The sequence below is a fragment of the Equus przewalskii genome, chromosome 23 (assembly GCF_037783145.1).
Source record: "Equus przewalskii isolate Varuska chromosome 23, EquPr2, whole genome shotgun sequence".
Classification (NCBI taxonomy): Eukaryota; Metazoa; Chordata; class Mammalia; order Perissodactyla; family Equidae; genus Equus; species Equus przewalskii.
Genome location: NC_091853.1, coordinates 23,108,753 through 23,180,841, shown reverse-complemented (window position 1 = coordinate 23,180,841; position 72,089 = coordinate 23,108,753). Strand labels below are relative to the sequence as shown.

Below are 72,089 nucleotides of genomic sequence, written 5' to 3'. Positions count from 1 at the left end.
TAATAAAGCATTTAGATCTAACTACAAGGTTTCAGGAAACACTGGGGACATTAAAAGACACTGTGCAGAGGCAGACATATCTTGAATGTGGGAATCTCTTCAGGACAAATGACCAGTTTTTTCACCAAATCAATGACATGAAAAAGTGAACGGATAATGATGAATACAGATCATAATACATTTGGCCAAACCCATAGAATGTACAACACCACGAGTGAACCCTAATGTCAACTATGAACTTTGGGTGATTACGACCTTTCAATGTAGTGTCATTGATTGTAACAAATATACTAACTACTCTGGTGGAAGATGTTGATAATGGGGGAGGCTGTGCATGCAGGAGGGTATATGGGAAATCTCTGTACCTTCCTCTTAATTTTGTTATGAACCTAAAACTTCTCTAAAAAAAAATGAGTCTTTAAAAAAGACTCCCAAAAAGACTTCAAAAGTTCAAAAACAAAACAAACACACAAACAAAAAAACCTAGCGATCTATGCTGTGATGTAAATAAACCTAAAATGCAGAAGCCAAGAATATGACCAATAAAATATTGTTTCCTTACTATTCATAAAAAAATTAAAATGGTGAGAGGAGAACTGTTAGAGATAGAAGAAATCAAGAAACGTACCCACCAACTTGTTTAGATCCCAATTCAAATAAACATGAAAATACAGCTGTAAACAATCAAGGAAAATTTAACCTGAGCTGGGTATTAGGTGATATTGAGAAATTTTTGCTTATTTTTTCAGTGCAATTATTATATATTATGTTTTTTGAAAAAGTCTTATCAGTTAGAAGTAAATATTGAAGTACTTACAGGTGAATGAAATAATATATCTGTGAGTTGCTTTAAAATACTCAAGCAAAAAGAAAGAAATATATAATATACCTGGTCCATTCCCCCAAATAAATGTTATGCCCCACAATAAATTCCATGTGAATTACATATATGTATGTATGTGTGAATATATGTACATGTGTATTAAAATAAAATATGATAGGGGCTGACCTCGTGGCCCAGTGGTTAAGTTCACGCACTCCGCTTCGGCAGCCCAGAGTTTCGCTGGTTCGGATCCTGGACGCAGACATGGCACCACTCATCAAGCCATGCTGAGGCGGCGTCCCACATGCCACAACTAGAAGAACCCACAACTAAAAATATACGACTATGTACCGGGGGGCTTTGGGGAGAAAAAGGAAAAATAAAATCTTTAAAAAATAAATAAATAAAAATTTTTTAAAAAGAAAATAAAATATGACAAAAATGTTTATTTCTATGGGCTTTGAAATGTCTACTGAAACCTGATTCAAAAAGAAAAACTATAAAGAGAAAATTTAATTTGTCTACATCAAAAATATCAATGTTTTGTGTTGTATATAAAAAGATATAAACAAAGTTAAAATGTAAGCAACAGCTTAGGAGAAACAATATCAAGAATATACTTTAAAAACTCTAAAAAATTAGTATAAAAGAGATAACCAGCCCAAATGAGAAAGATATGGAAAGAATTTGAATAAGAAATTCACTGAAGAGGAAATATTAGTGGCCAATAAAGGCATGAGAAGATACCCTGCTTTACTGGTATTCAGATACACACAAACTAAGACAAAATTGAAGTATCGCAAACTTTTGACAAAAATCGTAGATTAACAATGTGAAAAGTTTTCAAGCATTCTCATGCACTATTGGTGGAAATTTAAATTGGCACTTTGAAGGGCAATTTGGCAGTATCTGTTAAATTTAAATTGCACACACCCCATGACACTTCTTAAAATCAACCTCCTAAAAAGGCAGACCCACAAGCACAAGGAAATGCAGTAAAAGATAGTCACTGCAGCAGTCTCCAAGAATGAAGAACTGGACCACCCTAAATCTCCATCAGCAGGAGCCTGACCAAATAAACTGATCACGAGGGAACACCAAGCGTCAGTTACAAATGCGAAGGCAGAGCACAACGAGCTACGTGCCATTGAGTTAAAAAGCAAGTTGCAAATGATTCAGTTGGGAAACACACTCCACAAAAAATAATCCTGCACAAATTAATATAGATATTAACTATATATATTAATAGTATATAGATATGTATACATGTATATGTGTATGGCTTGAAAACCAATATTAATATAATATCCTTATTAATTTATTACCTATATATGTATATATACACATAGGTATTAATACATATGTATGTATATATATATATACACGCATATATATGTACACATAGGAAAAGGTCTTGAATGATGCACACCAAATTGAGGATCATAGGGGGATGATGATCAAAGGAAAAAAATTTGATCATAACAACAGGAAAAGAAAAGCTTTGATAAAATCAAAATCCATCATTTTTTTAAAACTCTTAGAAAACAGAGGAAAATGTCTTTGAGCCTTGTCAGCATTATTTTGTTTACTAGGAGAATGCATCATGGTGTAAATTGTGTAATCAAACACGAGTTCATTTTTAAAACCCCAGAGCCGCGTAGATTGTTTGGGCCACACGATCTGGAGGTGCTTTGGGACAGAGAGGAAGACAGCAGGACCGCAGATTCCTCCAATTGCTTGTGACAGCACGAAGTCATTGCCCCAGGTGGGTTTTCCCCAAGAAAAGTGCAGCCCCAGGCCAATGACCATCCCTCCACGCCCTACAAACCCCCTATCTACGGGGAAAGTAAAAACTCTAGAGAAAAGCCTGTGAATCTATGACTCCATGGATATCCACAGAAGTATTTGATAGAAAGTAAATGATTCTGCAAACACAAAAGTACGCATGTCAAAATACGAAAAATCTGGATTAAAAAACCAAAGCATTAGGAGACAGTCAATCTGTGTTCTTAAAACATGCACAATGTAGATTCTCTCGAAATAGGGATCCCTTTGCCACATTCAGAACAGATTTCCATTTACCCGAGTCCATCTGTAAATGACAAGTCTAAAGAATGGGGCAAAGAGAATACTGCATTCTAAGCTCAAATGGGAAAGACACCCAACCCCTTCTGTATAAGGTAACAGCAGGTAATCAGAAGTTGACTGAATTTAGCTAGCTTATCTGATATGGCTCCACGCCCACCCCTGTCTAGTTCTTCCAGTGCAGGTCTATATGGAGATCACGCCGCCCATTTTCAGTTGCAATTCTGGCTCTGCAGGGACCACAGTTTTATCAATATTTGGATAAGGATTAGGAACTGGACAGAGTAGTGTGGCTGCTGTTCTGCTAGCATGGGAGTACTCAAGAGGGTAAAAATAATCGTAGTGACCATTTATGGAGCTTCTACTGAGTGCCAGCACTGTGCAAGGCACGCTCCCTACATCACCCTGCTTGAACTCAGTCTCCTAGCGTCCTCATTTCGCAGGTCAATAACTTGCTCAAGATTACATAACTCGTAAATGCCAGCGCAAGCACTTAAATCAATTCTCTGATTCCAAAGTCTGCGTTCTTGCTGGCTGCATTCAGCAGGCTCTCTTCTGTCCAGGGAGGCTGGAAGATCCCTACTTCTGTGAGTAAAGCATTTGCTCCAAGCTCCAGGAGTCCAGACAGCGAGACAACATCAAGGTCAGGCTCAGAGAAATGGCCCCTGCCTTCACTCTGCAGAGGATCCGAGGACATGGCAGGTCTTGGGGCTGGAGCTGGTCATCCACTGGGTTGACTTTCAAGCACAGAACTCCGCTGAGTCACCAAGGCAGTCACCGCTATTACACAATAAATCAGAATGCCACTAAGCCAGCCCCGCTACTCAGGAGTGCATCAACCCCACAGTTTTGTGACCTAATCGAGGGCTGGTAGCTGAGTCAAGGGGAGTCCAAATGTTAGAAAAACGTCCTTTGGGGAAGAAAGCTGATTCTCAGCCTGATTGATAAAGAAATTGTTTCCAGGGACACAGAGCTTCCCCCAATGGCATCTACTTCTGCCCTCCAAGATTTGCCCAGCTCCCACATCAAGGCCCCTGCCCTGCTGTTCCCTCTGCCTGGAAGGCTCTTCCCCCGAAACCTGAAGAAAGAGGGGCTTGCTTCCCCATCTGCTCTGGCTCTCTATTCGAATATCTCTTTTTCATTTATTCAGGCTTTCCTGGCCTTCATATCTCAAATGACAACCCTCCCCTCTGACGGACGCACAAACACAGCCACACTCACTTAGCCCTCTTCCCTGCTTTACTTTTTTCTCCCTGGCATTTACCACTACCCAATCTAATATGCATGTTACTTCTTTATCTTTTCATTTCTCTATTAGAATGTCAGCCTCACAGGGCAGATTTCTGTGTCTGTGCTCACTGCTGTCTCCTTCACCTAGAATGGTGCCTGCTGCATAACAGGCACTCGACAAATAGTTGCTGAATGAATAAATACATCTGTGCATCAGAGGACAAGAGGAAAATCCAGGAGAACCCCCACCAGGTTTCAGTGTGGCATGAAGGGGAAAATCAAGAGATTTGGGGTCCTCAATTTGAATCTAGGCCTAGCCTAGAGGAATACGTCATCTAGTTTAATAATTGATCTAGATGAATACTTAATCTCACTAAGCTTCATTTTGTGGTTGGTCAAGGCAGAATATTTGCCTCCTGGGATTGTAGTGAGGACCAATAGTAATTTACTGAGCATTTGTTTAATCATAGGCCCCATGCCAGAGACTGTACACGCATTGTTCCTTTAATCCTCACAACCACCTCATGAAGCATGCACTACTATTCTCCCCAAAGAGACCAAAGTGATGTTCTAAAGACGGAAACGGACAGGTCACAGGACTCCAACCCTCCTCTGCCTGTCTGCATACCCCATGCCCTAACACCACCAGATGTCGAGTGGGATCATGTGCATAAAATGCTGGGCCCTGATGGAGAAAAGGTGCCCACAGTGTCCTTTACCTCCCCTCCCACCCAAGCCCTCAGCAGAGTTGCTCCCGACCAATCACTGAGGCTCTGCTCTGCTCTTGCCCTAAAAAAGAGCAGAGACAGCCAAGAACCCAAGGGACAACTCCACTTCCACCCTTCCCAGCCCTGGACACGCCACAGCCTTTCCCATTGAGGTAGAATCTCGTCACCCCACTCCCACCCCCACAAGGCTCTTGTTTGGCACCAGGCCCTGGTACTTTGTCACTCTCCCAAAGAGTAAGTGATTTATAAAGAGACCATATTTTTACTTTAGATCAATATATAATTAAAATTGTTCTATAAGCTCCTTTTAAATGAGATCTCACATTTTGACGTTTTGCTGTTTAACAAGCAGCATAAGTTGTTCAATGGACTGACTTATTTGAGCAAGAAAAAATATTTGTGGATACATATATGTATATATACTCATATGTAGTTTTAAAATATAAGTCGATATATCACCATGTGTTCCAGCATCAAAAATAGACAAAAAGTGCTTTCAAGACCTAATTGAAACACTTAACAAAATTAGCTGTTTTTTTTTAAGGACACACAAAATGCTAGTGTTTTGCTTTAAATGATGAGGTAAGAGGGAAGGTTTTAGGTTGCTCTTTGCAAGCCCTTCACAAATCCCACCCCTTGATGTCTAATAAACGAAAAACCACATGTGATGGAATCAGCACCATCTTTTCTCTTTTGTGCATTAGAGTTTTGAGGAGTGCAGACATTTTAATGTCCTATAAAATAATAGTTATCAAGTGAATGCAACACAGCAATCCAGGGAAGAAGATATTGAAACAAACCTGCAGAATCATTATTTTTTTGTTGCTCATTAACTTATATTTCAAAAAAGTGTTCCTTATGTAACTTGTCTCTAAGTTGTAATTAAGAGAGGGAAAACGCAATTTAAAACTCCGAGACAGCCAAAGCCCCCACAGCAGCCGGTGGTGTTCAGTACAGGTGCCTGAACTGCTAACTCAGGAGTTTGCGCACCAGACCTTCCCTGCATGCTCACTGCCTGCACACTCGGGGGTTCTCAAAGAGTTCAATTAAAAAAAAAGTAGGAGAAAATTGTCTTATCCATTGATGAAAAGGAAGAAGAAGAAGAAGAAGAAGAAAGAAAGGAAATAAGGAAGGAAGGGAGGGTGGAAGGAAGGGAAAGAAAGGAGGAGAGAGAGAAAGAAAGGAAGGAAGGAAGGAAGGATGGAAGGAAGGAAAGAAAGAGAAAGAAAGGAAGGAAGGAAGGAAGAAAGGAAGGAAGGAAGGAAGGAAGGAAGGAAGGAAGGAAGGAAGGAAGGAAGGAAGGAAAGAAGGAAGGAAGGAAAGGAAGGAGGAGGTGGCAAAAAAGAAGAAGAATGGAAGCGGATATCATTGCCTCCTTTGGATCTGCCTCCCTGAAATCTCAGGTGGCAGGGCTGGATCTGCCAGGTCAGTGCAGTGGAAAGTCATGTCTGGGACTCTTTCCACTGTGGCATACCACTGCCCCTTCAAAGGACTTCTCACAAAATCCCCCATCTCAGCTAGAAAGGTCTCAGAGATATTGGGTCCAGGCTCTGCCCTTAGCAGAAATCACCACCAGGCTCCCCAGCAACAAGCAGACAGACAGCATGCATCCAAGCACTGTTGTCAATGGAAACACCTCACACGTCTTCCCTCCACAGCCGACACAAATTGTTGGAATTGTCTTCTGGTTTTGAGCCTTAACGATTTCTCCTCCTCCCCCAAACCCTTTCCTATGGAGGTATAAGTCAAAGAACAGATCAGTAGGTAAACAGACTCAAGATACTCCTGTGTCCCAGCAGGTAGTGTTTTCTTATGGAAGTTACCTGAAGAAAAAAAATGTCCAATGATTTTGAAAAAGAGAGAAAAAAGTCGTACCACTGAAGAGAACGGTATAAACCCAAGAGTCAAGAATGGGATTAATCAAGGTCTTAAGGGTCACTATTGGGTTTAGGAAGAGAGAGAGAAAGAAAAAAGAGAAAGAAAGGAGGAGAAAAGAGAAAGAAGGAAAGAAGGGGGAAAGTAAGAAATAGGAAGGGGAGAAAATAACTGGCTTTTATTTACTGAGCACTTAAGGAGCAGGCACTGTTCAAAGTGCTTTACTTATACTGATTTATTTAATCATCACAACAACTCTAGAAGAGAAATATTATTATTACCCTCATTTTTCAGATGAGGAGACTAAGGCGGAAAGTTGAGGTGCCTTATCCAATGACACACAGTCAGTGAGTCTGAGACTGAAGCCTGGCAGTCTGACTCCAGAGCTCACCACTTTGCACCCTGCTGATCTCGAAGAGCTCCCACAGAACAGAGACAGTGCTCAATACTCTGCGGAGCTGACGTCATAGTAAGAGCACAGTTAAGTTCTGCTTAGACAGAACTGGGTTCAGTCCTGGTTCCCCCACCTACTAGATTTATGGAAGTCACCCAATTTTCTGACCTTCAGTCTCCTCATCTCTAAATTGGACATCATAGCATTTAGCTCACAGAGCGACTGTAAGGATTAGATGGGCTGAGACCTTTAGCACCGTGCCAGAACACAGAATGAGGCAGATCAGTTTTAGTTTTCGTCTGATGTAATCCTCACAAGGACCTTATAAAGGATGCGTTATCTCCATCTCACAGATCTGAAGACTGAGACTGCAAGAGTTATCCAACCTGCCAAAGTCATATGCCTAATATGGGATGGGCGTGAGGAAGAACAGGATAGAGAGAAAAGGGAGAGGAGGAAAGAGAAAAGGAGGAGGAGTAGGCTCTAAGTGGGACAAAAGGAGAAGAAAGTGGAGCCCGCTGTGGTGAATGCCACTTGACAGTTACCTCACGTGGCCTCAGAGGTTTTCAAGATGACATCTCTAGTCCACGCAAGGTTGATTCACTCACCATCGCTCTCCTTTCGTTCAGCTTAGGTCTCACCGTAACACAGGAGGAAGTCTGGACTCCCACCAAATTCCCTTCAGGAATTATTTATCCTTTAAGCTTGATATCTCAACATAAAAACTCAGATCACACGTACAAAGAAAATCCCTCATTGTATTTCATGTATTCAACCTTAGCTCTCCTTCCTACCGTAAAATCACAGATCAATGTTGCATTAACTTACTCATCCAACGTAAATTATTGCATCAGCATGAAACGAAAGAGCATACCACCGCTTATAGTGTCTAGCCCTTTTCTGATAAAATTTTATTTACAAGTTAGTCTGTCATTTAACTTCAATGAGAGCAAAGGCTTTGTAATAATAAATATACAAATTTAGTGTATAAATTCTATTTATGCACTTATATATGTATATATATATTAGTTTTTTATCTGTGCTGTAACAAATTACCACAAACTTAGTGGCTCAATACAAGACTAATGTATTACTTTACAGTTCTAGAGGTCATAAGTTCAAAATGGGTCTTAGAAAATGAATACAGGTGTTAGCAGAGCTGTGTTTCCTCTGAAGGCTCTAGGGGAGAGCCCATTTCTTTGCCTTTTCCAGCTACTAGAGGCCACCTGCATTCCTTGGCTAGTGGCCTCTTTCTCCACCCTCAAAGTCAGCAGGGTGCCTTCAAATCTCTTTCTCTAACCACAACCATACTTCTGTCATGCACATCTCTTGTCATTACATCTTCTCTTTGACTCTGACCTCCTGCCTCCTCCGATAAGGACTCATAATTATATTGGGTCCATCGAGATTATCCAACATAATTCCCCCATCTCCAGGTCCTTAACTTAATTATACTTACAAAATTACTTTATCATGTAACATATTCAGAGGTTCTGAGGATTAGGACATGAACATCTTTAGAACGTCATTATTCTACCAAAATATGCTACCTAATTGTTTTCAGCTCATTCACCTTTAAAAATGTGTAGAAAATCAAGATACAATAGCTTTACCAATAGGTACTAGCTTATTACCATGACCTTCCAGAGGAATCTAAAACTTGATATAAGATCCAGGGCACGTATCATTGAAAGTCACTCTTGTTCCAAGCTATAAAAAGTCCTGAAAAATTTTGTCCTTGACATTTTCACCATTAGAAAGAAAAATTAGGGTAAATCCTCCTAAATTTCTATTTGAATATTCAAATTTGTATTTTAATAAAAGACACTGATTTGAACCCTTTTTATATTGCCAGAAACCCATTTTTACTTTATACTTCAAAAGAGATAACCAAAGGTTTCCATGACAATTTGGCAGCATCTACACTGCTTTCTTAAGCAGAACAATCTTCTTAACATATCAGAGGAGTTCTTGTCTACCAGGTCCTAACAATGTTTATAAGCCTCAGAAATCAAAACTTCCGATTTTCTATTTGACTATGTAGGCTTGGAAGCATGGTTCCTGGACTTGAGGATTAGACTGAGGTTCAAACAAAATACAAAGGACTTGTGTTACCAGTCTGGGGAAAAGGTGGAGACTGGCTGTGGCATTAGGATCACATGGGAGAGACCGGAGGAGTACCCACTGGGTTAGGCTTTTACGGTTTCCTATAGGGCCATACTGCTTTCCTAGGGGACATTTGAAACACTTGGGGTGAATTGATGACAGGCAGGAGAGCAGAGTGGCTACAGGCATTTGTATGGAAGGAGGCCAGGGTTGCTAAACTCAATGCATGGGACGCTTCTGTACTAAGATAAACTGTCTCACCCAAATGCTAACGGCACCCCTATTGAGAAACACATGGTTCTCTCCCATTCACATTTACTCCAATCACCTCTGCTCCTCGTTTCCCCAAAGGCCTACTGTTTTCAGCCTAAAACAATATTTAAGCCACAGTTTTTGTGCTCTGGTAGAAGCTGTTAATATCTCAAACAATACCATACGGTGGTTAAGGTGAAAAACACTACTAGTTTGTAAAGATTGGCACTTGTCTGCAAGGCTGGATTAAAACTAAGAGGCCCTAAATTCTAAAAAGAGATTGTTATTCTTCTCCCCCATGTAATTCAAAATAAAAACGACAGTAAACTGTAACGTAAGAAAGTTAAACTTAGGTAAGAAAGTTCTGATTTTTTATCTGGTGAATACTCTGATGTTTTTCATCAATATCAAATGCTTTAAATTTTGTTTTCTTCATTTCTTTTGCCTATTTATCACTGCTCATTGGATGAAAATTAAAAAGAACTCTTCATTTTGAATTTACTTATGAAGTAGGTTGTTGAAGGTTTGAAGATGAGAAAGCAAGCTGCTTGCTGCGTCCTGCATCTCTTGCTGAACTCCAGCTCTGGCTCCATCACTTGCTAGCTGGATGACTTTGCAGGAGGTGCTTAACATCTGTTTATCTGTAAAATGGGAAGAATGGAACATACTTAATGGTTTGTAAGGATTAAATGAAAAGCTACGTGCCTGGTATGTAATAAGTGCTCAGTATATTTTAGCTATTAATAGAACTGTTACTGCATCTCCTTCCACTCCCGCCATTCCTCAATATTCAAACATCTTTGAACGCTAGTCCTTGTGCTAGATCCTGAGGAGATATAGATGAGAGCCTTGACCTCACAGAGTTTATAATCTAAAAGGGAAACAGGTTTGTAAATAAGCAAATGCAACAAAGTGTCATAAGTTACTTGATTTAAAAGAAAGAAGGCTATATAGGCTATAGTTGGGGTGGGGGAGGCGTGCAAAAATGATGGTTAATTATGAAGGCTCAGACATGTCTATGAAATTTCATTAAAAACAATGTTGTGGCTGATTTTATTTTCATCTAATTGAAAGCAATAGCTCTCATCCAGATCTGCAATGCATAGTACATGAAATTGTTTTAGGGAATATTGGCAAATACTTCTTGAAAGACCATATTGCCTGAGAATTCTTTGAACCCTTAAGAGTAAGACACATCTAGATAAGAAAAAAGTTGGCCAACAGCAATTCTAAGATACCGATTGTATCTATGCATTCTGATTTCTGAAATGCTACAGTATGAAAAAAGAATGTATGTGGAATCAATTGCAATGTGGTATACATAGACGTGGGCATGTGTATTTTGGGAACTAGTTCAGGCTCTTAGCATTGAAAATTAGTAAAGTGATTCATCTTCCTGTCTCACTTTGTCTACCGCCCCCCGCCCACCCCCCCACCCCCCCCCCCCACCGACCGGTTCCAAATCTATCCTGGACACTAACCTTTACCGCTTTCTCAATTATGCACTTAAAACTTGTTGACGGCTTCCTCCATTCCTATAAAACCAAATTCAAAGCAGTTGACAAAGCACTTTAACCTTCCCTTTTACAATCTCCTACCTCCCCACTCTCAAGCCTCTATACTATTCCATGCCCCCTTGCCTCTCAACCCCTACCATTCCTTTTAACCAACATGAATCCTTTCCAAAGATTTTTATTCCTTCTTTGGAATATCTACTGTACTTACCAATTCCAGTAGTTATTTACTACCATTTATTGTCAATTGATATTTCCACTATCTCCCAGCCAGAAGTACAAGTTCTTCAAAGAAAATCTTTATATGAGAGACTACATTATGATAGTCCTGAATTCATACAATCTAACTAATGTACTCTTGGGTTAATACTTCCAGATGATTATATAATTGTAAAATATTTAATAATCGTTGTTACTAACTATGCTTACAAATAAAACATAGCAAGTACCAAAAGAAGGTTAACCTATAAACACATAATTTATAAGCTTAATGCTTCTAACAAAAAAATTTCACAGCCATTGAGTAGTTCATGTTAGTGAGCCTTTGCAGTGTCGCCCTTTCAATTTCTATTGCAATTTTTGCACACATTGTTTCCTTCCACATCACTGTCCTGTAACCTGCTCACTCTGCATGCTGGCAACACTTATGTTAAGCTGCAATCTCCCTTTTAATACTTGAGGCCCAACTCTCTTCTACACAACCCAGCCTAGCATAGGAGGGGAGGCCATATGCACAAAACAATGAAGTAGATATTAAAATTAGTTTATTTTTCTACTTACTTTTAACAAATGAGAAGAAACACAGTAGTCTGTCTCATAAAGAACATTTATAATACATAACAATCCATAAAGCCTCATGGTGAGGTAGGAACAGCTTTGGAAAACAACGCACAGTCATAAAACATACAAAAAGTTAGGTAAAATGCTGCAGCACTAAAGACATTTTATCTGCATCTGCATTTAATGAGATGATAATTGCATTTTACTGTGCCACATCTGACCCAAAGGACAAGCTATGGCAGACACAAAACAACACAACATGGAAGTTTCATACAGAATCACAGAATACACTGGTACACTTCATTGTGCTGTTTCAAGGCAGAACCATAACATGGCAATTTGTGTCTTTTTATATACAACCACATATTAATTGTATGTTACATTCCCTTCAGCATCTTCTTGCCAAAGACACTGGACCATAAAATTTTTGGTTTAAAAGTTTAAACTGAACGACATACAAAAGGCTCTTGTGCCAGTGAAAATGACTGCTAAACATTCCAGAGTTAGTAAAACAAAATAGCATTGCCACATGGTATCGGTAGAGCTACATCAAAATAGTGCTATTACAATTCCCATTTCAGATGGTCAAACACTGTATTTGACAAGTTTCAATTTAAAAAACAGCAAACAAAAAAAACCCTCCACCTTCCCAAGTTTTAACACTGTTTAATGACTTAACTGAAGCTCTATTAAAATAAATATTTTTATATTGTAGAATTACTCTCCATTTATTTGTGTACATGTGAACATCTTAAGACAGCAGGTAAATGACATTTATATCATTCAAATGGTATCTGCTTACAAACAGTAAAAATCTTCAACTCAATACCAGTCAGCCTACTAAACACTTCACATCAGGTTCCATAGGCCTTTTCCCTCAAAACAAAAAATTAACTGAGGATGTCAACAAGATAGAAAGGTGTTAACATAGTCTTCTACCTATTGTGTTTTTCCAAGGTGCTCTTGGTGGAAATTTTTCCTATTCAAATTCCATACCTTAGTTATTCAAACGTATCGTTTTCTAAAATGTTAAAATACATACGGTAAAATTTTTGCGAATTTTTTTTTAGGTTCTAGTCCATACTTTTACAATGCAGATGCCCTTCAAAAAAATTAATTAGACAATCATATAAGCTAAAAGGTGACAATGGAGAATTAAATCTCTCTCATCACTAAGGCTGCATTTGGCTGGGGGAAATTTCTGGGTTGGTTTTAATTCAGGCACATGCAGCACCTCCTTCTCACTAAACTGAGACAACAGACAAGTTTCTAAACACATATTCTAAATACACTGATCTTGCTCAAATATAAAAGAGCCAGCAGGAGAGATGCACCTCCTAAAACTGATGCAGTGTTATAAAACAGCGTATTTAAATATTGGGTTTAAGTCTCCTAATAACTCAGGGTATTTCCCTCATTTTCTTTCAGGAAGGAATAAGCTACTTTGGAAAAGACACTTAAATCCCACAATATTTAAATATAAAAGCATTTTTAAAAAAGATAATGCTAATATAGCTAAAAATGGGTTAGAAAGTGCATTGTAAAGAAATAAATAATTCTCTGCTAAAACTCAAAAGGTGAGTCAGTGCCCACTGATTTTGCTATTATGACAAAGTCCTTTGAAAAAAGAGAATCCTATGGTACCACTGTTACATATAAGCTACTTAAAAATTACGAAAAGTGAAATAACTGAAATCTAAAGACTGCTACCTTCAAAGTACGTTTGAAAAAAAAAAATAGCCCTTGTCCCATGCTCATACACCATTTAGAAAAATCCTCATTCAGTGGACGTCTTACATGTTATACAACCTCTAAGAAATAGACCCAATAGAGGGTTTATAAAGAAAACCCCACTGAACGTAATATTTTACCAGTTATGCTATGATGTCATTACTGAAATGTTTCTATAACAAACTGTTTTAAGATCTTAATGTCTCATAGTTTAAAGTGTTAAGTCAGGAATGTACATGATACAGCACAATTTGAAGCTTTCTCTATCTTATTCACGCATATAATGAGAATCCCCAATTTCACGTTAAAAAAAATTTTTGCAAAATCCAAAGTAACTACCAGTTTAGGAATTGAATTATACAATATCAGATAAGAGTATTAAAAGATCAAGATGTATTGCAAATTGGCAGGTTATGGTTTTGGCCCATTATAGTAAATGTGAACTTACAAACTATTTTCCTAAAATTACCTCATTCTCATTGGAAAAATCGGCTGTTCTTAAATAGGCCCATTGCCAGCAATAGGCTTACACTAGAAAAAAACACCATCTACCACAAAAGATCATCCCTTTAAAAAGTTAACTGTCAAAGGCCAATGCTTTCATCTTAAGACCCATTAAACAATGAATTATTTCAAATCCTAAAAGGTAGCCATCCCAAAAGTAGTCAGCTATAAAAGTTACTGAAGTAGTCAAGATACCTTGTTTCTAGAAAAATAGAGTTATACATGATAACTGATATTAACATTCATCCTTTTGAGGACAAAAATCTACAGTCTCTTCACAAAGCATAACCCCTCTCTACCAAGAAAAATATAACTTAAATAGCCTTAAATAATATTGGTGTATGGATTTGAAATCCATAGCATCAATGAAATAGCCAAGAATAATTTCCTGTGCAGATACTGCGACACCTTGCAAAATAAGCCACTATGGGAAATCTGAGCAATGTCAAACAGGATGACTTACAGAATCTTAATTATCAATTTTGTTTTTTACTAATAATAACTCATTTTGTTTCTTAAGAATTTAACATCCAAATTGTATTAACCTTCCGATTTCTTTTTTCTCCCATGTCAGTGGCTCTTGGCAAACCACAAGCATTGCTGGTTGTGCTTGAAAAGCTGTTTGAATTCATTCAGGATTGGTCACCATGAAATGACTTTAACTCTGAAAAGGTTTTTTACACTCACAATTTAAAAGATTACATTAATAAGCTTGCATTTCACATGTAATTACTAGATTAAGTTTAATGTCTTTAAAAATATTACTGTATATATTTTGTGAACAAACTTTCTGCTCAATATTCTAATGCCAATCTTTCAAAGAAAGTAATGCTGGTGAACAGGTCCATGTTTCAGATTAACTTTGGTAAGAAAAAACATGGGTTCAAATTCTCAGAATAATTTAGAAATACAGCCTGAATGTTAACTTTCAACAACCTAAAATATTTAATTTGGTAAACTTTCTTCCCTGATCTTACTGCCCATATGCCCCATTGTGTAAACTATAGTTCAATTTGTTAATTATCTCACTATTAGAATAATACTCATCAATGCAGAATAGTAACCAAGCTTTCAGTATTATAAATACCCCATGTGAAGAAAAACAAGAACTTTCACTAATAATATTCATGAGTCACTCTTAAAATATGTTGCCATTATGCTATGTAATTTAGATCTAAAAGGACAAGTTATATTACCTAAAACGTCAAAGGAAATAAACTCATTGATGCTTTTTGAAGTTCTAGTGATCATAATTCTAATAAACAAAGTATAACACTAGGGGAAAAGAGAAGCAAAGAAATTCCAGTAACAATTTTAATTTATTTATGCCCCTAATTTTTTACCATGGAAAAAACTGGAAATCAAATGTCATTATGTTATATAAGGTTTATACTTACTTTAAACAAAAATGTAACATAGTGTTAAAACTGGCTTTCCAAAATTGTTACAGCGGAGCTGTACTCTGCACTAATAGTTACAAAGTTGTAATATAGAACTCTGTTAAGCAGTCCCATTATGTTCTTACAAAAATAGAATTAAACTGAGTGACCAGACAAGGACTTCAATTACACTACTTGGCAAACTTAGAATTTCAATGGAGTCTTTCTCCTCTTGCAGTTTAAAGCAAAAGTCAAATATCACATCTTTTTCAAGACTCACAAAGATGATTCAGGTTGTTTGTTTGGCATTTTTTTAATCTCTATCACAACAGCAGGGATGCTTTCAACTTTAGTCCTCCTGGGCTTCTCTAGATTGTCACTAAGTTCTAGACAAGAAATGCTAACTGTCGGAGCCTTTTCTGCGTCCTTTCCAGAATGGGCTTGTGGCCGTGTCCCACAACATTGCTTCAAAGCACACTGAGTTCTGCAGGCAAGTTCACACGGGACTACACTTGATTTAGAGCCTACACTAGCAAATTCAGGCTGAATGGTGGTAGCGTGAATTCCGTGATTATGAAAAACGTCCTTAATGATTTTAGCCACCTGCATGTACGATGCCGGGTCTTCACATTTTATGTGAGCGGTGGCAATGATTCTGCTTCCAGCCAGCTGCCAAACATGTAATTCATGAACTTCCTCAACGCCTTCAACATTTCGAAGTTCTTTAATCAAATTTTTGATATCAATTTGTTTAGGAACAGTTTGTAGAAGAATGAGAGCAGATTCCTTAAGTAATGGATAAGTTGTGTAAAGAAGTATACAAACCATCACAATGCAAAGAGTTGGGTCTAAATATAGCACCCAGCAAGGACCAGCCTCATAAACTGTTGCATGAGTACCATTAATTATTTCTACAAATGCTTTGCAGGGGTCGGGGGTACACGGGTTCACACAGAACTCCCCCTCAGGACAACGTTTCCAAGAAAAGTAAAAGACCAAGGCATTTACTACTACAATCACTGAACCCAAAGCATCTCCAAAGACATGCAGAAAAACTCCACGCATGTTGAGTTGTCCGGCCTTATCGTCATCTTCCAATTCCACAAGGTCAGGTTCTCTGATAAGATTCCCATTCACCTGTACTTCCGTTGCATCATTTCTGGACTTTTCTGGATCTACAAAGAAATGAAAATTCTGCATCAAATATGTTTTAAGTGTTTATATAAACATCCTTACCTATCTCGTCTTAAGTGAAAGAGGTGGAAATTTTTCATAAAACATAATAAAAAATGTGCTCGGGGCAATTTAATATAAATTCACATACTGGGAACAAGCCAGGACAGAACGGCCAGGGTGAAACTAAGTCACTGAGATGATATTGCTTCCCCATTCTCCTAACTACTCTCCTAGCGCGCCCCCTCCAAAGTTCATCAGCTTCTGTGAGAGCGTGGTCCTATGAACGCTCTACCATACTTTTTGGCACATACCAAAAAGAAAACATCAAATTGAATGCTACGACCCCAAATTAAATGCAACAATGGATAAGCCTAATACAAAGGTCTGATTTGACACAGAGCTCTAGACACTCTTTGTCACTGAGGTGTTATGGGTTAGTTTACTTTTAAACTTTTATCATGCATATAAATGATAGTCTTTTGGTGGAGGGGGTTTAGAAACTGACAAAACAACAATACAAACATATCAACAACCAAAAACTTCAGGAAAAGTTGGAACTAAATGATCACTATCTACCCTACTAGCTCTTACCCTAGTATGTATCTTTTAAAGAAATTATGCACACCAGAGCAGCTTAATTTTCTTTGGAATAACACCCCATGGAGTGGGAGTAAGAGGAAATTCAATTGTTTATTAAACTTTTTCAATGTACAACTTGAATTTCCTTAACACGATATCCTGCATCTTGAAAAAAGGAAAACTGTCTACCTCGTATCATACAACTGGATAAATAAATATAAATGGAAAACAATTGTGAAGAAATACACTAAATTGTTAATGCCCTTGAGCTTGGGTAGTAGGGCATTGGCTGATTCCTTTCTCTCTCTCCTTTCTTTCAACATTTATTTTCCAACTTTCCTTCAAGAGCCCTGGTGTGTAGAATGAACAGCATCCATTAAAGCTATAAGATGAATAGTCACTTTTATTTTAGTATGATTATGAAAAGTCCTCAGTGAAATGTTAAACATGCCCAGACAAGTCCTAAGTCTAGGATTTTCAGGATTAGGTTTAGATTTTAGACAATTAACTGAAACATACACTGCTGTTCATAAAAGAAACCTTTACCCAGGCTTTTGAATTCAGGACAATTAATGGCTAGATGGCTCTGAACACAAAATGAAGAAACTTGTGGAAAGGGCGAAAGAACTACTCGGGCAGAGCAAGGTCTCAAACAGCCACCGACTAAGGACGAATTGGGGGAGTCTCTCCGTTTCCCAGTTAGAGCCAGGAAATTTTATTAGCAAGCATTTCTGATCCTGTTAAAACCAAAATCACGCAGTCTCCCGAAGACAGCCTGTAAAGACAGCCCAGTGCGGCTGCGGACGGCGGCGGGCTGACAGTCGCCTCCCGACCCTCCTCCCACTCTCAGATCCGCAGTCCACCTGCACCCCCAGATGCGCCTCCCGCCTCCTAACACCTGGGCTGCAAGGGGGTCCCACTTCCCGGTCCTCCCCGGCGAGCGCGGGACGCGGCGGCTCGGCGCGGGCCGGCTCGGGCACCAGGGGGCGTGCGGCCACCCCACCCGCGGCCGGGCCGGGGTCGGGGCCGCCCGAAACCCAACCACCTGCGGCGGCCACTTGCTCTCCTCACCTGTCCGGTCCAGTTTCAGCCCGTTGGAGTTGCTACTATTGGACACCAGGGTGTTGGTCTCCTCCTGGTCAGGCCTCTGCTCGCCCGGGGTCACGCTGTTGTCGCTGCCCCCGGAGCGGCTGCTCTTGCCGCGGACCCCCTTGGGGAGGCCGTGGCCGTGACCCCCGTGCGAGTGGCCGTGGCCGGAGTCGTTGCCGAAGCCGCTGTGATGGTGGAAGAGGCAGAGCCCCAGCACGTTGACCACCAGCCCCGCCACGCCGACCCCGAGGACCACCAGCGGCTGCTGCATCTCGTGCGGCTCGATGAAGCGCTCGATGGCCTCCAGGAGGATGGCGAAGCAGAGGCCGGTCAGGAAGATGGCGTTCACCAGGGCCCCCATCACCTCGGCCCGGATCCAGCCGAACGTGTTCTTCTGGGTGGCGTGGGTCCGCCGGGCGAAGCGCTCGGCCACCAGCGCCACCACCAGCGCCAGCACGTCCGACAGCATGTGGAAGGAGTCGGAGAGCATCGCCAGCGACGAGGTCACCCGGCTCACCACCACCTCCAGCACCATGAACATGAAGGTCAGCATCAGCATGCACAGCAGCCGGCCCCGGTTCCGACCCCAGCACCCCATGGCGGCGGCTCCGGGGCCCGCTGAGCGCGGCCCGGCGACTCGCGAGGCGGCGCGGCGCCGAGGGTCGGCGACCCGGCCACAGGGGAGGGAGCCCGGCCGCCGGGAAACCGCGGCGGGGCCTCCGCGGCCGGTCAGGGGCGAGCCCGGGTCAAGCCTCCGAGCCCCGCTCCTGCGGGCGGCCCCGGCGGGCGGGCGGCGCGCAGCTCCTCAGGCGCCCGTCCTCGGAGCCGGCGCGGAGGCCCGGCTCAGCCGCGGCAGCCCCCCCACCCACAGCGCGGCGGCGGCGGCGGCGGGGAGCTGCGGCTCCGGAGCCCGGGGACGAGGAGCCGGCGCAGCAGCGGCGGCGGGCGGGCGGCGGCGGGGGCGGGCGGCGGGCGGCTCGGCGCGGCCAAGGCTCCGAGCATCTGCGGGCTCTCGGCGCAGGTCTCGTCCCCACGGGTCTTCTCCGCGCTGGTCTCCTCCGCTCTGGCTCGGCCCGAAGAGCCAACGCCTGAGGAGCTAAAGAGGCGGCGGCCACGGTAGCTGCACTCGGCCCGGTCTCGGGCGCCTTCTTCGCCCCCCCGCCTTTGCAGACGGTTTACAAAAAAACTTTGCTTTGCACTCGGAACCCCCGTTTTCACACGGACCCGAGCGTGACAAGGCCTCGACGCCCCGCCCACTCAGCCCGGCACGCTTCTCTATTGGTCAGAACCTCCTCACGACAGCCGCCGCGCCCCGCCCGTCCGCGCTCGCTATTGGGTGGGGTCTCGGCGGGGCGGGAGGGGGCGGTGTCGCGGCTCCAACAGATGGAGGCGGGGCCTTTCCCTCCAGGAGCCGGGCGTGGGCCGGGGGCCGCGGCCGGGTGCAGCGGCGGGCGTCGTGGGGGAGGGTAAGGGGCGCGGGCCGCGGGCCGCGTGCAGCAGGAGGGGGAGGGGCGGGGCGGGGCTAGCGGGGTGTCCCCGGCGTGGCGGGTCCCCGCAACCCTCCGCACACCTGCGAGGGCCGGCCAGCAAACAGACTTTGATCGGCCGAGCCGAGTCCACGGGGGGCGGGCCGCGCGGCCGGTATGTGACAGATAGCAGCCCGGGAGGAGCCCGGAGCGGGAGCCCCCGCGTGCGGGGCCCTCGGGTGCGTCCTCCTTTCAGAAGAAAAGAGGTTAGGCCGACAGACTCCTAAGCAAGTCCTGCGCGTAACTTGTGACTGCTCAACGCCGAGCTGAGGAGTTAGTCCTGCAAGTGGCGTGAACCGAATCTTTCTAAACGTTTCGGTAAAGCAAGTCACCCCTTTCGCCAGCATCCCCAGGAGACCTTGTGTAAAGTCCGAGATTTCTGCCACTGATTATCTAAGGACAGTTTAGGACACAGACTTCAAGCAGGAGAAACCTGGGCTATGGTCCTTGCTTTGTCACTAGCCAGTTGTGTGACTTTGGGCAAATTAATCTCTCTAGACCTGTTTCTTCAATCTATAAGGTAAAGGATTGGGCAAGAGGAACTTAAGATTCCTTCTGACTCTAAAATTCTAAGGCTCTGTGATTTAACAAACATTTTATTTATAGACTACAAACAGCGGAACCCTCTGTTGGTTGCTATGGGGAAGGGGAGGTGCAGTAAGAATACAGAAGAATGAACTTCTCTCCAGGTGAAGGTAAAATATAAACATAAAATTTTTAAATTAACGATGAGATACTTTTAATAAATTGTGCTAACACTAGTTTAGATTGGATATATATGAGCTGTGGTCTGAGTGGAGATGAGTTAATCTGCAAGCGAAGGCTCCCTGATCCTAAAGTGGAGGGACGGCTGGAATCACAGGGGCCTGCGCTGGACCTCCAAAGGCCTCAACACAGCCCCGGAACAGGAGGAAGGACCCCCAACTGCTCTGGATTGCTACAAGACAAATGTGCTGCTAGCCACTGCCTCAGGGTCTGTATCTAAGGCTTGTTTGGAGCTATGCTATTTTGATTTTTTTTTTAATATTTCTATGAAATTTTTTTCACTTGTATATGGTATGTTTCTCATCTCCCCATCCAGGCTAGAGAGCTGGATCCTCATCTTCTATTTCTGTTCTGCTGGAATAGAAAAGAATAGAGAAAAGTTTCCAAGACAGTATAAATGAAGAATTGATAGGATTTGATGATTAATTGGGTATTGGGAGGGTGAAAGCTACAGAGGAGAATTTAACAAAGATAGTTCCAGTGTTTTTGACCTGACAAAGTTTACTGCTTTAAACAGGTGAGGAAGTTGGAAAGAGAGGGGCAAGGAGCTGTTTTTAAGGGGAAAATATTGAGCCCATTTTTAATATGCTGAATTTGAAGTGAAGTCTGGGTGGTGGCAGTGCTAACGGTTGAGGAGATGGGTTTTGGGGCTTCCATAATCTCCTCTCCTTTGGTACGGACAGTTGCCATTAACACACCTTCAAACCTCCTTCCAATCAGCCCTTCCTGTATGGAAATTGGGGAGCCACTTAGAAGTCAAGATATCCTATGGAAATGGCCAGGAGGCAGCTGGAAGATCATTTTGCTTCCTATTGGGAACTGCTGTGTCCCTTTATTTAAAAAATAGATTCCTCCAGATGTGAGAATTTAATGCCCAAAGAGGAACTAATAGGAAGACATAGAAGGCAGATGCTCAGCAAACAGGATAGCAATCCCTTCAGTAACTAATGGGCTGAATGGGGAGCTGTTTAGACCTATATGAAGACAGGCTGTTAAGTTCAGTTCAACTCAAGAGGCACTTATGAGAATCTACTTTGTCCAGGCGTTTTTTTTTCTCTTATAAGCTATTTTCCAGACAATTGCCTTGTCTCTCATAACCCAGGGTAGGGGTGCCCTGGAGGTACATTTTGTAGGTCGTGAAAAGTTATAATGATGCACTCCAGAAAAAGTGAAAAGAATAATACCACTTACATATCAGCAAAACACTTCAAATAAACTTTTCTTCCCCCTAGCATTGTGTAGTCAAAATACTTTGATAACTTGACTCAAATTCCTCATTTCTCAGCTGGTTTTGCTAGCATAGTGTTAACACATCCAGGAGCGGGTTAAAATGAAGGGAAACTGTACTGTTATTCACCAATACCCCTGGAGGATGTGGCCCCAGGTTGAGTAAAATGGCTTGGCTTTTTCTTCCTAATTCGTGAGAACTCTCCTGATAATTGGCTTAAAATCCAAACTGACTAAACTCAGCATACTTTAAACATGACAGAATAATGCTCCTTTTGAAAGAGACTGCTGGTTTGAATGAAAGTCAGGTATTTAACGCAGGCTCTGCAATCAGAGTCCTCTGGACCTCTGCTTGCTCTCAATGCCAAGCTCCTCCAACCTGGAGCTTCCTTGCTCGAGGAGCTAGCTGCAGATTACCAATCCAAACTGTAGGTTCAAAAGGATTCTTGCAAAAACTGCTATACCCAGACACATCTCTGAATCTTGGTTATCAAAAATCATGTATATTGAAGCTGTACCGTGGAAAGACAAGAAGCAAACTTGTGAAAACGAGCTTCCGTTTGACTGATGGACAGTACATCACTTCTAGTAGTCGATCTTAAAGCAAAAATCACAGGGAAATGAGATCTGTTTGTTTTGTTTTGGAACGTACTTGAATAATTATTACAAATATAAACAAAAATCTCTAGCAACAACATGAGGGCCAAGGTTTGAATTTTTAGCTGTTCCCTGAGGGAACAGGCAGTAGAAAAATGAATAAACAAGGAACAATGCAGTATTAAAGCCCAGAAACATCACAGAAGGGCTCAGAAGTATAAGGGAAACCATAAGAAAGAAAGGGTCAGCGCAGGAGCCCTACTGGGAAGCAGAGGGGAAACAGAACTAGTGCAGAGAGTAGAATGCACAGTGAGAGACTGGGACAACCTCTGGGCTTTTCGTATTTGTTGATTAAGCTCCTGAATGGAAGGTGAGAGTGAGCAGCCAAGGAAACTCGTTTTCCTTGGAGACTGAAAACTGGATCTAAGTTCTCCAGTCATGCCTGGAAATTAAATCTAGAAATAAAGGCACTGACACCTATATAGAAAGGCTTGTGAAAGCATTTGTGATTTTCTTGGGTGCAGTGTTGCATAATACCAGATATTAATGAAGGCTCAGGTAGTGAGGTTTAAGGTTTAGACTGCATGCCTATTCTTTCTTTAGCTTTTCTACTCTAGGGGCTGGAGACTGTAATTAAAGTACAAAGTACAGAAGTTTAAAAAAAATTATTAATTTAAAAGCATGTTTCTATGACTCTTTCCATGACTTGTCTGTAAAGATGATGCTGAGCAGTAGAGCATTTTGAAAGTATCACACACCTACTGAGTTTTAGAAAGTTCAGGGAACTGGTCCTTAAAAGTTACTATGTAATTTTGGACAAGTTATTAAACTTCTCTAGGCCTCACTTTCCACATCTTTTCAGTGAAGGCTTGTAAGAGACGGCCTCTTAACTGGATGTGAGCAAGATATGAGCAAAGGAGATGATGCTGCCTGGCTGATGCTGTCAGGGGGCCTTGCAGGCTACCTGAACTTGGGGTCACCATGAATCCAGGGCTGAGTTTTCTACCTACAGATTCAGAAACTGCATTTTCATCATTTACCTGGGGGAAACTGATTCACATGGACTCAAAACGGACTAATTTGCTCGTTGGATCCCGAGTTTGTTCACTTTCTTTGTCTAGAGCGGAGAGCTTGTTGCACAGAACCTGCCTCCCTCTTGCTGGGCGCTGCCTCTCAGAAGCAATGCTGCATGGCGAGGCGAGAACTCGACCAGAGGAGCTGGATCTTCCATGAAGGACAGCGTTTCCACTGTCTCTCCTAGGCTGGAAAAATCTCCTGTGTGTCTCCACACGTATCCTCTGCCCTCCTGTCCCTGAGTTATACTCCATTTTGCTGCCAGAGTGATCTTTTCAAAACCCAGATCTGGTTGTTGCAAAATACACATCCTCCACCACCACCATCATCACAGCTGAGACCCTTCAGAGGCCTTCTAGTGCTCTGAGCAGAAGAATCAAACTGGAGTGCCCAGGGCAGGGCGTCGTCTGGCCCTGGCAGCCCTCCCTAGCCTCATTCCATCACTCCACCTAATGGGACTGGCCTCTCCCACCACCATGCGATCTCATACTCTCTCCTGCCAAAAGGCCTGTGCACACACTGTTCCCTCTGCCTGGGACATTCTTCTCTCCAATGCTCCCCACCTTAGTTCTCGCTCATCCTTCAGTTTTCAGTTCAAAGGCCATTCCTCAAGGAAGTCTTCTCTAATGGCTCTGACCCGGTCAAATCACTCTAGTACAAGTTCTCCCAATTCCTAGGCCACCCACTCTTGTGGCACAGAGCAATGATGCAGTTTACACTTATCCACGTGAGTATTTGATTAGACTGTAAGCTCCAGGTGGGCAAGGGCAGTGTATGCTTTTGCTCACCATTGTATCCCAGCCAGCCCAGCTCAGTAAATATTTGTTGAATGAATGCATGTTGATAAATTACCTTCCTCAAGCTTAGTAATTCATGCATTCATTCAACAGATCCTTATTGAACACCATGGTTCCCTATCTACACTGGAACATGAGAATCAGAGGACCCTTTTCTTCTGGACAGTGTAGAAAACACCATGACACATTCTTATTGATTAGCTCACCTTTTTCTTTACTTCAGGCAGGCTACCACTCTTTTGCTGTGATGTTATCTCACACAAGATGCAATTAACTGGATGAAACTGAGTCCCACGCTTAAAATCTGCCATGATAACATGCTAGCTTTTCACACCATGTTCACAGTCCTTCCAAATCCCTTATTTAAAGTGCACGATGACCCTATGAAGTTTGCAGGGCGGATTCTAAAGATTGTAGACTGCCACTCCATGAAGAAATTTACTCAAGGTCCTGTGGTTTGTGAGGCCCTAATCGCATCAGCAACAGGTTTATTTTTAACTTCATACCCAAATTTTGGGGGAGCAAACCCAGTCTGAGGCTCAAGACCTCACAGACACTAACTACTACGACTTCTATCGTTCATCTCAGTTCTGAAAGCTTCTGGTTCTATGATTTTCTTATTAATTTGTAATTACTATAAGGACTAAGGGGAGGTGGCCTACTTGTGAGTGACACCTCTTTAACAGGTCACTCCAAAGTCTGAGTCTCCAGTGGTGTGTTCCAAAATTGGGTCCTGTTCACACATAACTCTGTAGAATGAATTATTTAGTTTTTCTGCCTACTGCTTTTATCCACTTCTTATTTTCAATTTCTTTAACAACTGGGATGCCTTCCAAAGGACTTATATTAGTGAAAATACTGACCCCTCACTGGGGTGCCTTGTTAAGATGCAGATTCTGATTCAATAAGCTCTACAGGGGAGGCTGAGATTCTGCGTTTCCTGTAAGCTCCTGGGAGATGCCAATATTGGTAGCCCCCAGACCACACTTTGAGAGCCAAGATATTAGAAGCTTTTTCTTAAACGCTAGAAAGAGGCTGTTACGTGAAGTTAGGATATTTCCACCAAAATAAGTATCCTCAAACTGAAAAATGTTTTAATTTTACTTTTTATTTTATATTCGTCTGCCATATTTTAATTTTATTTTGTAATGAATTATATCACTTTTGTATTAAAATTTTTAAATGAAATAAAATGTTTTATCCTTGTAGGAAAGCACTCCTGAAAATTAATGAAACTCCGCGTGTGAATAACCATTTCAGTTTTTGCTTTCTCTGTGTCAGAGAAAAATAATTACAGCTTTTAGAAACATTTTGTTACTCTGACTGGTATTCATGGCCCCTGAAGTCTGAGTAATAGTTTGGGCTGAGGATTCAGAGTATCAGTGGGAGTCTCTTGTGCTCAAACCTTTTATTTATTATTATTTATTGATAGGGAAATGCCTTTTCCATTGGGCGTTACTGATTGAATCCTCACAAGGGGTCTAAAAGACTGAAAATGAATAAGTGGTGTTTAACATCCAGGTTGCACCAGGAGCAGCAGTAGTCACCAAGAAGAGTAGGTGGGAGATGAGAACACATCTGCTTCCCTCTCCCTGTCTGCTGATTCTGGAGGAAGAGAGCAAAGATCTAACTTCATTCCCATGAGTCCCTGTTATTGACTTTATGCTTTATGTTGACTTCAAGGCTTATTCCATTATAAGGTCAGAGTTGACCATCTCTTAACCTCAAGAAAGACATCATTCAGTCCCCAAAGTGCCATTGTCTTAAGAGTGACCACAATCAAACCTACGGGGTTTGCATTTCTAGGCGCTGCTCAGGTGCCTTCAAATTTGAGAGCAATCCTTTAATGGAAAACCAGTGTGGACTAAATTGGGGAAATGGAGATTGTCTTATCTCTCAATTGCCTCCTGGTATGGAACCTAGGAAGACGGAAGAGCTAAGTCTAATGGAAAAGAGAGTCTGATTTTACATGTTGGGATGAAAAGGATGAGCTATTAAGTATACTTCTGTGTTTCTGTGGCCAGACCTCCAGTCTAGGCCTACATATCTCTCAGAGCAATTATACGAGCACTTCTAATAGGTCTCCCCTTCCCGCCCTCCTCCAATCTGTTTAACACAGTGCTTTTGATCAATATTCCCATACATCAATGCTTACATGATGGTCTTGCTCAAAACCCTCAGTGGCTGCTAATTACCCACAGAATAAGGCACAACGTTTTATCTAAGTATTTAAGGCATCCTGCATGTGACCTTAACTTATCTCTTTAAGCTTATCTCTCACTCCTCCTCAACACAATCTTACCACTCAAGCCAAATTATCTTAAGTTATGGTTCCAAGTTACATAATGGCTCTGTGCCTCCGTTTCCTCAATGTGGACCAAAATAATAACTTATCTCATTGGATTGCTGTGAATTAGATGAGTTAATGTATATAAAATGTTTAGGACATTGCCTGGCACATGGAAAGGACCTGTAATGGATTGAATGGTAGCTCCTCAAAAGATATGCTCCTCTTCTAATTCCTGGGAACTGCAAATGTTACTTTATTTGGGAAAAGGGTCCTTTGCAGATGTAATTAAGGATCTTGAGATGAAAAGAACATCTGGATTATCTAGGTGAACCCTCAATCCAATGGCAAGTATACTAATAAGAGAGACACGAGGGTGACTAGATAGAAGAGAAGACCATGTGAAGATGGCGACAGAGATTGTCAAGGAATGGTGACAGCCACCAGAAGCTGGAGGAGGCAAAGAAAGGAATGTCCCCCACAGCCCCTGGAGCAAGCACAGCCCTGCCAACACCTTGATTTCAGACTACTGCCTCCAGAACTGTGAGAGAATACATTTCTGTTGTCTTGAGCCACTAAGTTTGTGATAATTTGTAATGGCAGCCATAGGAAACTAATATAGGGTCCATTACATTTTAGCTATTATTATTATTAATTAATCCCCAAATGTGCCTTTTCCTTTTCCTCTCAGCATCATTTTTTTTTATCACACTGTTCTGTTTTAGTGTCTAGATAGTACCTTGTAATTAGAAAACTAAATATTTATTGAAAGAATGAATGATTGAATGAGTGAAAAGCCTACACCCGCCAGTTACTTGGTGTGACATAACCACAATAGCTTTTCCTGACCTATTCCATAAAGTCTAGCATACGGTGACAAGAACCCTCATTTGGTTCTTTTCATCTGCTCTTTTGTAATGTACCTTTGTGTGTCTCTCTCTCCCTAAAGCTTCTTGAGGACAGGGATCATTTCTTTTACCTGTCTGTGTCCCCAGGGCCTAGCCGTAGTAAGTAACTCAAGTCTGCGGCAGTAATGATGATCCCGTTGTCAAAAGTTGTCCACTAACTTGTTACTCATTCTCGAGTTTCCCCAAGCCCTAGTGTGTATCGCGTCCTTGTCAATGCTAGAAGTTTGCTTCTTGTGTCAACCGCCTTTCCCAACTGACACAGAACCCTCCAGTCCCAATATATCTCAAGGAACAGCAGATGGAGGATGAGCTTGAACAGGCTAATTCTTCTGCTGGGTAGACTTGTGTTGAAAGAAGTAGGCTCTAGGCCCATGCCTGAAAATCTTTTCCTTACACCTACAGAGATGTTGGTTTTCCAGGTGTTTGTCATAGTGGAATTACTCTGTAATTTGTTCACTTGGGAGCCTGTTTTCTGTGGGACCCACATAACTCCTCGGGTTGGTGGGGGAAGCCCTCAACTGCAGGGAATCACCTCAACCTTAGGTTTCTCCTGTTTGATGGCAGTTATTCTCATGGCTCAACACAGGTCATTCCTTTTCCTTCCGTACAGTTCAAAAACTCAGAGACTGACCACCACTTGCTAATATGATATCAGATTGACTTTAAAAAAAAAGGTCTCCTTATTTAGACATATTCTCTTTTTTTTTAAAGATTTTATTTTTCCTTTTATCTCCCCAAAGCCCCCCGGTACATAGTTGTGTATTTTTAGTTGTGGGTCCTTCCAGTTGTGGTATGTGGGATGCTGCCCCAGCATGGCCTGATGAGCGGTGCCGTGTCCACACTCAGGATTCGAACTGGCGAAACCCTGGGCCGCCCAAGCAGAGCACGTGAACTTAACCATTCAGCCATGGGGCCAGCCCCTGGACATATTTTCAAACTTAGGAAAGGTTGCAAAGAAGCCTCATATACCCTTTCCCTAGATTCACCTGTGGTTCACGTTTTACCCCATTTGCTGTAGCATTAGCACGCTCTCTGTCCCCTCTCTTTTGAACCATATAAGAGTAAGCGACATGCATCAGCACCCTTCACCCCTAAATACTGTGTGAATTTCCTGAACCTAGGAATATTCTCAACATAACCACAGTACATTTATCAACTTTATAAATATACATTGGTAGTGTTTCTATTCCAATTTTGTTGGTTGTTCTAGTAATGTATTTTGTAGCATTGTCCACACTCCCGCCTCCTGCACAACATCCAGTCTAGGGTCTGGCTTGCATTTAGTTGTGTTACCCTGTAGCCTCCTTTAATCTGGAATTATTTCCACAGCCTTTTTTTTGTCTTTTATGATGTCGACATTTTTTAAGACAGTTCCCGTTGCCTTTTTTTTTTTTTAAATAGAACATTCCCAGATTGCATTTGTTTGATGTTTTGTTTATGCATTCTTGGCTGGGATATTGCGAAATTAACATTTTGTCCTTCTAAGGGTATCACAGCTGGAGGCATACAATGACCGCCCCTTACTGGTAATGTAAATTTTTCTCCTCCATCAAGGTGTTGCTCAATTTCTCCACTGTACAATTTTTTTTTCTCCCTTGAATTAATAAGCAGTCTCTGGAAAGATACGTTGAGACCATACAAATATCTTGCTCGTTAACATTTCCCCCTTAGATTTAGCATCCGTTGATGGTTCCTGCCTGAACCCTTTCTACTCTGCTGATAACCAAATGATGATTTTCCAGCTCCAGCAGTCCCTCCACGTTTACCAGCCAACCCTTGGTATTCTGCTTATTTATTTATCTATCTATTATCGGTAAGGGGACTCATGAATCCTGTTTTTTTCAGTGGTTTATAATTCATCACTGTACTTCATTTGGGTGCTGAATTTGTCCCAGATTTAGCCATTGGGACCCTCTTCAAGCTGGTTCCTGTGTCGGATAGATATTCAATGAATGTTTCTGAATTTTAATTGAAAGATAAAATACAAGACTTTAATAGTTATTCTATACACCCTTGCTTGTCGTACAGTGGTTAAGGGTTTGAAATTGAAATAGATCTGGGGTTGATTCTGGCTTTCCTATTTACTGGCAATGTTTCTTGGGTAGATTACTTACCCTCTCTGTGCCTCAGTTTCCTCATAATTGTGTGATATATTGGAGCCTACCTCACAGGGCTGTTGTGAGAATTAAATGAGATAATGTATGTAAACTGTTTAGTAGAGTAAATGACACAAAGTACTTGATACATGCGGGCTAGTGCCATTACTTCATTTCCCCATATTAGAGCTGTGCATGGTCTGAGTTGTCTCACCTGGTACCGCTGCTTCCTACTGCTAGCCACCACCACCCAAAAGTCACCCCAAATTCATACCCATCTGCGCTTTTACAATACATTTCAATTAACTGAATTGTTGGATATTGTGGGCCTCCAGGGTTCCAGAGATAATCTAGCCCCACTTCCCCTTTGTTGAAGATGAGGAGTCTGAGATGCTGAGAGGTTAGATGGCTTGCTCCGGGTCACCCAGGAAGAGTGGAAGAGCTAGGAGGGATGCACAGCCTTCAACTCCACACTCTGTGTGCCATACTCCATCTCTACCTCGATCAAGAGCGACATTCATTTGGTTTCTTTTCCCTGTTAAGGAGTATTATTCAAAGCATCAGCGGGAAAGCATCTCATTTTCTGCATGACTCATCCTCATTCCAAGATTAACATGCTCCACTTTCATTCTTTGCCTCCCACTCAATTTCACATCCAGCCGGAGCCCTGAGAGTCTCTGTGCCCTATCGGACCCCCACTCCACCCTGCTCTCTCGCCTCCTCTCTCCCCTCCCCAGCTGTACATTTACCTCCCGGCCCCAGACTGTCCCACCATCCTCAGATTCCACGGGTCACTTTTGTTGGCCTCTGGTTTAAGAAAAGCATGTCTTCCTGAAATACCACTCTGATCTAGGTTGAAAATAGAATAAAGAAATAGAGTTAAGTTGCAGCAGATGTACAGGGACAAGTGTTTGTCTACATGCTTCCAACATTCCATTAAGGTCCAAGATTACAGCAAAAAGTGTGTATTTCTGAACATATACATTTTATTTCAAATTTCTCAAAAAAAAAAGTTAAGCTTTCTTCTGATGTGCTGGATGTTGTTAAACACAATAGAACCAGAAATAAATATGCCATTGGCTGAGGTTTGGGGATCTTTTTATTGTGTCAAGATTTTCAGTTTTTTTGGAAACAGGCTCTGATCTGTATAATTTGATCCTGCTTACATCAAAATGTGAGTAAAATACTGAAATATTTACAGATGGATTGATGTGATGTCTGGGATTTGCTTCAAAATAACCCAGGATGTGGGGGAAAGTGGGTAGGTGGATAGAAGAAGCAAGATTGACCGTGAATTGGTAAAGTTTGAAGCAAAATGATGAGTACACGAGGCTTCTACACCTGTTTATGTGATTGAAATCATCTATAATTAAAAATTTTTAAATGCTAGTTTAAATTTTCCTAATTAGCTTTCTACTTTTTTTTTTTCTTCTTTGTTTCCTTTTGTTTGCTTGTTTTCACTCTGCTTCTCCCAAATCTGCCCTTTCTTGAAAGCCAGTTTAGGCTGTGGGCCATTTAATAAAAGCGTCTTGACTACTTTAATCCACTAACACCATTAGCACCCGAACGTGTATTTCCTTGCATTCACCTGAGTTAGCATTGTAGCCTCACTAACCTGGACACTTGTTAAAGGCAGAGAATAAACCTCCTACTTTGGGGCAAACCCCGCATTGCCTGGCCTAAAGCTGGGCCTAGTCACTGCTTCCTGACTGATGGTCATGCTCGTCGGTAGATCAGAAGAGATTGGGGAAAAGCGTTCTGAAAAGTTGATGTAAAGAACAGGCTGTGGATCTGTCGTTATTTTTCTTTAAAGCTGTTCTGCATAGAGTTTGAAATATCTCACTCTACCTTTAGGGAGAACTGACGTAAGAGAAATTCTTCTCCCCGTTGAAGCATTTCGTGGTGGGTAGCGATTCAAAAGCAATTGATGCAAATGCTAGTGGAGAGCTTACCCCCAAAGGAGACTTAACGAGATGAAATCCTATCTACATGGGAATAATCCTAGACCTCTGCATCTCCTCCCACTGCACCGTCTAATTGAAGGAGGCAGTTGGGTGGGAAAATATCAAGAAGAAAATGTCAGTTGTTAGCTTTCAAAATTTTGCCCGGGGAGCCATATAAGAACCATCTCATCTGAGGCTTGTCCATGCTGGTTTAATGCAGGGCGAGAGCCAAATTCAAAGGAAATCTCATTGAGCTGCCGTTTGCTTGTTAGTTTCCTCACACACACTGATCTTTCGAAATGCTTACAACTGGTGCTTTTTCAGACCTGGGGAAATGCTACTGTACAGTTGGGAAGAGTCCAAGAAAAGTTTCTCCATCTTTCTTCACCCCTTGGGGAGCCTAGGGAACTCATGCCTGTGGTGAGACCTTCTCTCATCTGTAAGTCCTCCCGGGGAGGGGACACCACAGCCTCCCTTTGCATCAGATCTTACGTCAACAATAAGCCCTCAGAATCAGAAAAATCCCTTGCCTCAGCCTGACCTGAAAGCCTTCACTCTGTAGTTTCCTATGGTCATGAACGCCGTGGCTCAGCGTCTTCCATATTTGCATTCCGTTGATTTGTCTCTCGGCCTTCTCTTCTCCAGGGAAAATAATCCCTGGAGAGGATAGACCAGTGAAGTACAATTGTCTGGCATTCAGGCAGGGCATAAAAGAGCCCAAAATACAGAATAGTCTGCCTTTGCCTGCTGAAGCTCCCCACAGAGCCTCTCCGAGTGGGTCTTTCAAGACTTCCCTGGAGCCGACTCTTCAATAGAACGAGTCCTCACAATAGAGAAACACTGGTCTTTCCATTTAACACTAGTTGGGAAGGTAGAAAGAGTAACAGCAAGAGAGAGTTCAGTTAGACTTAAGGAAGAACCGTAGGGAAGTGCAAACTTGGACCAAGAGGTTGGAGGCACTAAGAAGCCTTTCCCCACAGACAATCGTTAGTCTTGGGCTGTTTCATTGTTCACCTGCAGTGAAATGAGTGAACCAAATCACCTCTTGAAATCCCTTCCAGCTATTGATTCTAGAAGCCCAGCGAGTTTCCCCTCTGCACTGGCTGTACTCTGAACTCCACGTGAATAACCTTGGCTGGGCTTTAATCACTAGGTCTCCAGGTTTCCTCAACTGTAAAACACAGGCGGTGGTAATGCGTGACGAGTCCAAGTGTCCCGGAAGCTATATGACTCGCAGTTGCCAGATTTCTGCTAAATAAGGTGACACTTTTGAAACGGTCAATAACGGGGTGTGGCTAAGATCCTACAGCGAGCCCCGGTGTAGAGAGATGGGACAGAAGTTTTCCAGTGTCCAAAGGATGTTTTCCTGCAGGAGTAATGCATTTTAGTGTTGTTTTAGGTGTGCTGTGAATAAGAAGAACTTTTTCTAAAGCTGAGTTCTGAGGCAGCTACATTCCTTTTCCCCAACACCTTGAAATACCTTCTAACTACAGCATGAGTTGAACATAAGCACGATGCCAGGTGTGTACTATCTCCCAACATACATGTATTTCTTGACTGATGTTGTGAAGTGTATCTCCTGCATTCAGTGAAAATGCCTACATTCAAACTCGATGGCTTTGGGAGAAATGACCAGAAAAGGGCAGCAGCAGAGATGCCCCACTGGGAAGCTATAGGATAAACGGTGAGTTCTTCCTCAACCAGGACTCTGAGCTGACCATCACTTTGAGAGCCAGGTTTTGTAAACAGGCAACCACAACCACAAACCACAGGGCATTAAGAGTGCATGTACAGGAAACAGGGAGACGTGTGTCATACGTTTCACTATCACGTCTGCTACAGCAGAATACAAAGGGCAAGTGGCCTTGTCTTTGAAAATGAAGGACAGATACATCTGGCAGTTGTTACACAAATGGCAGGTTTGTCTCTTTAGCAGTGGCATAAATCACTGAGCAGTGTTCCCAAGCACAGATTGGGGCCACATTCCATCCATCAAGGTGGGCACTTGGGTAATTGAGGTAATTAGGCAGTTTGGGTGAGAACGCCTATTTCTTCACACTTCTACTTGTCTGGTGTAAAGAACACTGGATCAGAGTCAGGCAATCTGGGTGCTAGTCCTGGCTCTTTGACCAATAGTCATTGTCACCTTCGACAAATTGCTTTCTCTCTCTGGATCTCAGTTCCTCGTCTGCTAGCTTAGAGATTAGTCAGTGGTTATTCCACTAGATCTACCAGTCTCCGGGGCGGGGGGGACTGGACAAATGAAGCTTGCAGAAGCTCCCCCAGGAGATTCTGATGTGCACACCAAAAGGAGCACCACTAGATCCAGAGGTTACTGAATTCTGTGATTCTCCAGGATGGAGAGGAAAGATAGCTAGCTCCATAGAGTCAACAGTTTATTGCTTAGCCCAGTTTAGGGCGTTCCGTCTCAAGGGGTGGTCCGGGGCTCACCGCTCGTCTGTGCACTTCCTCCACTAGTGTTTGGGAGTGGTTTTGTAAGTTTGTACTCTATAATGAATATGACCGTGTTCTCAAGCCTTGAATACATTAAAAAATAATTAAGATAATTCTATAATTACCAGACATGACCTCATGAGTTGCCCTTATTCTAATGGAATCTGCTGAGGATGCTTATTTTCCCCTTCTGGAGATGTGATCTACAGCCTCGTAAATCCTCTAACAGGGACTTCTGAGAGAGCCATCTGGCTGAGCTAGTTATGTTAAGAAGGGCTACACTCACAATTCTTTGCTCATTCTGAGCACTTTCCTTTGAAGGTCTTATACACGTCTGTGGGTTGAGAATGGTGGTGAGATTAAGGTAATATTTGGCCACGGAGCCCAGGAAGACCTAGACCCTGTCCTTTGGTCAGCAGCCCCTCTCCATGAGGTCCTCAAGGGAAGCTATGCTCAGAGAACAATGAGTAACAGCAAAGACTGTGACTCTGAGACATGGGCCCCCGTCACCGCCATGGAGCCCATGGTCTAGCCTGGTTGGAGCTCACGCAGAACCCCTTTGACTCAGGCATGAGGCAGCTTTTTTTTCCTTTATCCTCTTCCATAAGTCCACCTCCAAGTCCTGGATCTCACTACATCCAGTGGAGAGGAAGTTCCAGGCAGCAAGAAGAGAGTACAAGAAGTAGGATACAGGACAAAAGGGCATTTGTGTCACTACCAGGGGCAGAGCTGGTCCAGACTGCCCACCCCAGGCCTCCCAGGTAGGGGCAGCTGCAGCCTTTTTGACTTGACAGACAAATGGAAGAGTCCGAAGAAAGAATGCCAGAGACAGCCAAAGAGAAGGCAGATATTACTTCTCCAGCAGGCGAGAGTGTCCAAAGAGAGAACAAAGTGATGGTCCACCTCCTGCTTGGAGGCTGGGAAGGCTCCTGGGAAGAGACTCTGGCACCCCTGAGGACCACTCTCTGGGGTTGAGTTCCCACCAAGTGTACGCCTCCTGTTAAAGGTAGAGATTGTGTGTCTCTCCCCTGTATTCCTAGGATTAACGTAGTTGCTGACATATAGTGAGTCCTAGGTGCTTGTTATGGACTGAATGTCTGTGTCCCCCCAAAATTCATATGTTGGAGCCCTAACCTCCAGTGTGATGCTGTTTGGAGATGGAGCCTTTGGAAGGTCCTGAGGGTGGGGCTTTTAAGATGAGATTAGCGCCTTTATAAGAAGAGATTCCAGAGAGCTTGCTCTCTGTCTCAGAACGCACAAAGAGGTCATGTGACACACAGTGAGATGGAGGCCACCTACAAGCCAAGAGAAGAAGCCTCAGAATGAAACCTACATAGCCAGCACCTTGATTTTGGACTTCTCAGCCTCTAGAACTGTGAGAAATAAATTCCTGTTCTTTAAGCCATTCAGCCTATGGGATTTTGTTATGCAGCCTGAGCTAAGATAGTGCTCAATACATTTTAATTGAGAGATTGAAAAATTGAAAACATGAATAAGATTTTGCTTCCCTTGGCAATATAGTAGGATGTGTATAATAGCACAGCCTTTGAGATGCAAAGGAGGCCCAACTCCAACAGGCTTAAGCAAAAACGGAGAATTTATTGGTTCATGTAGCTGAGAAGTCTAGGAATTAGTCTTTGGGCACAGCTGGATTGAAAGGCACCTACACTGTCTTCAGGAATGTTTCTCTCTCCATCTCTCTTCTCTGCTTTGTTCTGTGTTGACTGTACACTCAGCAGCATTTCTCCAAGCTTATCTTTGACCAAGCTTATCTTCCACTCAGTTGAAAGAAAGTATCACTTTCCCCATAGTTGCAGTAAAAGTCCTGTGGTTGACTCTCATTGGACTGACTTGGGACATGTGCACCTTGTGTCCAGAGAGATGGGAGGCAGGGATGGGTGATGTGCTCCTTCACAGGGGCTGTGGGGTCAGCCTCACAGCAAGCTCATGGTCTCAGGAGAGGGACAGATACTTCCACAGTCGGGGAATGAACAGACGGATTGCAGTATATTCATACAATGGAATACTACTCGGTGATAAACAAGGAACCATTGATAAATGCCACAACTTGGATGGATCGTAAGGACATTATGCTAGTGAAAGAAGCCAGACTCAAAAGGCTACATACTGTATGATTCCATTTGTATAACATTCTGGAAAAGGCAAAACAATAGAGACAGAAAACAGACCAGTGATTGTCAGGGTTAACCTAAATAACTAACTAAGAGCGGGAGGCTTGACTGCAAAGGGGCAGCATGAGGGAATTTGGGGGATGACGGAACTGTTCCTAGGCTCTAGAAGGAGACTAGGTACCGCTCAGGCCAGACAAACACAGAAACTGCAGGTGTCCAACACAGGTAGTACGTGACTTTCACGGATTAACACAAAGAGCAAGACCATCAATTAAGATTTTGTTTCTACATTGCTGTTAAGGCTAATTTTCAGGTTAATTATTTTTCTTTAATTGAAATAATTGGATTAGAAAATGAAAATATGCTTGAATTTCAATCAGTACGCTTGAGTTTCATACTAAAGCCTTATCTAATAATATTCGTTTAAAAATAACTTTATTTTTCTTCTGGTTATATAAGTAACACTTACTCATTATAAAAATTTTTCGGAAAATATGAGAAAGAAAATAACCATCCCTTATAATCCTAAAAAAGTATTAACCAATAAAATTTTTTCTATAACCTTCCAGACTGGTTTTTAATTTTATACATATATTACGTATCGTGAAATGTATTTTACAGAATGTATTTTAAGGAATATATTTGAACGTTGAACATTGCTTCATGTTTACAAATATCTACGTCATTGTTTTTAATAACTGCATACTATGACAATGACATCTATTTAATTAATTCATGGACATAAAGAGTGTTTCCAGTTTTTCGCTATTATAAACAATGCTCCCATGGACAGCCTTGACCATATAGCTTTACACACTTGTGAGATTATTTCTCTATGATAAATTCCTGGAAGTGAACTTGCTATGACAAAAGGTACAGGTAATTTTAATTATGGCGCATATAAAAATTGGTTGTTTATGTCTTTTGCCCATTTTTCTATTGTTGCTTTGGAAAAACCCTTTACATATTAAGGATATTATCTCAGGCTGAGTTCCCTAGAAACAGACTCATGAAGAGGTGCATTGGTGGAGTATGCTTGGTACCAACACCTAAGGGGGAGTGAAAAAAGGATTGAACAGAAGGCCTCACCCAGCTGACCCCATGGGCCCTGGAGCTGGGATGACCCTTCAGAGTTCTACCTTGAGGCAAGAGGGCCAGGCCCTTATACCCCTTTATTGACTGGTCATTGGATGAGGGCTGCCCCAAAGAAGGGGGATCACTTCAGGTGAAGTGGCTCTCTTCATCTGTGGACAGCTGCAAGAGAGGAACTAGCTGTGAGCTGTTAACACCAACATTCCCGACAGCTGGGGGATTAACACCCCGGTGCCGAAGGTGGGATCTGGGTGGTGGCCCAGCACCCACTACAGAGATCTTTGACTATCAGATGTGTTGTGGATATTTTTCCCACTTTGTCATTAGTCTGTTGACTTGTTAATATTTACTCTTTGTTTATTTTACTGCGTTTTTAAAATGTTTTTGATTGATGTCAGATCGATTCATTTTTTTCTTTATGATTTCTGACTTTTATATTATCTTTAAAAAGTTGTTCCCCATTCCAAGATTATTTAAAAATCTATATTTTCCTCTAGTATTCTCATTTTTGTTTCCATTTAAAGCTTTAATTAATCCTTCTGAAATTTATTTTGATTTAAGGATGAAGTAGGTAACTTTTTCAATGATAAAAACGGTTCCCAGAACTGTTTATTAAATAATGCATCGTTTCCCATGGATTTGAATTGCCATCTTTGGCAAAGCTATTAACTATTTATACTTCATTCCATTTCTAGCTCTCTATGATGCTCCATTGATCTGTCTATACCTGTGCTAGTGTAACACTGGTTTATTTTATTTTTTAGTTTACGTACACTACAATTTACTCTTTGGGGTATACAGTTCTGAGTTTTGCCAGATGTGTAGAATTGTGTAAGATAGAGAACAGTTCCGTCATCCCCCAAATTCCCTCATGCTGCCCCTTTGCAGTCAAGCCTCCCGCTCTTAGTTAGTTATTTAGGTTAACCCTGACAATCACTGGTCTGTTTTCTGTCTCTATTGTTTTGCCTTTTCCAGAATGTTATACAAATGGAATCATACAGTATGTAGCCTTCTGAGTCTGGCTTCTTTCACTAGCATAATGTCCTTAAGATCCATCCAAGTTGTGGCATTTATCAATGGTTCCTTCTTTATCACCGAGTAGTATTCCATCGTAGGAATATACTGCAGTCCATCTGTTCATTCCCCGACTGTGGGACATTTGAGTTGTTTCCAGCTTCCGGGGATGATGAGTAAATGTGCTGTAAATATTTGGTTTCTGTGTGAACATAGGTATTCATTTCACTTGGATAAATACCTAGGAGTGGGATTTCTGAATCATACGTTTAAATACTATGTATATATATCTGAACATTTGTAATGTGTATTAATACATGAAAAGGAAAGCGATTGCCTCATTACCTTATTACTCTTCTCATTCTTCTCTTTCTCCTTCTCTTCTTCCTCCTTCTGCTTTTTATCCCATCAGGATATTGACTAGAGTGGCATTAAATTTGTTGATTGAGGAGCCAGCCCCGTGGCCGAGTAGTTAAGTTCACACGCTCCACTTCGATGGCGTAGGGTTTCGCTGGTTCAGATCCTGGGTGTGGACATGGCACCACTCGTCAGTCCACGTTGAGGTGGTGTCCCACATGCCACAACTAGGAGCACCCACAACTAAAAGAAAAATACACAACTATGTGCTGGTGAGATTGGGGGAGAAAAAAGCAGGGGGAAAAAAAACGAAGATTGGCAATAGTTGTTAGCTCAGGTGCCAATCTTTAAAAAAAAAAAAGAAAAAATTTGTTGATTGATTTTTGTAAAAAGCCACCTATTTTAAGTCATAATACCTCTTACTAAGGCAATTCATTCTTAAAACTAAACCATGAGTAGCCCCAATATCTGATAAACAATTTGTGATTTTGCTAATTGTCCCACTGTTATAGGCAAGAGCAAGAACCTTTAGCCTTAATTTATATACCAAGTCACTTTTTTCCTTTTTTTCTCCCCAAAGCCCCAGTGCAGGGTTGTATATCCTAGTTGTAAGTCCTTCCACTTCTTCTATATAAGCCACCACCAGAGCATGGCAACTGACAGACCCACTGTGTGGTTCTGTGATGGGAAGCGAACCCGGCCTACTGAAGTGGTGAGAGCACCGAACTTTACCCACTAGACCATCAGGGCTGGCTCCCAAGTTGCTTCTTCTGTACACAAAGCATCAAGACCCCGACCAGCCAAATTCCTCTGAATCAAGTGAGCATACCTGTTTGAGACCTATGGGCAGGGGGGCCCTGGAGTCAGGCGCAGAAAAGCACAGGTGATCCTGGTAACCACGGCTAATTGTTCTCAAGGATATACCCTCCTTAGAATCTACTCATTCTGACACATAGTTCAGCAAAATCATGGGGGAAATGCATCCCATTAGGACACTGGAATTTCCAGGTTGGAAGAGTCCTGGAGAACTCCCCAGGTTCCTTGCTTGGAGACAAGATTACTTTTTTGGCATGAGGAATATACACTGTCCAACTTCCTTCAATAGTTACTTCCAGTATGTATCAATCCTCACCATCTGGGTGTCTAACCAAAACTCTTGTTTCAAACACATTTTAAACACATTTCCTCCTAGCCTTTCCTTGAAATGACACTAGCAAGCTCTTGCAAAACTAGAACTACTTGTTCAAAGCCAGCCCTGAGCATCGTGCTTTCATCAGGGTAGGTGATTCTAATTAAGTTGTTTATCCACTTAGCACACTGTCTCAGCCACCTCAGGGACTTCCTTTCAATATGTTTGTCTCCCTTTGTTAATTGGATAAGCCAAGTGAAATGAGGTCTCTCTTATGGAAGTGCCTGCAGAGAGGAAGTCACTGCAAATTCGCCCATGTGGCATTTCCCGTGACAGTAAAGGGACACAGAGAAGCGTCTGCACTTTCCGTCTGCTCTTTTATGCTGGTGAAAGCTCGGCGACTACTCTGTGCCCTATGTCAGGAAAGAATCAATTTCTTTTAAGGGCTTACAAGGCACTCCAGCTTCCCAGCTTTTGAATCTGTCCCACAGTTTTCGACCTACAGTACTGATCAGTCCACAGCATGCCTTTCAAGTAGGGCATTTATTCAGTCATCTATACTTTCGTTCAAACATTGAGTTGAATTGAGCACCTACTTTGTGTTGGAAATAAAATAGTCCTTGACATTCAGATTATTTATGATTGCTTAGAAACTGGTTTGGAGATTAAGAATGAAGGCTCTAGGGCCCGGCCCTGTGGCCCAGTGGTTAAGTTCACAGGCTCTGCTTCAGTTACCCTGGGTTTCACCGGTTTGGATCCCATTGAGGACATGGCACCTCTCATCAGGCCATGCTGAGGCAGCGTCCCACATAGCAAAACCAGAAGGACCCGCAACTGGAATATACAGCTATGTACTGGGCTTTGGGGAGAAGAAGAAGAAGAAAAGAAGAAGATTGGCAGCAGATGTTAGCTCAGGCCCAATCTTTAAAAAAAAGAATGAAGGCTCTGAAATAAAACCAGGGATGGATCCAGGTTTTGTGGGGACTACAACCAACACAGTTTGTAGTGAGGGGGGATGGGGAGTCCTTAAGAAAAAGAACACAAAATTAGGCACAGGGCTTTGCAAGGGGCCACATAAGTGAAGGGCCCTGAAACCTCAGCTCATTAGTTTCTCAGAAGATCTCCTTTGAGCCAGGCACTCTTAGGTTTAAACCCCAGCTGTGTGACCTTGGGCACATGGCTGCACTACTCTGTGCTCGTGTCCTCCCCAGCAAAATGAGAAAAATGACAAGATGATAAAATATATCTCATAGTGGTGTTGGGAGGGTTCCAAAGATGAGGACAAAAAGCGTTTAGCCCAGTGTCTGGCCCACGATAGATACACAATAACTGTTAGCTATTATTAAGAGTGTCATTATCATTATGAGCTTCCATGCAGTAGGATTCTAGAACCACAAAACCTGTCTGCCTGAGCAGACTTTAGGAAAGAAAAAGAGAACCAAGTCCAAATTCACACATTCCTGCTAATCCGGCTTGTGTGTGGTACATACATGATGTGACCCTGAAGCTCAGCCCGGCTGTGCTACGACCACGCCACGTACAGCGGAGGGCAGGCCTTCCTGCCTGCTGTGCTCAACGTCTCCTGGCCCCGAGAGCTGATTCATTCTGAGGTCATAAAGCATTTATCCTCAAAAACAGTATATTAATATCCTATTGTGCAAGTAAACCAGACCTGTCTAGTTTTGCTTTCTTTGAGTGAAATATGTTCATTCAGCATAAGCGACAAGCATAAATGCAAACTAGTCTTTTTTTTTTCCAATGTGTGAGGAGTGGATGGTTGATAATAAAACAAGAAAGGCCATTCGGAAACTATTAAATTACATCTTTTGTATTTGCACAGCACATTCCTCTGATTTTGATGCCGTGACGTCCCTGTAAAACCGGCAAATATGTGCTTCCATATTGCTAATTCAGTTTGTTCACTTGGCATTCTAACCACATTTTCCTTTTTTTTTTTCTTTTCAAGGCCAAAAGCTACTCCCCCATCCCCCCAAAAAAAGACTTACCTATTCTCTATCTCATAGCCTGTCATGGACATCAGCCCTAAGAGTCGGGTTCTCACCCATGTCTCCCTCTGAGAGAAGAGGACAGGGCAATTGGAAAGTAAACTGATAAACAAGTTATCAGAGCAGACCACTGCTGCTTCCTCCCTTTGAAATTTTCTTTTTGAAATCTTAGTGGATTTTGAAGCCTGGGATATCTGAAAGTCTGATAAACAAAATGTGATTATGCTTCTGTTAGCAAGGATCGGTGGTAACTCCAAGGGGTGACAGGGAGGAGGCAATGATGAAATGATCCCATAATTGCCAATAACCACCCCACGCCATGTCAAATATCCGTACAATCTGAGCCGAAACAGTGTGCTTGCTGTGTTAACGCGATTTCAAGACAAGCTTCCAGCCTCCCTTCCTAACAGATTGCTGGCGCTTAAGCCCCTCCCGTGTAGAAACTCTGACTAGCAAAGCAGACTAGAATGTTCGGGTAATAGAAGTGAATTGAATTATCTAAAGGTTAATCAGAAAAACCTGTTTATTTCAATTTTGTAGCAGAAAACCATCATTAAAATTATTCATTCAGTTCTTGCCTTACTTGGTAGAATGACTCTAATGTAAACTTTCCTGAAACAAGGCCAAGTCTTATAGCCTAGCCCAATCGCTGGTGCAGAGGAGGCATTCGATAAATGGTTAATATAATTAACTAATGAGGTAGGGAGTAGAACAAAACAGTGTTTAACTAGTTCACCAATTTTCTCTAGTCTTGTCTTTATCTATGTAACTGACATGAAGTATAAATTATTTGAACATGATAAAAATACCTCCCTCCACCATTGCTTGGACTTGATTAGCGTTCAAAGCGTTCCTTACTATTTACTTTCATTTAAAGTCATTGTTCTTTTGGAAGAGATATTGTTTTGCAGAAATATTTACATTCAAGTAACCTCCAAAGATATTTCAAGTGCTTAAAAAAGAATAGGTATAAGTTAGAAAAAGAAGTAGATGAACTATCTAATTTATTCATTCACCAGATATTTCTTGAGCATCTGCTGTGCGCCAACCTCTGAGGATTCCTTGGTGAGCAGAACAAACATGGCGCCTGCCCCATAGAGCTACAAATGAACACAATAGAAACATAATTACAACTTGAAATTAGATTCCAATAGGGACACGAGTGGGAGGTGGGGGCAGGGGAACCCAATTTAGTTTAGGAGGATTGGAAAGTTCTCTTCAAAGAATGACATTTGAGTGAGACAATATAAGAACAAGAATTAGGCAACAAATATCATGGAGACTATTCCCCACAGAAGGATCAGTGTATGAGAAGGTCTGAGGGCGAAAGAAACCTACTCCATTCTAAGAACTTTACAAAACACAGACAGCAAGAACTGGGTGAGGCAGGACCAGCTCATGCAGGCCTTGTGGGCCACATGTGGGGGACTGTTCATTGCCTCTGACGATTCCAATCCCCTCTCTTCCTCTCCAACAGAACCCTGAGCATGTTCAGGTGGAGCACAATCCTCTATACTTCAGGGGATGCTGATCCCACCTCCAGTTTAAGGAGTAGCTCCTCACTTGTCTAAGCTGGTCAGTAAATGGCGTTTATCTGGTGAACCTTACTGGCCTAGAGATGTGCACATGATCTGAAGTGGTCCAATCAGATTGAAGAGCAAAGTTTAGAGTCCATGGCTGGGAGAACATTCCCTATCTTTCTTCCACCATGCCCATTACTGGCAGTTATTTCTCAACCAAGGGAGGAGTCAACCCTTAGATGAAGCTAGTGCCAAGTGCAGCAGAGCAGAGAAGTAGAAAGAACCTGGGTTCTAAGTGACATCATCGAGCTTCTCACTCAACCAACCCCAAAGCCTGCCCAAAGTCACCGGTGTTTCCTTGTGTGTTAAGATCCTTGAATTTGCTCTTCCCTTGGAATCTTTGGACACTAGCATCCTAGCTTCCCCAATTCTCTGGTAAATCACTCACTCTTTGCCCTTACACCTTCCAATTAATCTCTAAATGTGGTTGTTCTGCAAGGTTCCTGTGACTTCTCTCCACACTTTCTCTCTGGGAGATCTTACCCACTCCTATGGCTTCCTTCTTTTCTTAAGCGTCTGCTCACCAAGTGTTGGCATTTCTTTATGACATCTCCAAGTGAGGTCCAGCTTGATTACCTCCAGTAAACTCACTGGTAATGCACAAAAGTTCCAAATTCATGTAGCTTCTCTTTAGAATCAGCAGCTACTCTTAATTTCCCAACTTTAGAAATAGTCACTTAAAATGTATATGCAGAAGCTAGAGGGTGTCTCACAGAACCCAAGAACAGGAAGTACATGCAGAAAGTGACAGCCTTCCGGGATCCAGGCAGCCACTCCCAGCCTTGCTCTCAGAAGCCATGACTGCATCTGCTTCATTCTTCTCCATATTGCAGACTGGCTTCCTCTGCTCCTTGGTCCATGTGGAAGAATGAGACCAGTAGCAGGTCAGCAATCTCATCTTCAACCTCCAGAGAAAGACAGACATCACTTTGTCAGTTCTGGTGCCAAGCTGAGGAAGAGTTCTGATTGACCCATCTCAGGTCAGGTGCCCCATACAGGGGTTGTACATTAGCACAGTGGCCTCCACAATAACCATGGAGGGATAGTGGGGAGTGGACAGTTCCCAGAAGGAGGGAAGGGTCCATTTCCAGAAATGGGAGGAGTCCTGGGAGTGCCACCAAAACAAGGCTCCAGGAAAAGGACACTTTCCAGTGAATGAAAGGACAGATCTCAGAGAAAGGGGTTAAGGTTGTGGGGCAGACATTCCAAAATTTCACCCAGGCCAGAGGCCTTGGGGTCATTTTCAACTCCTCCCACTGACAACACCCACCCACTTCCCTAATGTCTAATAAGACACTAATTCCTTTCACTTCTTTCAAAATACTTCCTAGTTGCCCCTCTCTTTCCTTTTTCACTCTAGTTCCCCAGTTTCAGCCCTCGTTGCCTAACCTCCTGTGTTCTCTAACAACCCCACTGGTTTGCCAGACTCTCCCTTCCTCCTACCCATCCTGTAGTCAGACTAATTTCCTAAAATACCCCCTGAAAGAAGACACATCCCAGATCTAAAAGCCTCCAGTATCACTGGCTGCCTATAGGATAAAGTCCAAACCCTTTTTCTGGCTATTCAAGACTGTCTCCAGCTGTCATTGGCATTGCTAATTGCTTTCTCTGCATCTATGACCTCCAAAGACTTTCCATGGAATCTCCCAGCCATGTGTCCAGGCTGTGATTTCACTTACCTCCAGCCTCAGGAGGGGAGGGCTTACATGACCTAAGCCCACCAACGTTGCCCCATCACCCTAGCCCTAGTGACTGGTTCAGAAAAAGCCACTGAGCTACGTCCACACTCCCCAGCACGTTCTCCAGGCCAGCGTCCTTGGCTCAGGGGATGGCATGGGATCCCAGAAGATCCACCAAAGTGAACCTCAGGACTTCTGCTGTGCAGGCTGGGGCACAGAGGCCCTTTTTCCTCCTGGACGTGAATAGAGACGCTAGGGGCTGCTGCCAACCATCTTGGTTCTCAAGAACAGCTGGAAGCAGGGCAATTTGCCTAGAAACAATTTTCTGAAAGCCAATTAGCTGAAAACCAATTTCCGAATCAAGTTAAAAATATATGCATTTTCATTAACTGTTTTAAAAAAGATTATTCCTTAAATTATGTTTTTGGCAAATTGGTCATTTGGCAGATTGACTTAGAGGTAGGCTGGTGGGGTGAAGCCTCTTTCAGAAGAAGAGTGGGAAGGCATCCATGCAAGGTCCTTGCTGTGGTCTTTGAACTCCAGATTGGGCCTGGACTGAAGCCTGCCACACCCACCAACATCTCACAAAAATGAGCCAGTCCCTTCCTGTTAGAGTTTAACCTGGTCTGGTTGGGTTTTCTGTTAGCTGTCACCGAAAGCATCTAATTGATACAACAATAAGTCTTTCCGAATATTTCCAAATTCTGAGCTTATAGTCCTCGGCGCCACCCAAACCGGACTACTCAGACTTTCCCAGATACTTGTCATGCTTTCCCATCGCCATGACTGCTCTCCTTCCTCCAGCCCCTCTGCCTGTCCCACGTCCTCCTGGCCTTCCAGACGGGAGCCTCTCTGCTCTCCTCAGGCTGCTGCAGCCCTCCATGGTCCCTTCCATCTCGGAGTTACCGTCCAGCTTTCTCGGTTCCAAGAACCAAACACTCACTTAAGTTCCTTCAGAAGGAACTGAGGCAGCTCCGAGGGTTGCCCCTTCTCCTCTCTCCTCAGGAGCCTCCTGGTCGCCTTCTTGTGCTGTTTTCTGCTCTCTCTGTGTCTGCTCTGATCCCATCTCTGTGGATGGGCAGCCTCTTAGTCACAGCTGTTTGTTTACAATGTTGGCTTAGGTTACAGCCTCACAGCCCCACTTCCACCTCAGGGTGTCCTTTCAGCTCCTGTTCCCTCAGTTTTAGTCTGATTTTCTCCGTGGGTCCAATCCAGATTTCCTAGAGAGAATCTGATTGTAGTAACTAATCTTTTTATACTGGGCCATCCCAGGTCCCCGGCTAGACTGTGGTTGGCCAGTTACTGGGTTGAGTGTTTGCTCCTGGTCTAAACACCTGTGGACAGGTGATGCATTGTATAGTCCCCATTGGGCTGCCCCTTTCATAGGGTTGAGGGAGGGGAGGCCTGGCAACCTAGAAATGGATGGTGGGCACGGCAGGACCAGCCTGGCCTTTCAAGATGCTGTACCACCCATTGGCTATCAGTCACACACCCCATTTATGTGCTGCGATATTGAGTCAAAGTACTATTTATTACCTAAATTTGCATATGTTTGTTTCTTATCCCTTCAACTAGATTCTAAATGTCCTTAACAGTAGAGTTGATGCCCTAAATGTCTCTACTAAAATGATAACAATAAGTGATAGCTACTGAGCACTTACCATGTACCAGGTACAGTTCTAACTGCTTTACACACACACACACACACACACACAAACCCTCCGTCTAAGCTTCACCTATTATCATCCCCACTTTATAGATAAGGAAGTTGAGGCCGTGTCACACAACCCATCAGAGGGCTGTGATTTGAACCCAGTCAGTTTGATTTCAGAATCCGTGCTCTTAGCACATGGCTCCTCCTCCAGCTGGTGCTCATGCATGTTTACTGCAATTGCGGATACTTTGCCGAAAAGGAAAACTATCCTCTCTCTTTGTGCTGGGTTAGTTCTCATTGGCCTATTTGTTCCAGGAAGACTCACTTTTTGGCCAAAATCCTCTCTTTCGCAGTCAGCAAACTAATGCCAGAGAAATATCAACAGAGCAAAAGACAATCCGTTTTCAAACCAAAAACTCCCTCTTGGCTCGAAGCGAGTTCATCAGCCAGATGCCCCTCCCTTCCCCCATGTTTTCCTGGCACTGCTTTGCAGAAATCTGGATCCAGGGGCCGTGTGCAAGGTGGTTTCTGTGGGCATGAGCAATTGCTAGACAGACGTGCGGGCGGGGGAGCCAGCCAGGAAATCATTTCAGCTGCTTCCATCTTCCCTTCATGCCAAGTTCAGGGGGCAGAGGAGGGGCGTCAGCCTGGATGTCCCTCAAATGGTGGCAAGGTATCCCGGAGCTGGAGGCTGGGCTATTCCCACCCAAGTAGTTAATCCATTAGCCCTTGGCACACGCAGGTCCCCAATGACAACGCCTTGCCAGAGGTGACTGTGCCTGCCTGCCCGCCCCCCTCCCACCGCTCTGCCCGGGCTAGTGAAGCAACAGGCACTCTGAGGGCTACGTGAAGCCTCCCAACCTCCTCCTGTGGCAGAAAGGGGTGGGTTTGCCCACTTTAAAGATGGAGAGATAAGGCACAAGACTTATGGGGGGCCATGCCGGTGTTGCCGGTTGTGGGGGGTGGGGGAGCGCTCACATTCTCTGTCAAGGTCTCTTCTAGCTCTAAGGCCTCTCTCTGCCTCTCTTCCCACCACCCCCGTCCCACGAGGCCAAGCTTTCTGTCCATTACCCAGACCCCCTTCACATCCCTTTCCTTCCTTCACAGAGTCCTCCCGTCCCCGGGGAGCCTCCTGAATCCTGACTTGAGCGTAAAGGCGCTGGAGGAGAAAGGAAGAACTGAGGGTGAGGGGGGATGGAAGAGGAAGCAGCGATTCAGCTGACAGTGCCTAACAGTGGAAGGCGTGCCTCAGCGCAGGAGAACCAGACACCAGACTCTGTTTTCCTGTGCAGCAATGGACCTGCCCGTGAGGTGGGGTGGGAGGAGCCACAGGAAAGGCTTTCTAATGAAAGGGATGGGGGAGGGCTTCTGAGGGAAAGAGGGAGAGAACCCCCACACTCCCCTTTTCGTCCCTCATTTGCCCCTACCAGTCCAACTACTGGCCCCCTTAGCAGGTCCTCTCTCTTCTCCTGAACAGAGCCACATTTTCTGAATAGGCACATAATATTAACTCGGAAGATCAGGTCTGGAAGAGATCTTAGAACTCATCTTGTGCAACACTATCTTTTTATAGTTGAGGAAACTGAGGCCCAGAGAGGGGTCATGTCTTGACTAAGGTCACACAACTAATGAGCGGTAAAGCTAAGATGAAAAAAACAGGGCTCTTTGTACTATACGAGGCTGCCTCTTACTCCTCCACCTGTACAAATGACCCCCCACAGAGAACACGCAGGCCAGCTCCCCAGTCGTGTCCAAGAACTGGGCCACTTATTATCTCTTCAGTCCTGCCCAGGGAGCCTCAATTTGTCCTGTCATAGATTCTATTCCACCCAGTCACCATTCTTCACTGTAGCAGGTGATGCTCCCAAAGCAGGTTGCTCTGTGTGGGGTTGTGGTCAGAGACGCAGCGGCCGGCATCACGGCCCCCACACCACAAGCCGCCCAGGTGTTTTCTGCCCGCTGCTGGCCCTCGAGACATTTTTGAGAGTTTGTTCTGCATCTGCCTTTTCACCTGCTGTTCATTCCCATCCAGCGGCTGTGTGGGGATCCCATTGGAGTCCCCTGGGAGCACTATAGAAAGATCTCACCCTATGCCTTGCTCTCTGACTGAGATGAACAGGCTGCCATTTTGAAATCTCAAGAAATCTACAAGCAACAGAATGGAAGCTCCAGAGACTTCCTGACACGACTCGGTGCCCAGAACTCTTACTTCTCAGTCTCTATGAGGAAAGCACTGGTGGAGTGGGGGTGAGAACGAGAGGTAGGACATCGGGGCTGACATTCAAACTTTCTTAGAAAAAGTCAGGATGAATGTCCCAGGAAAAGGCTATTAACAGGCTGCCTTCCCCACGCTCAGCTTTCCGGGGCTGGAGCTGCGTGAGAATGAGTCAGCACATGGAAAGGCTAATGGTAAACCTAGGGGAACAGAACCCTCTCCACAGGGGAAGTGGAGGCTGTGAGACTGCACTTTTCCCCAACCTCTGGCCTCAAACCACCCCGCCCTCCTGTGGGTATGTGATCTGTACAGCTGGTGCGTTACCAACGTTGTCAGTTCCAATTCTGAAGCCAGAATTTAAATCAGCAAAAATATCCAGAAAGTCCTTCCCCCCACCTCCCCTCCCTACTTTCTCTTCATTGACTAAGCCAGTGGCCGGGGAAGAGGGCCCATCCCCTGCAATGTGGAGGGCTGTTGGGAGGTATTTCTGCTCCTATCTACCTGCTGGCTCGCCCTGAGACAAGCTCCTGGTATCGAATAGACACACATCGTTGAGCCCCAGACTCTGTGACAGGCAATTTTACATATCTCCTCCCAATCTCACAATAACCCCAGGAGGATGATATATTGATATCTGGCTTTCACAGAGGAAGGATCAAAGCTGAGAGAGATGCAGCCGTCTGCCCAAGGAGCCACAGTCAATGTCATTTATCAAGAGTCTGACATATGCCAGGGGCTTCTGCACAGTTTTTTAAAGATAGGTAAACATCCTTTTTTACAGATGAGGAAACCAAAGCTCAGAAGGACTGAGGTACCCCAGTAAGTACCGGTGCTATGGCTTGATTCTGGGTCTGCCTGACTCCCAAGCCTATGCTGCCTCCAGGTCCCGGCGGAGGCAGGAACTCCAGCCACATCTCTGCCTCTAGATCTACCACACCCAGTGCCTCTCCAGAAGAGGATTTGCCTTGTGTGCCCTGATTGAACGCCTGTCAGTCTGGGGGGTGGGGAGGCGCCGGTATCACAAGGCCTGGTATTGGCCTCTAGGCAGAATTTCTCTTATCACAAATTACACCTTGGAACCTCCATCCTCCTAAAAGGGGGGCACTTGGTGGGGCTGATCCCAAGGTGTCAGTTCAGGGGAGCGAAAGTTAAGAGAGTGGCCTAATGGGGACACTTTCCTGAGACCAAGCCCATGGAGATGTGAGCAGAATTTACCGTCAGCCAAGGCTTGAATAAAGTGGCCTTAAAGGTAACAGATATAACATCAACCTGCCAATTTTTATCACATCAAAAAAGTTCTGTGGTTTGTGGTTGGTAAATTTCGATATAGAAATATTTGACTCTTGGGGAAGTTGTGTACAGAGGGGGTAGTGAGGGGTCAAATGGGGGGGGGGTCTCAATTTTCACCTCTGATTTCTAAGACACTCTGAGTGGTGGGGACAATGAGAGAGTCCAGGATGTTTCCAACACCAGGGAAAATGTGTAATAAGTCAGCACTTCTTGAGCCTGTTTCCCCAACCACCCCAGCAGAAAGAGCCCTTCCCCTCCCTGTCTTTACTCTGCTTTAACTTTCCGTAGCCCTTTTCTGTAACTCCCATTACATGATGTATTAACTTGTTTATTTTCTCTCTCCTCCCCCCTCAAAGAATGTAAGCTCCCTGAGAACAAGGGCTGTGTCTTTTGTCCACTGATGTTCCCCAGGGGCTAGAACACTATATAAGAAGCCCTCAGTAAAGGTGTGCTGAGGAATGAATGAATGCACAGATGAATGAATGAATGAGTGAATGAGTGAATGTACCTTGAGGGGGCATTTAACCAACATAGGCATCCTCCACGTCAGTTTCTCTGGGGAGCGGGTGTCAGAGTCCTCTGAACTTGACTTGCCCTCTCTTCAGCATCAGCCAGATGCAGAAGCCCCTTGGGCTCTGCTCTTTAGGGGAAGAGACAGGGGGCTGGTGCTCACGAAGAGCACCCTGATGAGACCTATTAAGCCCTGAATGGAGGATAAAGGAGACACAGTTTCTACCTCATCCCAAGGGGATCCGCATTCTTGAGAGTTTCTCCACTGGAACGTGGCAGTGTCTGAAGCCAGTTGTGGAGAGCAGGAAAAACTTTCTGGAAAGCATCCACTCTAAGATGATAACGGGCCACCAAGCTACCCACTCCCAGCCAAAGCCCCCCCAAATCCTGTTTTGTTCCTCATTTCCCAGAGCCGTAGCTAAGCCGCACGTACACAGGGGGCAGACGCTGGCAAGCGTTGTCTCTTCCCAGGCCACAAGGATAACAAGACACTTGGCGTGCTCAGATGAAAGGGGGCTCTCCTTGCAAAGCGCCGGGTTGCACAATCCCTCTGAACTCCCTGAAGTGGGAAGCTGGTCCCTCTTAACTCGTGATTACCACTGTGGAGATTAAAGGCTTCCTGTTGGAGAAAGCAGTTCCCCTGAGCCAAACAACACTGAGGGCTGGCCAGCGGCCATCTTGTCAGGGCCGCTCTTGGCAGTCAGGGCTGAAGTGACTGGCTCCCTCATGCGCCAACCTGCCTGAGGCAAAGTCAAGGTGCCTAGGCCAAAACAGTCCCTCAGCAAGCATGGTGCTGTGGCCTGAGCACTTTCTCAGTCTCCTCAGCTCCAGCCTGGGCCACCTTGGCAAGAGCAGCTGCCTTGGTGAGACTGATGGGAACAGGCTGAAGGTCTTCACTTGCTCCCCTTTCCCAAGGTACCCTGAGCATTTCCAATGTGTGTTAGAGGGGGGAAAGAAGGGCATGCTGGGAAAACCAGCTCAGGGGGCAGTGAGGGGTGGGAAGGTCACTGTTCCATGAGCTTTCCATGTTTACTCCACCAGAGGCCTGAGCAAGTCAGACCCTGGTCTCTTGGCCTAGTGCCTCCAAACTAGCTAAAGATCAAAAGCATATGGATCTCTTGGTAAGAAAGCAGACCCCCAGGCCCCACCCTGTGAGTTCTGGCTCCATACATCTGAGGCGGGGCCTGGATATGTTGGTTTTTATGAAACCCTCTGACAACTCTGATGCAGCCTGCTCTGAGCGCCCTTGAACGGGGGAGGTGGAAAGGATCATTGGGTGAGGAGTCAGGAAACAGGACTCTGGCCTCTGTTCCGTCAGGTGACTTTGGGGAAGTCACTTCATTTCTCTGGGCCTCAGTTTCCTTGTTGGTAAAGTACAGAGCTTGAACAATTTCAGAGTGTGGCTCAAGGGGATGTGTAGCTGGTCACTTTTCCATCCTCACATCCTGTGGTGCTTTCAGTCTGCAGCCATGGCCATGGTCCCAAGGAAGGCCCTGGCCTTTAGGCTACCCTTAGCTGGGAGGAGGACGACTCAGGAAGCTCTGAGAGTAACAGTGACAGCTGGCATCCTTCCTTCAGAGCAAACCTTCGAGTTAAACACTTTATCTTGCCTCATTTAGTCTTCACAACAACCCTCCAAGGTAGCACTTACCACACAGAACTTCCTGCAGTGATGGAAATATTCTATGTCTGCATTGTCCAATACAGTGGTCACCAGCCACATGCAGCTATTGAGCATCTGAAACACAGCCAGTGCAACTGAGAACGTGAACTTTATTCATTTTAATTTTATTTAATTTTAATTATAGTTAAATGCTACACATAGTAAGTGGCCACCATATTGGCCAGCACAACTCCAAGGTGTGGATCAGTATTATCCTCATTTTAGGGATGAAAGAACAGGATTAGAGAGGCAAGGTGACTGAGTGGTAGAGCTAGGGATTTGAATGCAGACTTGGTGGACTCTAGAGCTGATGGCCATGCTCTAATCACTGGAGTATTTGGCAGAATGAGTCCTACCAAGCCAGGAGGGCATGACTCCAGTCACGGCCTGGCCTCTGAGAAGCTGGTTGACCACCTTGAGTGGTCTCTGAGGTCCTTCCAGCTCTGACATCCCAGCCTGTGTGTTTAGGGGGGGAGCATGGAGGGAATGCAGGGAATATTCTGCTCTCTAGAGCCTCCTAGATGCAGAACCGTCAGTGTCTACCCACCCAGACCCCTCCTGCCACAGTTATCACTGGTTACTGGTCTTCTCCATGACCCAACTGTCAGAGCCTTCTCAAGATGGACTACTCCTCAACACTTTTGTGAGGTAAATAGTGCTACACCCATTTTGTAAATGAAGAAACTGAGGTTCAGAGGGATGAAGTAACTTGTCCAAGGTCTTACAGCATGGTGAGTGGTAGAATGAGGAATTGAACTCAGATCAGTGTGACTCCAGGGCCTGAGCTCTTACCTTCTGCCACATGGGGTCAGTGGGGTCAAGCAGAGGCCCAGGGACCTACTTGGTTAAAAGTTTGCTTTGGTACCCAGGCAAACCCACTCCCAGCAGGATCCTACTGCTCTGTCTGAATCCATCAGGGATTCCGTTCTCCTGCCAGAGTCCTGGCTCTTGGGTCCATCAAGACTCAACACCTTCCTGAACCATGCTGGCCCATTAAGAATCTGGTGTGTGTGAGCTTCTGGCTAGAAAATAAAGAGAAGAAAGAAGGACAGCTGGTCAGGGGATCTGTGGGCCAGCCCTCCTCACCTCCAGAGCCCAAACCTACCCCACATGGGGCTGAGAGAAGCAGAGGTCTCAGTGACTACAGCAGTGGGCTTGATTCTGGAGGGGACCGTACAGTGCCCTCTGGTTTGAGGCAACCCCCTACCCACTGACCAGTGTCCCCATCAGAGCCAAGCTCCTGACAAAGGCTCAAAGGCCAAGTCCAGCATCTTCACGGCGGATGAGAATGTCTCCTTTATCCACAGACTCAGAAACTGCCCAAGCCCACAGTGAGACGTGTGCACCTGGGGTCAGCTCTTTGGAGTCTCCCAGAGTCCCCCATGCAGGGACCACATGTGTGCTTGTGTGCACTGGCAGGCACTTGCACACTCATGGGATGGGGCCAGAGCGGGGAAGACAAAGGCTGGAAGCCATCAGTCTTTTTAACCAGAAAGGGTTCTTTCTCTGGCAAACTGGGGAAAGAGCTCCAGAAACCTAATGCTGGACCTTCTAGAAACATGATCTCTCCATCCCACCAACCACTGCCCCAGGACAGCATCAGGACCAACTCAAAGGGTCCCTCATGGGGAATACAGAGCCCGGCAGGCTGGGGAACTGCCTTACACACTTGCACCCACCAAACATGCACAGCCCATTCACACCCACCACACATGCACAGTATGCGTACACGTACACACAGGCTCACACTCACACACTTGTTCACATGCTGTCGTGCACATACATCACACACACACCACACACTTACGTATACACATTCACAGACTCAGCATGGGGGCGGGTGTCTAGAGCCGAGTCAGGACCTTGTCCTTTGTTGTTTCCAAGAGTGTGGAGGAAGTAGGCTCTGCCCCCTCCTGCCCTTGGATACAGTCGGAGACAAAGGGAGGCAGAGACATATCTACGAGGGCTGCCCCACACCACGCACGCAGGGTGGAGCCTGCCTTGGCAGGCCGGGCTGGGCCACAACCAGGAAGACGTCGGGAGATGTTCTTTCTTCCCTATGGCCTCCGCTACTGCCCAGGGCGGGTGGGATGCCGCTGCAGCCTACAGTCTGGGCAGGTGGGGCTGTAGGGGAGGGAGGGACGGAGCCAGGGAAGGGGAAAAGCCGATTTCTCAGGGATTACGAAAAGCATGCAAATGGAAAGAACTCCAACTCACTGTTCTTTTCCTGAAGACAATTCTCTTGTCACCGCAAGGACAGAGTCTGGGTGTCCCTGTGTCTCCCCTGTGGTCAGTGCTGCTACGCCCCGACCCATGAGCCACGTGGGATGCTTTCCAGCTTGACTGGACAGCGACACACATCCTCCAGATGTTTTGCAAACAGGCCCCTCCAAGCTTCTCAACCAGGAAACCTACCCACCTCCTGGGGCCTTCCATAACACAGCTTTGTAACCTCCGTTACAGCTGGGCCTTCAGGTCCTGGCTTCCACACCCAGACCCCTGCTCCAGGCCACTTATCCACCCCAGGACCAGGCCTTCTCCCCGCCATGCCCCAAGGCCCAGGCCACACTGTGCCCAGGCCCGACAGCCTCGGCCTCACAAACAGAACCCCTGTATCTTAAGTGGTTCCTGGATGCCTGCAGAGCTGGAGTCCTGACCTTGGACCCTCCCCCCCCCCCCACAGCTGGGCTTTGCCCATTCTCCATTCCTCCCATTGTCCCTGCCTGCCTGGGTTCTTGCCAAGGGCTGCCCTGGGCAGCTGGGAGGCGAGGCTTCTGCTCCTCAGGCCCACTTGGCCCTCTGATTCAGCCTACCACTCGCAGAGCTCTCTGCAGCCCGCAGTTTCCTGCAGCCTTTTCATACATCCTGCATGAAGAAGGTCCCTCTTCTGGATTCCTGGCCTGAGCTCCCAGCCTGCAGCATGACCACCTCACAGAACTCGGCATCCACGACTCCAGCCCAACCCGACTGCGCAAGAGCACGGATAAGAGAAGACTGCTGACTTCTCAAGCAAGGGCATCTCCACGCCCACCGAAAGCAAAGGGCAGAACCTCTACTCTGACAAGGAAGGGACGGGCCAGTTGCTTCTGGCAGGGGAAGCCAGCAAAACGGGAAATTCCAATGTCACTGGTCATTGGCCAGTGACTTCACAGCTCAGTTTGGCTCTGTGACCACACCTGGCAGAATGCCGCCGAGGAAGCCTGGGCCTCCTCCTCTGGGTTTACTGCAGCCCAGCTTCGGAACAAGCATCCCGGAGTCACACGTGTTTTTCTTTCTTTAACCCTGAAACTTATTAGCAGCAACTTCTTGCACCTCTAGAGCTTCCCTTCACCCACTCTTGCCCTTACCTCCACCCCCGTGGCCTGGCTGTCTGGGCCCTTCGCTAATAAGACTCTGCATTTCTCTGCTCTCTTTGATCCAGATTTTAACGAGTCTAACCCTCCCCAGCCAGGCGCCTGGGCCAGGAGGGTCGCCTCTTCCCCAGGGGGAGTGCTGCTAGGAAGTAGGAGGCTGCAGAGAGTTTTGGTCTCTCTGCTTCTTGTGAGTCTCAAACCCTCACTAGGATTCCATGATACTTTGGGAACTGGCAAGGAATCTCCTCAGGGTGAAGAAGCTGGGCATATCCCTGCCATGCCAGGCAATGCTTCTCATTCACTCAATCATTCAGCCAACACATATCTATTGAGTACCTACTTAAGGAGGCAGTAGCCTTACATGGAGGCAGGCCCAGGAGCAGAGATGGAAGCACAGGGTGGGAACAGGCAAGGAAAGTGGGGTCATGCCGCTCACTCCTGGAAAAATGTCAGATGCTTTAGTCTCCTAGACAATAAATTCCTAGAACCTATAAGGAGGGCACTCTCTCTCTCTTTTTTTAAGTTTCCAGAGCCTAGCATTAAGTCTAATATATAAAGTGTCCTTCATAAAGGATTAATGGTTGAATGAATGAATGAACAAATGAATGAATTGAGGTTCTGGACCCATGGCCCATTGTCCTCTGGAAGGAGGCCTCCAACTCTGGGAGAGCAGGAAGAGGAAAGGAGGCACCAGAGAGCACCTGGTAAGTGCATTCCTCGGCCCCCTCTTTAATGATCATGATTATAGAACTGCAGGTTGTCAGGCTTTATGAGGCAGATGTTGGATGCTGAGACATTGCTGGCAAAAGGGACAGCTTGTAGCCGGTAGAGAGAGAAGAGGCTATCGTGGCCTTGGTGTTTATTTAGAAAGTGAGTGGATGGGTGAGTGGGAATGGGTTGATTCTGATTCTAATGCCCCTGCAAAACCTTCCAGAGGAATGCCATTTGGGTCTGGTCTCTCTCATCCTTCCAGAAGCCCCTGGCACACCTCTACAGCATCGGTGTATGTGTGTTTGTGTGTGTGTGTGTGTAAATATATCAACAGTCACAAAACTCAATTCAGTTCCATTCAACCAAGATATATCAAACTTTTACCAAGGACCTCCTTGGGATAAATATATAAAATGTGAGTTCCTGCTCACAGCCTAGTGGGGCTGGCAGACAAGAAACCAAAATGTTAAATACAGCGTGGAACATACAATACAGGGTGGTCCGATGCTTGGGGAATCTGCTGTATCATGATGGAGTCTATTGTGAAATAGAAAGCTCCGTGAGCACAGGGACTTGTCATCATTGTGTTCCCAGCGCCGGGCACAGCACCTCACACGGAGACACAGAGTGGGACCTTGGTGAATATAGCTGGAACAAATGAATGCTGAATGTGAGCTGACTTCAAAGAACCGAAAAATTAGGAAGTAGAAAAATAAAGATAAGAAACTAGAACAACTGGCCCCAAAGGAAATGGAGCTAATTCAGGGAGCTCTAGGTGATTCTAATTGGTAACTTTAGAGTGATCCAAGAAGATATGGATTGCATCTATAAACCAAAAACAATGAAAGAAAAGGAGAGGTTCTTGGAAATTACAACTATGATTGCTAAAATAAAATATGTAATATAAGGGCTAGAAGAAAAAGGTGAACCAATCTTCCAGAAGATAAGCCGAAAAGAAATAGAGACAGAGAACCAACCTATGAAGCCCAGCATCCAGGAGAGAAAACAAAGGCAAAGAAATTATCAAAGAAATAAGAGAAGACCGTTTCCCAAACCTGAAAAAAGATTCAGACCTTCCAGTTTGAAAGGGCCGCCAAGGACTAAACAGGATGAATGGGTGGGAAGAAAAGCTCACAGCAGTAGACACATCTGCATGAAATTACCTGGCGCCTTCATATGCAAATACAAATTTGGACCACAGACCTTTAGCATCTCCCGCCTGCCGTATTCCTAATGGTGGGCCGGGCCCTGAGCCAGCCCACCCATTCTACCCGATGGGGCAGAGGCAGGCTTGTGTAGACATTGTCCTTCCCTTCGCTTGCTTACTGTAAGGGTGATAAAAGCAATAGGCTGCAGCTTGCAGATATATTTATATTCCGATGGCCATTCCCCCTGCAACTGCCACCTCACACCCCAAGGAACTTTACATGACCTTTCTCTGAGAGGTTTAAAAGCACCCACTCTAGAGCCACTCTGTCTGGGTTTGAATCTCTTCTCTGCCTTTTACTAGCTTGGGCAAGTTGCCTAACCTCTGTATGCCTCAGTTTTCTCATCTATAAAAAGGGAACAAAAATGGAAGCTACCTCAGAGAGCGGCTGGCTGTGTGGATCCAATCACTAATATGTCTAAAGCGTGTATAACAGGCCCTGTTCTAAGAATAAACCCTAGATGAGTGCCTGCTGTTATTATTTAAAGACGTAAAGGTAACCAACGGAAGAATTGCGAAGCATTGTCAAAGTAATCAAGGCGGGTGAGTTTGGCAGGGAGTAGAAGGTGCTAGAGAGGAGCTAGGATCCTAGTCTTTCAAGCCAGAGCTTCAGTGGATGCTGGGATGGTAGACCAATACGTGTGGTTTAGGCTCACCATTTGGAGCTATGGAAGGGACCAACGGTAGAACCAAAGCCAGAAACTTGCAGACGGTCCCTCTCGGGAGAGGATTGAAGGTGATGAGGAGGTTGCTCATTTGAAGTCCTCTATGCTGTTTGATTTTCCCCAAACATATACATTATCTGTATACTTTTAAAACAAGTAGGCTTTTAGATTTAAACTAGTTGCTAAGGCCAGTGGTGTGCTGGATCTGGCCAAGAGAGCCAACTGTGCGTATCCACAGGCCATGGTGGAAGTATTTACACCATGGGAATCAGCAAAGGGTGCCAGCCCGAGCTTTCTACTCTGAGAGCTGGTTTATCAGCACACTGCTAGATAAGCCAGTTATCCCCGTGGTAACTCTGAACTCTTGATACCTCCTGCTGAAACTCCAAAGGTCAGAAGCACGGTGAGCTCCTCTTGTGGTCTGTGTTCATCCTGAGACTTAAGCAGACGTAAAACTTCACCCTTCTACTCTTGAGGGGGCTTCCGGGCTGCCCGAACCCCTGAGGATCCTGGCATTGCACTCCAGCCAAGGTGTCATCCTAGTGACAGCCCCCTCTTGACGTGGTAATGGGATGTGAACCCTGCGTGCCAGTTATTCAGTTTATTGAGTATATGTTTATTGAGTAGCTCTCAGGTGCCAGGCCACCGGGCCCAGCCAGCCTTATTTCCAGCCACAAGCCCCTTAGGTCTGCCTCCTGGCTCATCACAAGAGCAAAGGCCCTAAAAACTTGGCAGCAGCTGCAAAGCGTAAATCCTTTTAGAATAGTGGTTCTCAGACTTGAGGGAGTGTCAGAATCACCCGGAGGACTTGTGAAACACCGGCTGGGGCCCGGAGTTTCCGATTCAATGGAAGTCGAGGATGGAGCCAGAAAATTTGCATTTCCAACAAGTTCCCAGGTGCCAGGATGCTGATGCTTCTGGTCTGGGACCACAGTTTAAGAATTACTGTTCTAGGGGGCCGGCCCCATGGCCGAGTGGTTAAGTTCATGCACTCGGCTTCGGCGGCCCAGAATTTCACCGGTTCGCATCCTGGGCGTGGACATGGCACTGCTCATCAAGCCATGCTGAAGCGGCATCCCACATGCCAAAACTAGAAGGACCCACAACTAAAAATACACAACTATGTACCAGGGGGCTTTGGGGACAAAAAAGGAAAAATAAAATCTTTTTTTTAAAAAAAGAATTACTGTTCTAAAGATTCCAAACCAGACAGCAATTCTCCAGGGCAGGAAAGAACAATGAGAGGTTTGCATTTCCATCCTTGAGATAATTTACTTAATTCAAGTCTCCTGGCTCAATTATTGCCCTTAACCAGTGAGAGGGTTGGCTGGTGCAGATGCAAACACACCTGTGAAAATACACACGTTTGCATTTGCTCATGGGCAATTCCAGACTTCAGTGGCACAGCCCATCCCTCCAGATTCAGGATTAGCATTTGGTTAAGTTCCTGAGGTCTGCAGTCTTGAAGCTCCAGCTTCAGACTTGGCTCTGCCACTTACCAGCTCTCTGACCCTGGGCAAGTTACGACTCTCTCTGGGCTGTCATCTTTTCAACTGTCAATTGGGGCTAATAATAGTATGGACCCTACAGGATTGTTCTGGGGCACAAGCTAAATGGAATGATACATGAAATGTGCTCAGTGCACAGTACATGCCTAACACTTGGAAGCCATTATTAGCCTTGACAGAAACAGGGGTACTGTTGTCGCCAATTTGTGTTTCTAACTAACTATTTGCATTAAAGGTGGTTTGGGGTGGGAAGTTGGGGTGGGGAGGTTGTTTTGAGCGTGTACTCTGTGTCCCTCAGCAGCATTAGGGGGCTGGGACTGTCACCTTCCTCCTTCTATGTCTTCGAACAGTGCTCTGCTCCCGGGGGCCTCTCAACCCAGTGTGCGAGACGGAATGACAGAGAGAACTCTGAGAACTCAGTTGTTCCATTTCAGGCTGGAACTGCAGAAGGAGTTAAGAATTCCAGGGGATGTCTCTGGCTCACAAGTTTCCTTTTTCTGAAATGGCTACTTGAAAAAAAAGAAAAAGGACAGGAGAAATTTAATTTGTATATGTGTTTGTGCATTTTTTACCATCTACTCCCACCTATCGCATATACTGTGGAAAGAAGTTTTAAAAGGTATACATTGTAAATTCCCTGTGGCCAAGGGCTTTGTCAGTTCCATGCGCCACTCTATCCCCAGTGCCAAGCGCAGTGCCTGGCACGTGACGGGCCTTCAATCAATGTCTGCTGAAGAGCTTTAATGAATACTGACCCAAGGGGAGGGGCTGGAAGTAGACGCTTGGGAAAGAAGAAAGGAGATTGTGCATACTTGAAACTGGATTTCTCCAGCTGGTGATGAGGTGGTGCTGGAAGAAAGGGCTGGTGCAGCAGTTAAAAGCGATGGCCTGAGTGCTGGCATTTGCTGGCAGGTGGTCTGCAATGCGCAGCTAAGTCAGGACCTACCTGGTGAAATCAGTCATGGCTGCTGGAGGCCCAAGGCTCTGTGGCTCTTAGCCAGCCTGGTCACTCCTCCTTCCAACAAATGCTGTTTGTGTCTTTGCTCCTGCTGGTTCCTGGACCTAGGGCTGTCACATTTAGCAAATCAAGATTCAGGATGTCCAGTTAAATTTGAATGTAGATAAACAACAAACACTTTTTTAGTATAAGCATGTCTTATGCGATATTTTCGACATGTACTAAAATTTTTGCTGTTTATCAGAAGTTTAAATTTAACTCGATGTTCTCTATTTTTTCTAGCAACACTCTCTGGGCCCAGAGTGCCCTCTTTGGCTCATCCACTTGGGGAACGTCTCATCCTTCAAGGCCCAGTCTAGAAGCTTCTCAGAAGCTTTCTCTGATGCTCCACTGCACCCCAGGCAGGTTTCATTGTTCTAGCCTGGTGGTCCCATCTCACACCTGACCGTCATGCTCAGGTTGGCTACTTCCCTCCTCTGCCCCTCACTGTGTCCCCTGCTTATAGGCAAACCTGTCATCGCACACCCCCAGCACCTGGGGTTGGGGGCCAGAACATAGAAGGACGAGTGTTGAGAAGAGGGATGGGAAAGGGTCAGAAACACAGACACAAGGTACAGAAAAGTGACCTAGTCTCTGACTTGGTAGACGTGTTATGTCTCTGACTGGCCACCACCTTAGAACTTCATTTCCTTACTTGATTCTTTATAGATTCTCTGAATGGTGACAAAGAGAAGATTTTTCTTTTTTGGTTGGTTTACTAAAAACCAACAGCTATTTTCCTAGCAATTCAGGCCATCATTCAAGGTTCTCCTGATAGGCGATTTCTACCCCACAGATGATCTTCATCCCTGGAGAGACTCGGCTGAACAGAAGCACACTCAATGGGAGCAGAAAGGAGGGCCAAGAACATAGATCTCAGATGATTTTGTTGTGAGAGAATTTGGGCCAATAGTGAAGCACCTGAAAGGTGGGGCAACAGGCTGTCCCCATCGCCACGTCTCAGAATCCTGCTGGGAGTCATATGGCTCTGTGGTCTGCCCCTGGCTGTCCTTCTCACCGGGTCTCACAGGCCTTTCCTAGGCCAAGGGGACTCCTGGGATGAGTTCCTACACAGGGACGGGGCTGCACGCGCCCTCCCCACCCTGCCTCACTCATGAATCATCACCTCCAGAAGGAGAACGAGGCAGCTGGTATCTCTACTGTGGGGCCCCTGGGTGGGGAGGCTGCCACCTTATCTCAATAGCCCTGGTGCCGCTCACTGCATCCACAACAAATGGCCAAGAAGCCAATTGGTAACCAGGCAACTGTCCCTCCCCACTGAGTGACTCCTAGAAGAACTTGCAGCCAGGCTTCCCAGCCAGAGGCAGGCCACAGGGCCCTCTCAGTGCCCCGCCAATAAGGAGTCTCTGGAAGGGGGGCCCAGTCAGAGAACTGACAGCAAGGCCCTCTGCCCACCCACCTCCGCCTCCTCCACCCCTGCAGGAGGGGCTGCCAGGGCTCTGCATACACCCTCCTCAGCCTGAGAATTGAGAGAAAAGCCCTTCCAGACCAGTGATCTAAGCTCTGGGGGCTCCAACCACGGGGGTGGCTGAGTTTGGACCCAGTGGAAGACGCAGCTGAAAGGGGGGGCCTTCCAGAGGCAGCGGGGAGCAAGACAAAATGATCTCGCTGGCCCAGAGCCAGAAAGGTCCCAACGTCTGTGGGGGTGAAATATGGCTGGGCTGGGCTGCAGGGGGGGAGGAGGGGAGGGAAGGAGGGGGTGTAGGATGACGCCCTGATGTAATTACATGCCCAATTTCCCCAGCAGCACCAAAGGTGGGAGGCTTTCCTTTGGGAACTGCTATAATTATATCTCGAATGGAAATAATAATAATAATAATGATGATGATAATGGTAATAATAATAATTCCCTTCTACATGTTGCCACTAGAGCAGGGCTGTTGAAAGGGTGGGAAGAGAGAAAGCAGCACCCTTTCTTGCAGACCAGCCAGTCACGCTCCCAGATAGTTATTCCAGGGCGCAGGCAGGCCTAACTTCTTCATACTGCTTCCCTCACCCTGACAGAGGAGATTTGGTGAGAAGAGAGGAAGTTATCTGACTGGACTGTCAACACTATGGCCTAAGCACTCACCGTCGGATGCAGAGGATGGAAGGCGGGCTCTCTGGCCCCATCAGTAAAGGGAACTGTGAGCCTTGAGCCCTCCACACTTTCCTGGTCTTCCTTGGGATCCAGGGCTGGCTGGGCTCGTGGCTACTGTCTGCAGCTCCAAATCAGAGGAGAGCTAACGATTACATGTGAGCCTGGAGACCCAGCCTCCCCCGCGACTGCCTGGGGCTCCACCTAACCCCTGATGGGTAGCAGCTGCCAAGAGGAAAAGCAGAGAAGGCTGAGGAGAAGAGAAGGAGAGAGGAGGCAGTCAGACCTTGTCCTGACACATTAGTGACCATCCTCACTCCCAGGCTGGGAGGAGAGCCAGCAGTGGAGCACGGCCTCGGTCCCACTCAGGAGATCCGGCGATTCACACTTGCTAAATGGAAGTCAGTGTCAAACCCTTGATTTTTGGCCTGTCTCCCACGGCCAAGGCTGCTTGTCACTGAACTGTCATCACTGGGGAAGGGGCGAGATGGACTAAGAAGAGAGACAACGGCCGAGCCTCAGGTCTTGGGATGACAACGGTAACAACTCCAATATTAAGAGCCCCTGGCACTGAGCCCTTCCCTCCGTCATCTCATCCATCTTTACTACGACCTATAACGTGAGGACTAATATTCGACCCACTTTAACGACAAAGAGAGTGAAGCTTAGGTAGGAAAAACTTGCCCAAGGTCCCAGAGCCGGCAGTGAACCCAGAGCTGACCGGCTCCGGGTCCACCCTCTGAGTGTCTATACTGCGTCCCCTTCCAGGGAGAGCAGCCTAACCAAGGGGCTCTGTGGCTCCTGGGCCCTCAAAGTGCAGGTTCACTCTGAGAGCACTTGGAGGATGGCCCCAGGGCTAGGGGAGAGGGGAGGGATGCCACTGGCTGGAGGTAGAATCCTTGTTACCCCTTTCGTGCTGTGTGACTCTTGGAAATTACCAAACCTTCTGAGCCTCGGCCTCCTCACTTGTCCAACGAGCATGTTGACACGTGTGCCTTAGAGATGCCGGTGAGAATACAGCGGCCAGTGCATATCACCCAGCACCTGGTGCAGAAGTTCAATTTTACTCCTCAGCAAGGCATCCTGCTGCACAGCCTCGATTTCCCCATCTGAAGACGAGAAGAATGATTTCCGACACCCTTCACTGCTTCTCCCTCCTCGGGCTCAACCCTTAGCCCATCCTTCCCCCAGCCCGGGGAGATGCGGAAGACAGCAGAGTGAAGACCGCTGAGGTTCCTCTGCTGAGCTCGTGGGTGATTTTTTACTCTGGCTTGAGAGACATGCCCACTGGGGGCGGTGGGGCCTGCGGCCATAGGAGGGCAGAACGACGGTTTATGGCTTTGTTTTACAGGAGGAATCAGCATTACCCGGTCCCTGGAGACTGTCCAGTGACTAATAGCTGGCGAATGGACCCCAGGAACATTTTTGGCTTCACGGGGAAAGCATAATGGGAGGTTTCTGCCAGGACCTACCGCAGAAACAAATGATGGTGCCCAAATGTACGCCTCTAAGGCCACACCTCTCCCAAACTCTGCACATTGCCCCCGGGTCTCTGTTAGTAGGGCCTCTGCCATCAATGCATCTGACCCCCATATACTTTTGAGGGATCAGGGAACACTGTTAACAGTAGCAGCTCTGTCTCCCCCAGCCAGCCATGGGGCTGCAGAGCCCGCGGAATGGGGCAAGTCCACCAGACTGCTGTGGGAGGCTGTGAGCTGGGGTGAGTGGGGAGCTGAAGGTTGGAGGAGCTGCTCCAGGCCACCCTGGGGCCAAGGCTGCCATGGCCCTCCCCTCAACCTGGCCGCTGGTCAGTAAAGAGTAGAATAGGTTGCCTAACAATGCCTTCCTCTTCCTCCTCCAGTGGAATTCCCCTCAGCAGGGGCCGAACTAGATGCCGCAGGTGCCATCTGGCTCAGGGTCCATGCCTTGCCACGATCTTGTGGGAGGCAGCTAGCCAAGAAGAGGGCCTGGAAGCCAGGAGAAGGGGATGGATAGAGAAGGGGTGACCTCAGCAAGCTGACACAGGGCAGGCCCTGCCAGAACGAGGCTGGGGGCTGCTGCCTTACTCATGGCTCCCATGGTAAATACCCACAGGTTGGCATGGGATATGGCCTGGTGCCAGCCAGAGAGGGAAAAAGAGTGTGGCAGCCTTCCAGAATGCCCATCCCACAGAGCGAGGCCCATCCTCCCCCTCAATCCGCAAAGGCCCCAGAGCTGGGGCCCCAGGAGGTATGAAGCAAGCAGAAGTCTCAGCATGAGATGAGAAGGCCTGGGAGAGGACTACCCCAGCCAGCCCCAATGAAGGGCTCTGTCCTGGGCACTTACAGGGAGCCAAGACAAGTAAATCAAGTTTTAAGAATTCTGTAATTCCGGGAGCTGGCCCCGTGGTCTAGTGGTTAAGTCTGGCATGCTCTGCTTCTGGAACCCGGGTTCAGTTCCCAGGCACGGACCTATATCACTCATCAGCAGCTGTGTTCTGGTGGCCCACATACAAAATAGAGGAAGACTGGCACGGATGTTAGCTCAGGGTGAATCTTCCTCAGCAAAAAAAAAAAAAAAAAGGAAAGAAAAGAAAAGAATTCTGTAGTTACAAACACCAGCAAGAAAGTCAGGAAAGAGGTGAGTGGAGCTTTATGGATAGGCTTCTGGTCTCACCTCTCCTTCACAAGCCTGCTCAAGATTAGTCATCAAGCTTGAGAGAACTTCCTCTGACTATGAAGAACATGTCCACCCCCATCCCCAGCCCTGCCTCAGCCATGATGCTAATTCCAAAGACCTCTGTGCTGTGACACAAAGGCCCTGGCCTTGGTGTCCAAAGACCTGAGTTTGAATTAATGATTTAATGACTTACTTGCTGTGTATCCTTGGGAAAGTTACCTATCCTTTCTGGGCCTCAGTCTCCCCAGCTGTAAAGTAAGAAAATAGGGTTGTTACAGAAAGGAAATGAAAAAAATGTTCTTGAAAGTGTCTGACATACAGAAAGCCTGTTTATTCCTTCTTCCTCCAGCAATGCTGGCAATAGATACAGCTGTATCCTTTGCACATGTACACATTTTCCTTTATTACATTGTTGAGCAAGCCCCTAGTTACTCTAAGACCTGTTGGAGCAATATGCAATGCTGTCCCAGCCACTCATCCTCCACTCCCACCCTCTGGGGCAGCCTGGATTCAGGTTATCACCCAGCCTTGTGAAAACAAAAGGGAGCCGCAAAAAAGCCCCCTCCACATGCTCACCCGCCGTGAACCTGGCAGATCCTCTGCCCACTAGCCAGCAGCCAATACCCTCTACCTGGGCGGGATGCAGTGGAGTGGGTGGGGGGACTGGGAAGGGAGAAAAGAGGCTCAGATTCCCACTAGAGGCCAACAGCCCCGACGCATGAGCAAAGTCAAGGTGGTGGGAGGAGGATGCTGGGTTTGGGAAGAACAGAGAAACTCACGGACTTCAGAAGAGCGCTCATGCTGGGGCTTAGAAGCCGATGGCTCTGCGTGGCTAAGTCATGGGCCTCAAGGGTTCAGGCCAAGGAACCAGAGCTCCCTGATGGTAAGAGAGGGCGGGGCCGCTGAGTGTTTCTGAGCAGAGGAATCATAGGATGATAATTGGAATAATAATAATCATGGTAGCAGCTAACATGTATTGAGTGCTTACCGTGTGCTAGGCCTAGAGCCAAGTACTTTAGCACCGTGTCCCGTTTAACCCTCATGATAACCCTGTGAAACAGAGATGATTGTCTGCATTTTACACATGAAGAACTCAGAGAAGTTAAGAACTTGCCCAGAGACACACAGTGAGGAATTGGCAGAGGCAGGATTTGAACCCTGACCATCTGTCTCTATAGCCCATGCTTGTGAGTAGGAGGACATCCAGGGATGACCATCCAGGGTGAAGAGGTGAGGGCCCAGGAGATACGGGGAAGCACTGACCCACCACGTAACTGACTGGGATGGAACTGAGGATGGCTTCAGGATGTCCAGCACTTAGCTCAGCGCCTAGTACCTGCAAGGGCCTCCATCAACATTTGCTGAATGAATGAATGAATGAATGAACAAATGGATTAGCAATGCCTGGCATAGTAGTTACAGAGAATCAGAGATTAGTTTTAATTGGGGTTTGGGGAACTTCGTGAGCCTGATTGGGAACTAGGGGGTTTCATGGCATGGGGAGGGGGGACTGGCACTTTAGAGAGAGGTCACATCCAGACACAGAGAAAGCAGTGAGTCTGCATAGAAGAGAGCCATGGAAATGGGTGAAATCAGTAAGGAGGAGAGTTAGAAGGGTTTTACATGCAAGAAGGGAACTTTGAGGATTTCCCATAGTTAGGTGGACTGGAGAAAAAACAGAACAAGAAAAGGAGAGGGCAAAGCAAGCATCAGAAAGAAGTAGGAGGAGAAACAGTGTCCCTGATTGCCACACCTGATAAGAAAGAAAGGCTTGGGAACAAAAAGACACCTTCCAGAAACTCCCACCTCCTCATTTCCCAAAGACCTTGCCTTCTTTCCATATCTGAGACGAACTGTCAGGGCTCCAAGCTAACATACCAGAGCCCACCCCTCTCCCCTACCCGAGGATGGGGCTCCAGACGTTTCCCTCCCCTCCTCTATACCATTATTTCCTCCTCTCTGCTAGATCACTCTCCTATCTTAAAAAAGAAAATTTTTAAAAACTCTCTTGATCCCACTTCTCCACCTGGCTAATACCATATCTTCCCCCCTCTTTACAGTAAAACTCCTCCCCAAAGGAAATGAAAACAAACAAAAAAGCTTGTACACGGTATGTCCACAGCAGCATCATTCATAACAGCCAAAAGGTGGAAACAGGGGCCGGCCCCATGGCCCAGTGGTTAAATTTCCTCGTAATCCTCTTCAGTGGCCCAGGTTTTCAGGTTCAGATCCTCGGAAAGGACCTACTCCATTTATCAGCCATGCTGTGGCAGTAACCCACATACAAAGTAGAGGAAAATTGGCAATGGATGTTAGCTCAAGGCAAATCTTCCTCACCAAGAAAAGAAAGATGGAAACAACCCAAATGTCCATCCACAGATGAAAGGATAAGTAAAATGTGGTACATACACACAATAGAATATTATTCAGCCGTGAAAAGGAAGTAATGATATGTGTTACATCACAGGTGAACCTTGAAAATATGCTAAGTGAAAGAAGCCAGTGACAAAAGATTACATACCGTATGATTCCATTTATTTGGAATGTCCAGAATAGGCTCATCCATAGAGACCGAAAGTACATCAGTGGTTGCCAGGGGAAGAATCAATTAGGGGCTGACTGCTAAAGGGCAAGGGTTTCTTTGGGGAAGGTGTTGAAAATGTTTGAAAATTAGATATGGTAGTGGTTTCATGATTCTGTGAACATGTGAAAACCCACTGAACTATACGCTTTAAATGGGTAAATTTTATGCTATGAGAAGTATATCTCAATAAAGCTGTTAAAAAAAACCCTCTTCTGTACCCACTGTCTGCAGAACTTCTCTCATTCTCTCTCAACCTCAGTCTAGTCAGGCTGTTGCCCATTATTGACGTGAAACTGCCATTGTGAGGGTCCCCAGAACCTTCCACGTAGCCCAAGGCAGTGGTCCCTTCTTAGCTTTGTCTTCCTCTTCAGCAGCATTTGACAGGGCTTCTTCCCTCCTTCCTCCCAGAAAAAACTCTCCTTCCTTGGCTTCCAAGGAAAACAGGTCTCCTGGGCTCCTCCTCTCTTACCAAAGGCTCCCTCTCACTTTCCTTTGCTGGTTCCTCCTTCTTCCTCCTCTGGCTGTTGGGCCCACACCCACTCCTCAGTGCGATCATGCAGTTTCAGAACTTTTAAATACCGTCTCTACACTGATGACCTTTGAATCTCCAGCCTGGTGTCTCCCTGAACTCCACACTGGCTTGACATCACCAACTGGACATCCAACAGCCATCTCAAACGCACACGTCCAAGGATGTGGAGAAACCAGAAGCTTCTTCCCCTGCTGGCGGGAATGTGAAACGGTGCAGCTGCTCTGGAAAACAGTGTGGCCGTTGGGTTAAACACAGTTACCACGTGACCCAGCAATTCCACTCCTCCGTAACAACCCGAAATGAAAACATAGGTCCACACAAAAACTTACACATGAAGCTGTCACCAAAGTAAAGTATCAAAATTCACCAATTATTTACTTGTTTAAGTCAATTAGAGTCAAATCAAGGTTATGCATAGAACAGCACCACTCATTTTGCATTCCAGTGTGTAGGAGACTAGGGCTTGTTTCCCGCCCTTAGGCTGGGAATTGCCCGTGGTCACGTGTTTGCTGGGGGCAAGGAGGGTGAGACCCACTGATCAAAGTAGCAAAGGAGGTGGGGGGCCTGGGAAAGTACTCCTGAATTTGCTCTAAATTTTGCTTTTATGTGGATGTACCCTGCCTCCCTTGTTAGATCAGAATTTGCTCCAGGAATCTGCTCAAAGACGGCGAGCCCTGAGGAAAGGGGCTCCGTCTCTCCCGTCAGACGGGGAAGATCGTGTCTGCTTTACGCTGGGAGCTTGCTGAGGGCAGAGCTAGAAGCCCCCCTTCCTCAAGGACTCACCCCCCACCCCAGCATTCCCCTCGCAGGGCCGCCAACAACACAACCACCCCTTCCAGGGGTTACAGACAGACAGAAGAGCTGACAGCCACAGGAAGATGCTGCCAGTGGAGTCTGGTGCCAGCATAGGTGTCTGGCAGCTGAGGTACTCCCAGGCCACAGCTTGTGGGGTGGGGCCTGTGGGTTTCCCATCCCAAGCTGAGTCTTCTGTGGTTTCCCCCAAGAAACCACAGGCTGTGTTACTGGCCTGAGATTTTCCCCTTCTGCTGCCTAGTCTTGTGTCAGAGGGGGTCCCCTGAAACCCCTCCATCCCATCCCCCCCTGCCAGGCACAACCACATGTCCTGGTCCCTGGAGAAGACAGTGAGGGGTGGCAGCCATCACGGGGCTGGGATCCTACGAGCAGGCCCATCTTTGCAGCCGAGCAGACAGGAAGATCTCTGCTGGCGGCTTCTTCAGTCCCAACAGCTCATCTCCCCCGATGCCCAGAAAAGAGCCAAGGTCACAGGCCTGCACCTGGCTAGAGCATGCTCAGGGCCGGCAGCGTGCTTGATGAGCCCTGGCTGTTCCCCTCACCTCCATCTTGTGAAGTTTCCAGAGGAAATCATATCTGGGGGATGGGCTCCCCAGACTGTGTAGCCATTACACAAAAATGGCTTCTTTTCTCAGCCGTTTTGGAGTTTGTGTCCCAGCTCTGCCACTACCTGTGTGTGACCTTGGGCAAGCCAAACTGGCTTTACCAGGTCTCAGCTTTGTCATCTGTGCAATGGGGATAACAATAGCTACCTGCAAAGATTAACCAAGATAATATCTATAAAGCAGCTCTTAGCAGTGCCTGGTATACAGCAGGCATTCTCTAAATGTTATTTTATTTGTTGTTGCTGCTATTATCATCCCCTCCCACTGTGCTTCTGGAAGCTTCTCATTACAACCCAAGCATATGGGACTGTTGCAAACACACGGTATGTTGGAGGTCTGCTTTATCAGAGGGGAAAGGAATGAGGCCCCAGGGCCACCCTCACAGGGCCCCAGAGGGAGAGAGCTGTCAGCTTGAGGACGCTTCACCATAATCCAGCCACGCAACCTGCCCCGTGGGTGCCCCCACATTTATCAGATCTGTTCATGTGAGGGGGAGAGTTGGCCTGTGTCTGTCCTGAGTCTTCCAGGGACAGCGTCCCACCTCTCACGGGACCCAGGAGATGCAGGTTTTCCTGAGAACCCAGACTCCTGCCTTGGAGAGATGAAGAGGTAGGTCTGCCTTTATTATTTTCAAGGCAATCAAGGATTTGAAAGGACGTATTTTATTGGATATAGCTCAGGGGTTTAGAGCAACGCTACACAGTGGAACTTCTGTGACGATGAAAATGTCCCACACGCGTGCTGCCCAGCACGGTGCCCGCCAGCTATGTGGGGTTGCTGTGCACTGGAGATGTGGCCAGTGTGACCAAGGAACTGAATTTTTAATTTTATTTAATTGTAATTAATTGAAATGTCAGTAGCCATGTGGAGCCAGCGGGGATGAGGTTAGGGCAGGTTTAGAGGACAGGCTGAGCCAGGCAGATCTGAGAGAGGCTGGGCATGATATCCACCTTTCCTGAGCTTCTTTTCTGTCTTCTGGGTAGTGGTGATCAGAATGGCACCTGGCTCATAGGATGGATTTGAGGATTAAATAAATAAATCAACATAAAGCACTTAGCGCAGTAAGGACTCAATAAAGACCAGCTATTATCATTATTATCGTTATTCTTCACAATCTCTAAGCTTCAGGGGCCTTAGTCACTCGTTCCCCAAATATTTGAACCCTTATGATGTGCCAGGCATGATTCTAGGCACTGGGGATGCCAAAATGAGTCTTCAGGATCCTGCCCTGTCCAGCAATCGCCATCACAATGAGGGAAACTGACAGGTAATGAACGGCTGCCATGCAGTAATGGTGATGACTCCGGTGTTATAGAATCCCAGAGGAGACCTCAAATAGTCTACAGTGGGAGAAGGAAGTCAGGGAAGGCTTCCTGGAGGAGACAATGTTACTTTCTCTACATTTACTGGTTCAACTTGACCTCGTAGCTCCCAAACCCACCACCACTTGACTTTGTCTCTGGAACTTTTTATACTAAAGTTACCACAAACTTAGTGGCTTAAAACAACACATTATTATCTTATAGTTCTGGAGATCAGAAGTCTACAATGGTTTTTGCTGGGCTAAAATCAAGGAGTCAGCAGGGCCGTGTTCCTTCTATAAGCCTTAGGGGAGAATCTGTTTCCTTGCCTTTTCCAGCTTCTAGAAGCCACCTTCATTCCTTGGCTCATGGTCCCTTCCTCCATCTTCAAAGCCACAGCATCTTGAAATCTCTTCTTTCTTTCTCTCTTCTCTCTCTCACTCTTTCTCTGTCTCTCTTTCTCTTTCCTGTAAGAACCTTTGTGATTACATTAAGCCCACCCAGATAATCCAGGATAATCTCCCCATCTTAAGCTCCTTAATTTAATCCCACCTGCAAAATCCTTTTTGCCATGTAAAGTAACATATTCAGAGGTTCTGGAGACTAGAATGTGGACACCTTTTTTGTTAGTTTGGTTTTTTAACAGCTTTGGTGACATATAACTCACATATCATACAATTTGCCCATTTAAAGTGCACAATTCAGTGGTTTTTTTAGTATATTCACAGATATGTGCAACAATCACCACAGTCAACTTTAAAACATTTTCAACACCTCAATAAAAAACCCCGTATGCTTTAGCTGACACTCATCCACC

General features: G+C 45.4%; 1 protein-coding gene and 1 long non-coding RNA gene across 2 annotated transcripts; both read right to left on the bottom strand.

The window, feature by feature from the left end:
• Nucleotides 1-11,754: 11,754 nt before the first annotated feature.
• Nucleotides 11,755-19,090, bottom strand: SLC30A1 (solute carrier family 30 member 1). The gene is made up of 2 exons (XM_070591570.1): nt 18,228-19,090; nt 11,755-16,576 (listed from the first exon to the last, which is right to left on the bottom strand). The coding sequence occupies exons 1-2, from the start codon at nt 18,841-18,843 to the stop codon at nt 15,678-15,680; spliced, it is 1,515 nt and encodes a 504-aa protein (XP_070447671.1). The 5' UTR covers nt 18,844-19,090; the 3' UTR covers nt 11,755-15,677.
• Nucleotides 19,091-28,525: 9,435 nt separating this feature from the next.
• On the bottom strand, nt 28,526-55,211 carry LOC139078986 (uncharacterized). The gene is made up of 6 exons (XR_011532223.1): nt 54,458-55,211; nt 43,754-44,134; nt 42,666-42,749; nt 38,503-38,757; nt 30,272-30,371; nt 28,526-30,057 (listed from the first exon to the last, which is right to left on the bottom strand). It is a non-coding gene; the product is annotated as an uncharacterized lncRNA (long non-coding RNA).
• Nucleotides 55,212-72,089: the final 16,878 nt, after the last annotated feature.

What these genes read in the sequence shown, in the direction of transcription:
- SLC30A1 (XM_070591570.1), bottom strand. Translation starts at nt 18,843, where the DNA reads ATGGGGTGCTGGGGTCGGAACCGGGGCCGGCTGCTGTGCATGCTGATG. An exon ending in GCTGAAACTGGACCGGACAG is followed by an intron (nt 16,577 to 18,227) that starts GTGAGGAGAGCA and finishes ATTTCTTTGTAG; the next exon opens with ATCCAGAAAAGTCCAGAAAT.